A 72,089-nucleotide genomic window follows, 5' to 3' on the forward strand; every position below is an offset into this window, starting at 1 on the left:
CCTCCTGAGGTCCCTTCCAACCCTGAGATTCTATGATTCTATTACATTGGCCTCATTACCACTACAAAAGTGATTTTTCCTCCCTTGGTATTCTACTGTTGAGAATAGCTCACTTCCACCTTAATTGAATTGTCTCATTAGCACTGACCCCCCACTTGGTAAGGCAACTCCCATCTTTTCATGTACCGTGTATATATACCTGCCTACTGTATTTTCCACAGAATGCATCTGATTAAGTGGGTTTTAGCCCACAAAAGTTTATGCTCAAATAAATTTGTTAGTCTCTAAGGTGCCACAAATACTCCTCGTTGTTTTTGCTGAAAGGAAACTATCTCCTCCCTACCCTATGGCTTTGACTCAGACACTGACTCCACATGTCCCTATTCCCTCCTAATCTGACCTCTCTTTTGCCTTGCATCATGCTCTCCCTTCCTACTCAGTCACTCCCTCTCATCTGGCTTCTTTCCCTCTGCCCCCAAGCATTATTATGATCGTTTATATCGCACCATAAATGTGTGAGGCAATTTGGAGAAATTAGAGAAGAAGCCTGTTCAAAAAGCTTAAAATCTAAATTAGAAAAACAGAGAAAATTAAGGTAACTTGTAATGGCAAGGGGAGTTGACAGATCAAACTAATAATATCAGAAGGCAAATGAATTCTGATCAGAAGAGCAAACAAATGACACCGTTAAACTGAATTACTATAATCTATAAATAAATGTTAGACTTTTTAAATTACTCTGTCTAAAAATGGCATGTTTTCATCATTCACACTGAACTTTTTATCTAAGCAAGTCCCCCCCCACCCCGAAAGGTACCCATTAGAAAATCCCTATTAGCACTAGTAGCTACTTCCCCAACTGAATGTGAGCGCTGATGTCAATCAGACAAATCACAGCACACACGTCTGCTGCATGTAAGCATTAAAATAACAGCTCTCAAACCAAAACTCAATGAATGTACTTCTGCTTCTAGCAAGAGAGAAAAAAGCCTAATGGCATCATGTAGTAAAATCTCATTCTGTAGAAAGGTAGTGACAGAAATGTAAGTGGGGGTAATATTCGATTCATAAAAATCTACAGAATCATGTCATTGGTGTCACACTCTGTGATGTGGCAGGGTGAACTCAGTGCCCCCCTGGCTCCCAGCTTCAAGTCCTCCAGCTGATGGAAATCTTGATAATACAATGTCATCAGAAATGGGTCGAGTTGGGTATCATTCAAAAGCCCTTCCCCTAGGAACACAATGGTAACAAACATGACAAAACTAGGACCATTATGTAGACATATATTCAAGAAAATATTTAAAAATCAACTTTTACTTTAACACAGGGATGTCAAACATGCAGCCTTCATAAAGTTAAATTGTAGTCCTCGACTGGCAGTAATGTCAGACTAACATAAGTTAATGCTCAGAACATGATACCTGATTATTTTTTTCAGTGTTGCAGATTACTATAAATGGAAGGAGGCTTCAAGTTTATTTGCCATCATCGGGAAAAAGGAACGGTTAAATGGCATTGATTACCAGCTTTGTTTATTATGCCAAAAGAGTTGTTATGAGGCACTGGCTAAGAGGTCAGCATCCAGCCAGAAAATACTGGAATCCATCTACAAATTGTATGCAGATCTGGGGGATTTTGTACAGACACATTCTTGCAAGGAAAAAGTTGCGACATGCAATAGGAGCACACACCTGAATACTTGTTGCCCTTCAAAAATGCTTCCTACATGTCTTCTCTGAAAAGCACACAGATGTGTTTGAAGTCATTTTCAAAAGATACATGACTTGCAAGACCAATTCCACACATCAGCGTACATGCCACTCTCAATGACCTATTGTGCATGGTGGTGAGCTGCAATATCACAGAATGGAACAAGTAATTCAATGAGGCTGAATCAGCAACAAAACAAACTTTTGGTGCAGCGATACATGAAGATGGTTGAGTCTTTGCTGCTCGTTATTTTCCATGGGCCCACAATCAGTGTTATTGACAGAACAATGTATATGTGTCAGCTGAAAAGCAAACCAATGTGCATCTTGCATGGTCTTCCTAAACAGCATGACAATGTAACCAGTACCTTATGCCAGAAGAAGCCTTTCAGCATAGCAGTCATAGATGGTATGGTTGAGGTACAAGCTCACAACAAACCAGAAACCATTAACGCCTGTCAAGGTTTGGCTGAACACTTCATAATGAGGCTACAGAGAAAATACTACAACAAAGTCCACCTCATGTTTGACACATATGCAAAGAAATCAATTAAAAATATTACCAGAAAGAAAAGACTCCATGGTGTTGCACATTTAGTACAAAATTATTGACTCCACAAACATCTCCAAAAAGTCACAATCAAGAAGCTACTGTCCCATACTCTCATGCTGGATGAGTTAACTGCATATCTTGCATGAAAAATGCTCCAGTATGCAAAGAATTGCTCAAAGAATTTTGTTGCCGCATAGCATAATGAAGCTGCTGTCTTGCACTGTTCAGTGGAGTTTCTTCGTAGTTCCCATGAGGAATCTGACTCTAAAATTATCTTGCATGGCATGAATTCCATAGAAAGAGGTACTAGTATACTCTGGATTTTCACACAAGACACAGCCGTTCTAGTGCTCTCTGTGAGATGCTACCCAAGACTTCCTCAAGATTCTGTTTTTGGGCTTGCTGCTGGGGAAACATAATCCCTGTATGTCCCTCACAGACACATTCCTATCTCTTGGACCATTAAAAGCCACCACATTGCCAGGTTTCCATGCTCTTCCAAAAGTGTCACATCCTTGAAAAGCTTGCTGGAAAGACCAAGTTATCTTACTGGAAGGCATTTGATTTAGCCTCCAAAACCTCTCTCCTCACGCTGAAGGTGCTCAGAGCGGTGGTCAGAATGACTGAGACTGTCACTGACGAGGTCATAAATGTACTGAAGACATTCATATGCTGAGTTTACCATTTGAAAACCAACATTACGATACTTGCAGAGCTAAGTTGGTGGATGTTTTTCAAGAGGCAGACAAATGGAGAAAAATTGCTACCGACAAGGGGTGCATTTATTCCTGCTATCAAGAGGGCAAGTTATCAAGTAATGGAATGGCTCTGGGATAGAATCATAGGACTGGAAGGGACCTCAAGAGGTCATCTACTCCAGTCCCCTGCACTCAGGGCAGGATTAAGTATTATCTAGACCATTCCTGACAGGTATTTGTCTAACCTGCTCTTAAAAATCTCCAATGATCTCCAACCTCCCTAGGCAATTTATTCCAGTGCTTCACCACCCTGACAGGAAGGTTTTCCTAATGTCCAACCTAAACCTCCCTTGCTGCAATTTAAGTCCATTGCTTCTTGTCCTATCCTGAGAGTTTAAGAAAAATAATTCTTCTCTCTCCTCCTTGTAACAACCTTTTACATACTTGAAAACTGTTATCATGTCCCCTCTCAGTCTTCTCTTTTCTAGACTAAATAAACCCGTTTTTTTTCAATCTTCCCTCATCAGTCATGTTCTCTAGACCTTTAATCATTTTTGTTGCTCTTCTCAACATTTTCTCCAATTTGTCCATATCGTTCCTGAAATGTGGCGCCCAAAGTGGACACAATACTCCAGTTGAAGCCTAATCAGCATGTAGCAGAGTGGAAGAATTACGTCTTGGTGACAACACTCCTGCTAATACATTCCAGAATGATGTTCACTTTTTTTGCAACTGTGTTACACTGTTGACTCATATGTAGCTTGTGGTCCACTATGACACCCAGATCCCTTTCCGCAGTACTCCTTTCTAGGCAGTCATTTCCCATTTTGTATGTGTGCAACTGATTTCCTTCCTAAATGGAGTACTTTGCATTTGTCCTTATTGCATTTCATCCTATTTACTTCAGCCCATTTCTCCAGTTTGTCCAGATCATTTTGAATTTTAATCCTATCCTCAAAGTACTTGCAACCCCTCCCAGCTTGGTATCATCTGCAAACTTTATAAGTGTACTCTCTATGCCATTATCTAAATAGTTGATGAAAATATTGAATAAAACCAGATCCAGAACAGATCCCCGCAGGACCCCACTTGTTACGTCCTTCCAGCATGATTTTGAGCCACTGATTACTCTCTGGCAATGGTTTGCTAACCAGTTTTGCACTCACATTATAGTACTCCATCTAGGTTGCATTTCCCTAGTTTGCTTATGAGAAGGTCATGCGAGACAGTATCAAAAGCATTACTAAAGTCAAGATATACCACATCTACCACTTCCTCTCTATCCACAAGGCTTGTTACCCTGTCAAAGAAAGCTATCAGGCTGGTTTGACATGATTTGTTCTTGACAAATCCATAATATCTGTTACTTATCACTTCTAGCAGGGCCAGATTAACTTTTTGTGGGCCCGGCGCCAAACATATTTGTGAGGCCCCCTGGGGAATGAAGAGGCCAGGGGCAAGAGCACAGTGAGCAGGGTGGATTTGATTTAAATCATTATTTAAATCACTAGTTAGGAAGACTTGATTTAATCCTGGGTTTCTACATAAAAGTCCATTCTTGTTGGTTGTTATAACCTTAAAACATATTCTTCACAACTCAGAGATAGATTTAGGTTTCATTTTTAGAAGGTACACACTATACATTTTTAAACCATGATTTATTTTGAAAACGTTTGAGATGAGTTTTACAGCTGTATCAGAAAATGAATGATTGTTTGGTTATTTCATTTACCAAAAATAAATTAAGCCATTGGGAGGTGAACTATCTTCAGTTCAAGAGGTTAATCATTAATATTTGGAGAATTTTCTTGCCAGGCCATATTAGGAGGAGAACATCACTAGACAGACATTTAAATTGTTTTATTTAACTAAAATGTGAAGTATACTGGATTTTTTTTTTCAACAGCAAACTTAATATTTTAACCAAAAAAAAAAAATGTCCCTCACTTCTCACATTTCTCTCCAGACTTCTCCTTGTCCAGATCTATTCTGCCCCCAACAATCTTCTATTAATTGAACTTTTTGAAACTTTTCACTTTTAAAGAGAGAGGTAAGGGGTTGACCCTGTGTACACAAATTTGCAGAGGGACAATAGAGTCGAGGTCTGTTATTTCTCACCTCTATACATTATTTATTTATTTAAAACATTTTTGCTGTTAACAAGTATGTTATCTCTGGAGATACAAATCTACACTGAGCACTGAGTCCCATTGGGTAGATAGAAAAATTAACCTAAATAATCTATACAGAGGTCTGTGGAATCCCATAAGATTGGGTCCCTAAGCCTGTAGAACTGATGAATGAAATTGTTTTTAAAAATTCACTTTATTAATGTAACTTCATAAGTAAAGTTTTATGAATGAAACAACATTCATTCAGAAAACCAGTGACCCCAGTAGCTGACTAATTGACAATTAAGATGCTTGTTAAGAGCCATAGCTGTTCCGCCAGTTGCCCTTATAAGTTTCACTGTCAATCCAATTCCTGCTTAAATCACTGAGACTTGCACTGTTTCAGTATTGTAACTCCTGTTCATTGTTTGCCATTCATTACACTTGCCTACATTGTAACTTCTGTTCACTGTTTGCCATTCATTACACTTGTCTACTTCTGTTCACTGTTTGCCATATTGTAATTCAAACTCCATTTTACAACATTTGCTCCATTTTATAAAAAACTTGTTGCAACCTTCATTTTTGCAAAACCCGGCTGTAATCTTATTAGTTTAGTTTAGATGTGTGAATGAGGTATGTATGGATGATGGAATCAACCTCGAGCACCAGCCTGTCCTGATGAAACAGAGTTCAAATACCAACGGCTGAAGATGCAGACAACAGCCCTAACAAAGTAAGAAGAGTCCACCCTAAAAAGAAAAGAACAAAGCTACAATAGAAGGAAGATCAAAGCCCGGTCTGAGGCTGAAAGTCACGTCTGCAATTGATGGGTGATCAGTCACACCGAACCCAGAGGCAGCGTGACACAGCAAGATCTATAGACTCTGGATTTCAACTGAAGCCTACAAAAAGGATGGGTGAGATGGAATACTTGGAAGGGTACCGTTCTGCTGCCAGCATGGGAGGGTAGACCCAGCCCTTCCTTGTGCCTGGCTCTCCTGGCCAGTTAGCCAGCACGAGCTACAAACCCAAGCTGTGAAATCGAGCCACGGACTCAAGCTATGTCCAGGACTGGTAACTATACAGTAGCTGCAGAACGGGGTGTGTGTGTGTGTGTGTGTGTGTGTGTGTGTGTGTGTGTGTGTGTGTGTGTGTGTGTGTGTGTGTGTGTGTGTGTGTGTGTGCGTGCGTGCGTGTGTGTGTATATTAGGGAATTAGCTAGTGGTTATCATAATAAATGTGGCATCTTTGTCTTGCCCCCTGAAATATTGGAACTCATTTACAAAATGTTTCTTAAACATTACATGAATATATTGTCTCATAATATAGAATAAGAATTTATAATTCCTATTCCATGATATAATGTATCTTAATTAAAACTATCTTTAGATCAGATTTTTGAGGGGAAAAAACTATTTAAATTTAAAAAATCTGATTTTTTTTTAAAGTCATTGATTTTTATCCACCCTGACAGCTGGGCATGGTGTGTTGGGGGGGGGGGAAGGATTGGTCCCCAGCTGGAGTGAGGGAGGGGCCAGGGGCAAGATGAGCACAGTGGGGCATGGTGGGAGGATTAGTTCCTGCTGACTGGAGCAAGGCAGGGGCTGGGGGCAAAAACACAGTGGGGCGGGAGCTAGGGTTGGTCGTTAGAGCAAGGGAGGGACCGGGAGTAACTGCCAGCACAGCAGGGCTGGGGAGGGGGTAAACAGGATCCCCCCCTCACCGCTGCTCACATAGAGCAGGTACCTCCTTCTCCCTGGTTCTAGCCCATTTTCTTTGCCTCTCTCTGCACCAAGCTGAGGGTGGGGTGCAGGGTCCGGTAGGGAGTTAGGGTGCAGGAGCAGGCTGGGGGTTGGGGTGCAGGTTTTGGCCAGGAGCTAGAATGAGGGAGTGGGTTCAGGGTTGGGGCAGGAGGTTGGGGTGTAGAGCGCTTACCAGGGGCAGCTCCCATTTGGTGTGAGGGGTGCAGGTGGGAATGTTGGGGAGCTCCCATTTGGTGCTCAGGGCGGGGGTGGGGATGTGGCGGGGTGCAGGAGTCAGGGCATGAGGTGTGGGGGGGCTTGGCATGTGGGGGGGGTGCAGGAGTGAGGACATGGGGTGTTGGGGGCTGGGTATGTGTGGAGGTGCAGGAGTCAGGGCTGGGATCATGGGGGGTGCAGGAGTCAGGGCAGGGAGCTGGGAGTTTGTGAGGGGGGTGCAGGGGTCAGGGCTGGGGAGGTGGGCTGGGGTTGTGGGGATGCTCCCAGCCCCCTGCCCTGAGCGGTTCACAGCAGAGTGCTGGAGGGGATATGCCCCGAGTCGACCCCCTTTCCTAAGGCCCTGCCTCCACCTCTTCTCCACTTCCTCCTCTCTCTCTCTCCTGAAAGTTATTAAATGTTCAATGCCAAGGAACAGATCAGGGAGAGGATTGAATTTTCCACGGCCTCCCTCACAAAATATATCACCACTTTGTCGTTAATAATTATCCTTTTGAGGGGAAAACCGGGCACTTCTCTCTTTTTGCAAAGTCCTGTGACCTCTTTCAGCTAAAGAAAACTTGTGAGTGCTGGTGATGCAATAGCTCTTTACTGCTCCCCCCGTCATAGTGGTGGGGGATAAGTAAAGGTGGGGGTGCAATGTTAAGGCCCCCGACCCCCAATTCCTGCACACTTGACGGGACAGCAGCTGCTGTTGGAAGGGGCATTTCCCTCACTAGTGTTAAGCCGCCAGAAGCTCCCAGGACTTGGAGGGACAGCGTGGCTGCTACTCTAGCCCAGGCTGGAGCTGGGAGGAAGGACACGGGTGCTGCTGTGCAAGGTCCCCCGCCCCCATTAGGAGTTGGAGCAAGGACGGGGCAGCAGGGGCAAGGAGTGGGGAAGTGGAAGGGGGGAGCTGAGGGGAAGAGGGGGCCCTGGGCCGGGCAGGGGGCACAGCGGGAGGAGGACAGGGAGGAAGATCTGGGAAAAGGGGGCAGCCTGTAAAAAAATCATTTACTTCCAGAGAAGCAGCTGAGGTGGGGACTCACCCTGCCCAGGATCCAGATGGTGGCGGCTGCTGCTCGCCCTCTCCTCCCCCCTGCAAACAGCTGATCGGGAGCAGAGAGAGAGTGAGAGGAGGAGGGGCGAGTATGCAACACGCTGGGGGAAGAGGCAGGGGAGGGGGAGCTTTGCTGCCGGCTGCCATGCAACAGCAGGACAGAGCCCCGGGCACAGCAGCACCAAGCTTCGCGGAGAAGAGAGGCTGTGCTGGGGCCCCTTTGGAGTGTGGGCCTGGCGCTATGGCACCATGGTAAATCCGGTATTGCCTTCTAGATGTTTGCAAATTGATTGCTTAATTATTTGCTCCATTATCTTTCAGGGTACAGAATTAAGCTGACTGGTCTCTAATTCCCCGGGTTGTACTTGTTTCCCTTTTTATAGACGGGCACTATATTTGCCCCTTTTCAGTCTTCTGGAATCTCTCCCATCTTCCATGGCTTTTCAGAGATAATTGCTAATGGCTCAGATATCTCCTCAGTCAGCTCCTTGAGTATTCTAGGATGCATTTCATCAGGCCCTGGTGACTTAAAGACATCTAATTTGTCTAAGACATTTTTAATTTGTTCTTTTTCTATTTTAGCCTCTGATCCTACCTCATTTTTACTGGCATTCACTATGTTAGACATCCAATCCCTACCAACCTCCTTGGTGAAAACTGAAACAAAGAAGTCATTAAGCACCTCTGCCAGTTCCACATTTCCTGTTATTATTCTTTCCCCCCCCCCGCCATTGAGTAACTGTCCTACCCTTGGTCTACCTCTTGCTTCTAAAGTATTTCTAGAATGTTTTCTTGTTACCCTTTATTTCTCTAGCTAATTTGATCTCGTTTTGTGCCTTGGCCTTTCTAATTTTGTCCCTAGATACTTGTGTCATTTGTTTATATTCATCCTTTGTACTTTGACCTTGCTTCCACTTTTTGTAGGACTCTTTTTTTATTTTTAGATCATTGAAGATCTCCTGGTTAAGCCAGGATGGTCTCTTGCCATACTTCCTATCTTAACCATGCAGTGGGATAGTTTGCTCTTGTGCCCTTAATAATGTCTCTTTGAAAAATTGCCAACTGTCTTCAGTTGTTTTCCCCCTTGCTTCCCATGGGATCTTACCTACCAACTCCTACTGACTTTGCTAAAGTCTGCCGCCTTGAAATCCATTGTCTTTATTTTGCTGTTCTCCCTCCTCCCATTTGTTAGAATCATGAACTCTATCATTTCATGATCACTTTCACTCAAGCTGCCTTCCACTTTCAAATTCTCAGCCAGTTCCTCCCTCTCCTGTAGTAGCTTTCTCCACTTTCTGAAATAAAAAATTGTCTCCAATACATTCCAAGAACTTTTTAGATAATCTGTGCCCTGCTGTGTTTTTTTCCTAACACGTGTCTGAGTATATATCACCACCAAGTCATATGCTTTGGATGATTTTGTTAGTTGTTTAAAAAAAAGCCTCATCCACCTCTTCTTCCTGGTTAGATGGTCTGTAATAGACTCCTACTGTGACATCACCCTTGTTTTTTACCCCTTTGATCCTTACCCAGAGACTTTCAACAAGTCTGTCTCCTATTTCCATCTCAACCTCAGTCCAAGTGTACACATTTTTAATATATAAGGCAACATCTCTCCTCCCTGAGCAAGCTGTACCCTTCTATACCAATATTATGGTCATGCATATTATCCCACCACTGTGATGCCAACTATGTCATAGTTGTGTTTATTTACTAGCATTCTGAGCTCTTCCTGCTTATTTCCCATACTTCTCACATTAGTATACAGATATCTAAGATATTGATTTGATTTCCACCCCCAGGTCTGTTTTGCTTCTCCTTTATCCCTGCTATAACAGCCCATGCTCTCCCCAAATTTTGACCCTTCTCCCAGGTCTCCATGTTTTGGGCTTACCTGTGGGCTTTGGTCACCTCATAGGTTATCAGAGTTGGAAGGGGCCTTGGGAGATCATCTAGTCCAACCCCCTCCTCAAAGCAGGACCAATCCCCAGACAGATTTTTGCCCCAGATCCCTAAATGGCCCCCTCACAGATTGAACTCACAACCCTGAGTTTAGCAGGCCAATGCTCAAACCACTGAGCTATCCGTCCCCACTTCAAATCTAGTTTAAAGCCCTCCTCACTAGGTTAGCCAGTCTAAATCTAAATATTCTCTTCCCTTTCCTCGATAGGTAGACCCCCATCTCTGTTTAGCAGTCCTTCTTCATGGAACAGCATCCCATCATGAAGGAAGCTGAAGCCCTCTAGTGACACCATCTTCGCAGCCAATCATTCACCTCCAGCATGCATCTGTCTCTGCCTGGGCTCTGACCCTTGACCAGAAGGATCAAAGAGAACACCACCTGCACTCCCAACTCCCTCACCCTTACACCCAGAGCCCGGTAGTCACTTCTGATCTGCTAAGGGCCATCCAAAACTATCCTCCCCCTATTGGGCATGGGTGAGTCTTGGAGGATGGTCACACCAGTCATATGTGAAATACCATGCGCTCCCGAATCAATCCTTCAGCTAACTGAATGCTCATATGCAAAGACCAGATGTTCACCACCGTGCAAATGTTTGGCCAGCAGCCTGCCTGGCACAGAGATAAGTGTGGTGTGTACAAGGATCAGTGTGACAACATGCCTAGTCATGGTGTCCTAGAAGAAGATAACACTGATGATGCCTTTGATAAATAAATGTTTTCAGTCATACATGTCCAGGCTAACTTGCCCCCCACAGCTTCCCCGCCTAGGAGCCACTGCCAGAGGGGTGTGCAGGTTGCTTTTGGGAGTCGTCTGAGGTAAGTGCTGCACCCCTCACCCTCTCCTGCACCCCAACCCCCTGCCCCAGCCCAGAGCCCACACCCAAACTCCCTACCAGTGCCTGATCCCTCACCCCTCCCACACCCAAACTCCCTCCCAGAGCCCACACCCCCTTCTGCACTTCAACCCCCTGCCCCAGCCCAGAGCCCACACTCAGCACCCAAACTTCGTCCCAGAGCCTGCACCCCTCCCGCACCCAAGCTCCCTCCCAGAGCCGTAGGCAGGTGTGTGTGAGGGGGGGGGACTTGGACCCGTGCTGGGCACCACCAAAAATTATACAAACCTGTCACTCCTGGGTGTCTCCTCAGTGACTGCATGAGCTCAAAGCATTTCCCTTTCCCTACCAGCATCATTGACTTCTGACTTCTCTGGACTGTTCTTCAGACAGCTGGATTTTGTCCAGGAATTCATTGCCTGCAGGCAGGCTCCTCTGGATGTCATTGATAATGATGGCTGAAAAGGAAAGTGCAGACAAGGGTGTACAGCAGGCTGGAGGCTAGCAGGTCTGTCCTTTAAAGCCCCTTTCACTAGAACCAAAATGGCAACTCTGATTTCTCTACAAGACATTTTCATCGTTAAAGAAACAGTGATTGCCATTCATTGACACTAGACTGAATTCACATAATAGTACATTATTCATGTGAAACAAGAAGCCATGTCTTTTAAATACCAAAGTTCACATTTATTGATCCTTTTATCTGAAAAATTAGTCTATTGTTGCCAAGAAAATCCTATACAATGGCTGGGAAGAGGATAAAGTGACCCAAGATGTTGCTTTCTTTTTTATTGTAATGATTTTAAAATGTGTCTTAGGCCTAGTCTACACTAGAAAATTAGCTCAGTTTAACTACGTTGGGCAGGAGTGTGAAAAATCCACTCCGATGACCGACGCCATTAAGTCAACCTTAGTCCCTGTGTAGACAGTGCCAGGTCAATGGAAGAATACTCTTGTGGAGGTGGATTACCAATGCTGACAGGACTACCCCTCCCATCGGCGTAGATAGTGTCTACACTGAAATACTGCAGCAGCACAGCTGTGCCGCTGTAGCATTTTAAGCATAGACATACCCTTAGGTTACAAGTGGAATACATTTAATTAGCTCAAGCTAATACTGGACACAGGTATGTAATTTCTGCTAAATGTGAAAATACTTTAAAAACAGAAAACAAATATGGTTCATTGTTTGCACTCTGGTTTTAATTTCCCTCCTTTTTAAGGCCAAGCTATAATGGAGAAAGATCATTATTTCTGAACTATTCAGCACCCACTGAAGGATTTCATCACTAAGTACTACCATATCCTCCCAGTTATCCAGTTTATTACCCCAAATCAAGCCCTCTTGGTTCCATCCTCCCTTCCTCTCAGCCAGCCACATTCTACCAATATTCCCCAGATCCCGCTTCTCCTTGCTATAGACACACAACCCAATCTGATCAACTCCTCACTGTCTGCATGATTCCTTCACAGGCTTCTTGTATCCTATGGTTCAACTTCCCTCCCCACAATGCTCCAGTAGTAACTACTATGTCCCTCCTTTCTGCCATATTACTCTTCAGGATCCCACAACCTCCACTGAGCCAGTAGCACCTTGTAATTCCCTCTCCTTCTTTACTCCCAAAAAACATTTGATCTGTTTTTTGAGTCAATCAGTGCTACTATGTCTTCATCCATGGGAAACCAGAAGCCTCTTGCTGGTGCGTAGTAGTCATTAATACCAGAATGCTCTTTCCTCCTTTGCTCCCACATCTACTGAAAATCTTGTTTGGAAGTAGTGGGCAAGGATTCTTGGTGTCACTTCTGACCACACCCTTTTTAGGGAAGCTATATTATACACCGCAGGCTTTAATTCTTTCTTAGAGTTCTTCCCTGAAATACACAATGTCCTCCCGTTACTGGATCCCAATATGCCACAACCCGCACTCTTCTCCTCTCAACACCCAACTCCACACATAAGGTTACTGTGGTTTTTTGGTGAACGTGGTCCTATATGTGCATTACATCATTAAGACCTGACTCTGATGAGAGACGAGATTTCAACAAAAAAAGAAGAAACTCTCACAAACTTTAGTGCCCCCTTTATGAGAAATGCTAACACGGAGGACTGAAACTAGTTTTTATTCTCAGTGCAACAATAGTGCATTTTCTGTGGCCTCTTTTAACTAAAGTTATTTGCTTCTGTTAAATTACTAAAGACATAATTACAATGGATTAATACAGATGAGTGTGTTTCATATATGATAAGAAGAATATATCAGGAATATGCCCAAGCTCTAAAATGCAGAACTGGATCTGTTTGACCAAATTTGGGTGTGTTTGGAATCAGTGTTTTGCTCTAGCCTGTTAGAAAGATCAGAGACTCCTGCAACATTTGATTCTAGGCTTAGATTTTGAATAGTCCCAAAGCATTAGAGCTCAGCTTGAGAAATGACCTTACTTTTCACACTTGTGTGATCACCTTGACCTTTAAATCCAAATCAGCGTAGCTGCAGGTGCAAAAGACTCAGGGACAGCCCCCATAAAGTAGGGCTCACCTCGTATTCCCACCTGATTCCGCCCTTTACCTATCAAGAAATCAGGGGGTCAGAAAACCCAACACAAATTGTTAATAATCTTTTCATAAATAAAGTTTGAAAATAAATATTTATAGCATTACACAGAAGGTAATTTTCCTGCATTCTTTCCCCAGTCTTAAACACAACCAAAATGGAAATTCCCAAATAGGGCAATGCAAAGCAAGAACATTAACATAGAAAGTGCAGTGACTTACAGCTCATTTTCAGAGTCCAAAAGGAAAAAAAAACATTTCCAGAGGAAACATGAGAAGATCAGTATAAATTTGTGGTTTTCTGGTCTGCGGACCCCTGCGGGGTCTGCAGACTATGTCTAAAGGGTTCATGAAAGGTTGTTGTTATCCTAAAATAGTGGTTTTCAACCTGTGGTTTGTGGACCCCCAGGGGCCCACAGAATATGGCTACAATTTCCAAAAGGGTCCACACACCTCCATTCAAATGTTTTTAGGGGTCTGCAAATGAAAAAAGGTTGATATAAATAAATTTTGACCCTGTTGGGCTCCTGCCCTGACACCAGAATCCTTCAAGTCTAGCCTCCTCCTGTAAGAAGAGAAAAGGAAATTGGAAATTTAAGTTGCACAAACAGAAGAAAAGCTTTAATTATATTTGCTGATGGAAGGCAACCATAATTCTGGCATTTCTTAACTTTTCAGTGCTTGACTTTGCAACTTTAACATTCTTTTATCGTAGGTTTCTGGATGTAATGTCCTATATATATAAATATATTGAAAGACTTAAAAATAGAAGAAACAAAAATTTCATCACGTGGAACCATACTTACCCCTCATATGCATCATCTGTATGGATCTTTAGATCCAAAGCACACTTCTCTGCTACTTGAGCGAATGCAGTAACTGGCCACAGTTCCAGACTGTTCTCTTCTGTGTGGATCTGCCGCTAAAGGGGGATGGAGACACACACTTTACCATTTTGTCTAGCTATTCGCTAGACCAAAAAGGGCTGCTGAGACTCATGGATAACAGGTTCCATTCCAGGTTCTGCAGGACAGAGCTCTCTATAGACCCTTCTGCCCCATTCTTCCCAGCCTGTCCCTGCCCCCTTCTGCTCCTATGCCCCTTCTCAGCTCCTACCTGTCCCCTCCTCTCCTGCAATCCTCCCAACCCTGCCCATCCTCCACCACCACTTAACTCCTGCCCCATCCCTTCCCCCGTATCGTCCTCCCAGCTCCTGTCCTTGCCCCTGCCCCATCCCTCTCCTGCTCCTGCTCGGTCTCCCCCTTCTGCTCCTGCCCATGTTCCTCCTCCTTTCTGCTTCTATCGCCCCCCTCTACAAACCCTGCCCTTACCTGCCTCCCACTCCTGTTCTGCCCCCATCACCAGTTTTTGTCCTTCTCCCTCACTTTTGTTCCTATCCCCACCCACTCTTTTTGCCCCATCCCACACTCCCAACTACTGCTCCTAAGCCCCCTCCCCCAGGTTCCTACTCTCTCTCTCCCACAAGCCCCTGTCTCTGTCCCCACACCTTTGCATCTCTTCCCTTCCCCCCAGCATTTCTTTCCCCTCTGCATTTGAGTCAGGTTGCTTCCTCTTTCTCCTCCATGCTGCCTGGGGCAAACAAGGGTGGGGTGGGGCAGGAGGGGTGGTCACTGAGAGCACAGGAGATGTAGTCTCTCTGCTCTCCATTCTAGTGCCCAGCACCACTGAGACCCCTGGCACCCAGGAGGAGCAATTACAGGTAAATTCTTGTCCAGCCCCAGGATTGAGCATTCTCTCTTCTTTTGTAGTGATGCCACAAACGCAGTCCAGTTGACACACAGAAGTGGTGAAGGATCACTACAGCATGTTCAGCTCAGATGGAATCTTCAGGGAATTTAGCTGCCAACCTCTAACACATCTCTACTGAGCATGTATGAACTGAGATTTTTCATCTTATAATTTAGCCACATTTGTGCAAATTTCTATGGGGACAACAAAAGGCATCTCCCTGACACCAGGGACACCTGACACCTCTGCCAAATTTCAAGTCCCTGCTCCAAATCATGCAGGTGCTAGAGTTCTTCACAGAAACAGTTAGAATTTTTTATCATGGGGAAAACAACTGATTTTTTCCTAACCTTATTCTTGGAAGTGCTGAACTGTTTTAGCTGAAACTTTCAAAAAAAAAGTCAGCTTGAGGTAGACACCCAGCATGGAAAATTTCAGTGCAAACGGTTGAAGTTTTGCAAAGTTATAAGCAACTGAAAACAGGGTCTTTTAATGGAGAATGTTGGGCAACCTTAATTATAGACAAAGCAGGAGGAACCGCTGACAAGTTATATAGCCCACTTTATGCTGAGCAAAGGAGATACTTTAGCCATGAATTTGCTGATGTCCCTCTCTTCTGAGATTCTGAGTGCACTACTCTTTCCTTGACACTCCAGGAGAGAGAGGGCAGACTATCTGAACTGGTATCATTTGGAAAGGATTTCGCTACTGAAATAAACATATTGATGACATCATTACAAAGAATCCTGCTGAGCCCCTTCTGACATTTGAGAAGCTCAATAATAGACAAGAAACATTTGTTCCACTGGTTTCATGTTTATAATACGGGAAATGCATGGAAAATAAAACACAAGTTCTAACCTGCAGAACCACTGGCCCCAAGCACATTCCAAATTCTTATCGGAGACCATAGACTTAATGCCAAGATAAAAAACACAAAATCCCCACTGTACGGTGTACATTTAATCTCTTTCTTTTTTCCCAGCACTTTCCAAATTATTGCCAATTATTTCCAAGCATAACAGATTCATCCAATGTTACTTTGAATGTTGGAAGGGGGCCAAGCTGGGCAATTCCAGTTTACAAACACTGTCATTTGAAATAATTAAACAAAATAACAATGAGTGATATGAGAAGAGCAAATCCTCAACTCTTACTCTGATAATCCTTCCTCTGAACTCAGTGAGTGACTTGCCTGAGAGCTTCAGGAGATAGCCCAGTTTTAGTACCTATAAATTCAGTTTTATATTTCTACCAATAAGTGCCCTACTAGGCCTCTAGCCATACAAACAAGAGCTGGGAGGCTAGTGTGTGGCATGATCCCTTTAATAGGGATGTTGCATTTAATTATATCATGGTATCTGTAAGATATGGATCAACTGCAGTTACTTCTTCAACCAGCACTTCTTTTTAGAGCTCGATCCTGCAAATGCTTATGCATATGAATAGCTTTACTCATCTTAGTAGCTGCTTTGACTTCTCAGGTATGTAGCACCATTGAATTCAAAGGAACTACTCAGATAAGTGCAGGGCTGGATTAACTTTTTGTGGGCCCACCGCCAAACATATTTATGGGCCCCCCTGGGGAACGAAGAGGACGAGGCAAAAGCACACTGGGCGGGGTGGATTTGATTTAAATCATGATTTAAATCACTAGTTAGGAAGACTCAATTTAATCCTGGGTTTCTACATAAAAGTCCATTCTTGTTGGTTGTTATAACCTTAATACATATTCTTCACAACTCAGAGCTAGATGTAGGTTTCATTTTTAGGAGGTACACACTATACATTTTTAAACTGTGATTTATTTTGAAAACTTTTCAGATGAGTTTTACAGCTGTATCAGAAAATGAATGATTGTTTGGTTATTTCATTTACCAAAGAGAACTGAAACTGATATTTATGAAGTCATTGGGAGGTGAAGTATCTCCAATTCAAGAGATTAATCATTATTATTTGGAGGATTTTCTTGCCAGGCCATATTAGGAGGAGAACATCACCAGATAGACATTTCAATTGTTTTATTTAACTAAAATGTTAAGTATTCTGGATTTTTTCTTCAACAGCAAACATAATATTTTAACAAAAAAAAAAACAAAAAAACATGTGTCCCTCACTTCTCACATTTATCTCCAGACTTCTCCTTGTCCAGATCTAGTCTGCGCCCCCAACAATCTTCTATTAATTGAACTTTTTGAAACTTTTCACTTTTAAAGAGAGGTAAGGGGTTGACCCTGTGTACACAAATTTGCAGAGAGACCAGGGCCGGCTCTAGGTTTTTTGCTGTCCCAAGCAAAAAAAAATTTTGGACTGCCCCCCATCCCAGCCCTGGGCTCTCCCCCACCCCCACACTCCCCTGCCACCTCAGCGCTGGGCTTCCCCTCTTCCACCCCACCAGTGCCCTCTCCCCACCCACCTGCCGCCCCAGCCCTGGGCTTTCCCCCCAACCTGCACCCTCCTGCTGTCCCAGCCCTGGGTCACTGGTAACTTGCTCCCAGGGTGGGTCATTCAGCAGGAATTTTGGATACGCACAGAACATAGACAGGATTGGTTCCCTTTTGGCTACAGCATTGCACTGGGAGTTCATCTACAGCTGATTATCCACCACAACCCCAAAATCTTTTTCACAGTCACTGCTTCCCAGGATAGCACCTTTTATCTTGTAAGAATGGCCTATATTCCTTGTTCCTAGATGTATATATTTACACTTAGCCATATTAAAATGCATGTTGTTTGCTTGAATCCAGCTTACCAGTCAATCCATATCACTCTCTATCAGTGACCTATTCTCTTCATCATTTGCTACACTCCCAGTCTTGGTGTTGTCTGCAAACTTTATCGGTGATGATTTTATGTTCTCTTCCTGGTCATAATTAAAAATGTGTAACCCCCCAAGGAGATTACCTAGATTCCTGGGGCTCTGTCTGCTGGCAGCTCAGGGAGAGGCACACTGTCCCTGGTAGGGAAGAGGAGCAGAGTCTGCCCAGCAACCAATAGGGAGTGAAATGCCCTTCCCAGGGAGCTCAGGAGAGGGGAGAAGCCATTTTTTTGGTGACAGTCTGGAGCCAGCCAGGGCAAGGGCAGGACTGGCTGTGTGGGGAGCTGGTGAGTCCCAGGCCTGCATGCAGGGTTCCCCCTGAGAACTGGCCTCTAGGGACCTGAAAGCAAGATCCCTCAGCTGGGCTTTTCCTTCTGCACTGATGACTCCCAGCTTATAGAGTTTTGCTGGGAAACTTCCCCAGCCAGGCTGAGTTGGCCCTCCAGCTCTCTAGGTGACACCAGTCACCACATGGTCAGCTCTGCTCTGGCTGCTAGTTCAGGGCTGCTGCCTTCTGTGAGTGTGTCTGGACGCTGGGGTAGGAGACTATCTAGCAAGTAAGTGGTGGTTACCCTGTGGTTATAATTTTCCTCCCAGGCTGCCCTGGTGACCTGCTAGGAAGAAGTGAGGGGGGTGGAGGCATCACCAAATAAATTCATAGGGAAAAATAAAGAAGATACACCCTGCTGAGTGGGTGGCGGGATCCAGAAGAACCCAGACCTGTCCACCAAAACCTGTAAGCAGATTGGCATTAAAGAAGGTAACTGGGTGGAGAGGGAGCGCTACAAATGTTAAGTAACAAAGGCCAAAGACTGATCCTTGTGGAACACCATTAGAAACACATCTGCTCGATGATGATTGCCCATTTACAATTAGCTTTTGAGAACTTAGCCAGTTTTTAATACATTTTATGTGTGCCTTGTTAATTTTGTATCATTTGCATATTTCTGGTCTTTGATCTGAAACTGTACACTGGATGCTTTTCAGTTTCAAAGTCCCAAATCACTATCCAGAGTGACAACCCTATAAAGTTATTATAATTTGGAGGTTTCTCTGGATAGGTTAAAATACATCCTATTCTGAATTAGTTACAAGATTATTTTTAAGTATCAGAGGGGTAGCCGTGTTAGTCTGGTTCTGTTGAAGCAGCAAAGAATCCTGTGGCACCTTATAGACTAACAGACGTTTTGCAGCATGAGCTTTCGTGGGTGAATACCCACTTCTTCGGATGCAAGTAGTGGAAATTTCCAGGGGCAGGTATATATAAGCAAGCAAGAAGCAAGCTAGAGATAACGAGGTTAGATCAATCAGGGAGGATGAGGCCCTGTTCTAGCAGTTGAGGTGTGAAAACCAAGGGAGGAGAAACTGGTTCTGTAATTGGCAAGACATTCACAGTCTTTGTTTAAACCTGAATTGATGGTGTCAAATTTGCAGATGAACTGGAGCTCAGCAGTTTCTCTTTGAAGTCTGGTCCTAAAGTTTTTTTGCTGCAGGATGGCCACCTTAAGATCTGCTATTGTGTGGCCAGGGAGGTTGAAGTGTTCTCCTACAGGCTTTTGTATATTGCCATTCCTAATGTCTGATTTGTGTCCATTTATCCTTTTCCTTAGAGACTGTCCAGTTTGGCCAATGTACATAGCAGAGGGGCATTGCTGACATATGATGGCATATATTACATTGGTGGACGTGCAGGTGAATGAACCGGTGATGGTGTGGCTGATCTGGTTAGGTCCTGTGATGGTGTTGCTGGTGTAGATATGTGGGCAGAGTTGGCATCGAGGTTTGTTGCATGGATTGGTTCCTGAGCTAGAGTTACTATGGTGCGGTGTGCAGTTGCTGGTGAGAATATGCTTCAGGTTGGCAGGTTGTCTGTGGGCGAGGACTGGTAAAAAAAAGTCCTTATTTTTACCCACTGCTGTAAATCACCACAGAGCACACCTTTTTCTCTACCTATTTCTGATATCACCAGATTCCACTTACTTTAAAAAGTGTGCATGGAACTTTTAAATTATTGCAACATCTCAGTCTACCTCTTGATAAATTGCAATATCCATTTAAGTTTCATTTTTTAGGTCTTCTGAAAGCCACCACTTGTAATCAAAAGACAAGAGAAGAAGAGGGCAGTTGTGATTTTCCTTTTAAAAAAAAATTTTTTATCCAGACTCATATTATTTAGTTATTCTATTCTAAATCAGTCTTTCTTCATAATAATCTGAACCCCATTGCCATCAGAACCACCCTACCCAGATTTGATTCTGCCATGTCCATTCCACATAAGGGAGTTTTATAATAACTAAGCTATTAAAATATTAAATAAAAAGAATTACATGAGAAACTTATTCTTAAATATTCTCAAAGTAGTTAACGTATTTAATGTGCATGATTAAAAATTACCATTTACATTGTCCATCATTTCTCATCAATTCTGCACAATCTTCCATCTATCATGAGTTAGAGTAACATGCCATACAAAATGTTAACTCACTCATTCAGAAGGGAAAAACCCCATGCATTTTCAGCATGCTTGAAATCCTTTTGACTATCAGCCTGAGGCCTTCAACAAGCTAAGGATTTGACTCCCACAAATCCTGATAGCTGAAACATAGAGATGAAAGGCATTGATTAGTGCACTGTCTCCAGTTTGCTGATAATGCATGACAAAATTATATTTTTGCTGTTACTTTTAATTTGTGATGCTCTTTGAATATTTTTCCTAACAGAAGGACAATAATTTAACTGAATAAGAGCTTAAAAGATGGTGGTGGTAACGCTAGAATTGCAGAATGGGAAATGTAGAGCTAGTGAAGAGAGGCAAAAGGCAAGATGGATGGAAAGATAAAGGAGATGCAAGTCAGAATTCCTAGGACTAGAAAGGGCTGCAAGAACGTGAATGTTTCAAACATAGCACTTCTATTTCCCAAAATCTTAAATAATGTTTAAGGTCCATAAAAAGAAACGTGTGAGAGGAAGATAGCACAAACCCTGGTTAAAAATGTTTGTGCCTATCAATTTAGACAGATTCAGCATCTCTCAGGGTCCAATCTAATACTGTGTAAGTAGGTGGAATTTCCTTCACCACAAGAAAAATCCCAACTTCTCCATCCCACTAGTCTGGCATTCCCCTTATTGCTTTTCTGTAAGGTTGCAAAAGCACCTTCTTTTTTTTCTTCCAAATTTCATTGCCTCAGAGAGCAGCAATTAGGGAGCATTGCTAAATTCTTCATCAGCACTTCCTCCTTTGGGATTGATTTAAATTAATGATACTGATCTTGCCATGTTAAAACTCCTTTTCCTGGGAGTGTTCATTAATACCTACTCAGTTTTCCTTCATTAAGGCACCTATCCCGTACGCAGGCAAAGAAAAGCTGTGCAGCTTCCATGCCCTCAGTTGTGAGTGCCAAATACGCATTTCCTGGCAAGGAGGGCTGCATTCTGGATGTTGACAAGCCAAAACAAGGGTAATAAATTTATATAATTCTGAAAAAAGGAAGTGGTGCTAGACAAAGTAACAATACATTCTAACTAGCAGTTGTTTGCTAAGGCTGGCACTAAAGTCTTATACGTAAAGGAACTCAGTCAGAAAAGCTTCATTGCTTACTTAATCATAGGTACTTTAAGGAAACTAGAGGGATTTTAAAGAAAAATGGATTTTTCTTGCTTTGCCACAAGAGGAATGTTGGTTGAAGCAAATTACTGGTGGAAGCAGGAAATTAGCATGTTTGATAATAAAGAAAAGGCCCATATTATACAGACCAAACTAGTTCAACTATAATACCATAGCTATGGACAATGACACCCCAGTTAATCCTGCACAATGACACCCCAGTTAATCCTGCACAATAAGGACAAGTAGGATAAATTAAAGCTACATGGTGGCTGCCTGACCTTACAGACCCAATTTTAAAGAGGTCTCTTACAGTTTTAAAGAGGACAATGCATGCAATTGGCAGGGAAAATTATTTCCAGTGATCTGACTTTCATTTCAAGTATGCTATGTTCAGAGTACCCCGGGCTAAACTGATGTCATAATAGACTACTTCATTTGATGGCAAAAGTCTCTGCTACAGTGTTTAATTCTGACTGCATCATTAACATCTGGCCATGCATCCTAAAATAATCTAAAGTGAGTTACTGTATAAAACAAACAAATACGGTTATTGGATTGTCAAGAAATTGAACCCAATGACTTTTAATCATTTAAGAAAATGGGCAGTGATGATCAAAAACAGAAGGAAGATTTAAATTTCAGTGTAAGTAAAATGGCTGATTTTCTCTCTCTCACAAAATGTTGCCAAACTGCAGACAAAGTGCACTGGTACATTCTCTGTTAAGGAGTCCTTCCTGCCATTGGTGTCAAGGTTCTTTGGATCAAGACCTTAGAGTACAAAACAATCTGTGAAGGTAGAAGCTGCCTGCTGCCGATCGCCAATAGGACAAATAGGTTGCAACAATGATAGGGTTTTCAGTAATAACTATTACTGTCCCTCACAGCTAGGCGATGAACAAAGGCTCCGTTTGAGCTCCCTACAGTAAAGGTTACATTTCGTTCCATTTTTACATGTTTGTTGCACTTGACTTTGACTGACAGTGGAAAATTATTATTCCAGTATTCATTTCTATTCACCTTCTCCCATGAGCTTCTTCCCAAGACAGCATATTGTACATTAGCTTTGGAAATAAACAAATGTCAGAGTTACCATAGGCCAACATCAGCTGCATAAATTCACTAAAGAGCTTGAGCACTATCAATTTATTACATATTTTGGACCTTGTTATCAAAGTGATCTAATGATCAATCACATAATAAAAACAAAAGCACACAGGGATCCACCCTAACAACACTTGAACTTTGGATAGCTAGACAGACTACTTATTAATTAATAGTAGTACTAGTAGTATTACCATAATATTACCATAGTATCCATGAGCCCAGTCATGGATTAGGACCCACTGTGGTAGGTGCTGTACAAACACAGAACAAAAAGATGGACCCTGTCTCAGGGAGCTTCCATTCTAAGTGTAAGACAAGAAACAACAGACAGACAGACAGATAGATAGGGGAGCGCAAGGAAAACAATGAGACAATACTGGTCAGCAGTGGTCTCAGCATACCTACAGCCTAACCATTGTCAAGTTTTTTGGAGGTGTCATGGCAAAAGAGAGTTTTGGGATAGGATCTGAGAGCTTGAACAAGAGTTTTAACTGTGTGAATATATAAGAAAGGCTGTTCCTAATATGTTGTAGCGAAGGCTGTAGTTAAGAAGGATCCTGCTCTAAAAGACTTCAGTAAACTTTCAGACTTTTGTGTCAAAAAGACTTCAGTAAACAAGTATGTGGGTATCTGAATAAGCACACAGTGGCTGTCATTAAAAAAAAAAGACTTTAAAAAAAAAAATTACCATCCCACTGAAATATGAGCACCTTAAATATCACACAGCAATAACTAATGGTAAATATTGACAGTGTAAAAAACTACCTGTTCATGGAGCTCCAATGCTGGACTATTGTCTAAAAACTGTTGTGTACCTGCATTTTATGCACCTTCCATCATGAACTCACCTACCTCTGTGATGAAAATGTGACTGTTTTCTGAAAGGCACAGATCTGGGGAGCTGGATGGAACACTGCTTTAGTAAACTATCTTTCACCTTTTGTGGGCCACGTTCAAATCCTACTTTTGTTCATTTGCCACAGTTAAGAATTTCTACACAAATGGGCAGGGCCGTTAACTACGAGCCATGTAAAAGTTGTGTTACTATAACCCTCTGGGGAACCTTGCACAAAGTTACAGCATGCCTACGTTCCTGTGTGCTGTGCAGCAAGTCCTAAATTCCATGGCAAGACCTGCTAGTCTTTGAGGGTTTGTCTACACTGCAATCAGAGTTGTGACTGCAGCATGGATACACATACTGGAGCTAGCTTGGATCTAGCTAATTCCAACAGCAGCAGCGGTGAAACCTTGGTGGCATGGGCTGCAGCATGAGCTAGTTCCACCTGCCCAGGACCCTGGGGATGTTCTCAAGCAGCTAGTTTGTGCTATCATGGCTTCACTGCTACTGTTATTTGAGCTAGTTCAATGGAAGTTTGCTTACACATGCTATAGTGACACCTCCAATTGCAGCGTAGATATACCCTGAGAGACTCTGCTGTGGAAGATGGCAAAATAACGGTAGCAGCTTCAGGTAAATAAATAATGGTGGTTTTTATTGAAGTAAGTGTGAAAATGAATAATACCAAACCGTGCACTGTGTGTGTTATTTTGATACTAAATTACATTTATTTTCTGCTACCCTTACATTACTGTGACACTTTCTTGGGGTGCCAGAGCTGGAGGTCACTGTGTTACCCCCCTGCCTCAGCAAGACAGAGACTTGCTGGTGCTAATGTTCTGTGTCTGCTTTCTCTCTCTCTCTAATTGGGCCAGCTCTAACTTCATGTGTGATTCACTGCGGCCTGCCCCAGCCTGGTTTTCTGGCTTTTTATTTATCTTGCTCATCTTTATACTTGCCCTGTAACCTTTTCTTGGAATCCACCCCCCTCACTTGTGAATCTCTCCAAATCTAGTTTATGAGTGCTTGACGTATGAGCCTCAGCCAGCCAGCAAACTGTGTGTAAATCCTGCCTGACTTCCCAACTGAGACACTTTCTCAGGGCACTCAGGATTGAGAGTCACTTTGTTTCTTCATCCACCCACCCCCGCCCCGTCTCAGCTGAACCAAACAGGCTGATGTATAAAATGTCTCTGGAGATAGCGAACTTGTTAATTCTGTGCATGTCCAGTGACAGTGACTGCATGCTACAGAGGAACACTCTTCAAGGGGGCACAGGGAGTGGGGTGCACCTACAGTTAACCTGCAGGGCAAAGTAAAGGCTGGCAGAACTTCTAAGGAGATTGTTTGGGCGGCTAACAAACTGGAGTGACAGGGAGATGACACCCAGTTTAGCACAAGAAGCTCTCTCTTACTGAGGCATGTGAGTAACAGGTAACTCACAATCCTGTGAGGAAGCTTCACAACTACACTGCAGATTTCTGTACATACACAGTTCATAACTCCATTGTAGGAACTGTCAGGGAGGCAGGAGGGATTTGAACATGTGGGCAGTTGGATAAGGGACATTTGGACACCAGGAAAGGCATTGGCAACTGTTTTGGAGTCAGGTGCAAGCCCATTAGTGAACATTTATCTTACAAAGATTAGCAGTGAAATAGTGAATGTTGACATTTAAATTGCCCTCATTACATTTCTGAGTTAACAGCCCATTGATATTATAAGAGGAGTTCTCCTATTTCTTACAGCTGTAGTTTTAGGCTCTCTGCAGACTCAGGAAAAAACTGCAATGGTTTACACTTGGCTTGTATTTTGAAGGATTTTGTTTGTTTTGTGATTTGTATCTATAAGAGCTAGAAACATATTGTGTTTTAAATTAATCCTTAGATACAGGACTCAGTTATACAGAAAAATATAGAGTCCACTGCTATGGAATACATGGGGTCCTTATGACACCTAACTAAAGGCAGAACTATTACCTCTTTGGGGCAAGGACTATCTTTGTACAGCACCTAACACAATGGCGTCCTGGTCCATGACTGGAACTCCTGGGCAATACATTAATATAATTAATAATATTGGTACCTTACCTTCATTAGCACTAATTACTGTGTCCACAATTATTAGTTTAACCACCATCTATTAATTACAATGTGTGGCCTGCTTTTATTAAGAGATACTTAGGATTATTTTCTGAAAGCGCTGCATTCCATTTTATTCCATCACATTTCAGAATTATGTTATTTTTCTGTAAACTTTCTGAAGGAATACAACTAAATTTAGTTATTTAAGAATTCACCTCTTCACATTCTGCACATTCTAGTCTTGCCATTACCTGTTGATTTGCTCAGTAAGGATTATTTTTGGACATGATCCTGATACTGATTTAGGAGCACAAGAAAGTATCCATTAATATAACCCCAAAAGTCTTTAAAACTAACATGTTTAGAAACACACCAGTGTCTGTTGCTCAATATGCGGAGAAATAAAATGGGAAGTACAGGTTAAATTTAGACTGGGTTTTACGTGCTCTGCTCTTTTAGTTATGAATAAATAGTTACTGAATAAATGCCTGCATAAACTGTTAAAGACAAGTCTGCTTTTTGTACCAAGAGTGGGATGATTATGAAATACCCGTTAGTGAAAGGAGGGGAAGATTTCCTCTATGACAAGACAATGAAGTCTGAGTCATAGGGGAAAGTCAAATGAGTGGGTACAGGAAACAGAAATTCAGATGAAGTTCCATTAAACGAAAGAGATGCATGCAGAATATTAGCTTTATTGCAGAACTCAAGAAAAAGAAAACAAAACAAGAAACAGAATGGGAATAGGTGAATGTAGTTGCTGACTTTAGATCACTGCCAGCATGTGGTAAGATAATTATTTTGGTTAGAAAGCTAACGTGTTACATAATATTAAACCTCAAGAGAAAATAGAGCCAGTACGTCAGAAACAAAAAAATTCCATCCCGGAAACCACAAGAAGGACAAAAGAGTCTGGTGAAAACAGAACAAGTTACATTGATGCTACTCCTGTCCAGGAAGATGAAATACTTTGGGTCTGCTCCTGCAGTTACTGAAATCAATAGCAACTAGCTATTAACAAGTGTACCTGCTTGTTTGAAGCTTATAGTATAGTCTGTTTAGGGGGGCTGTGCACTAAGCTAGGTAGGGTTGGCAACTTTCTATTTGCAGAAAACTGAACACCCCTGTCCTGTCCCCTTCCCCCGTCTCCAAAGCCATCCCCCGCCCCTGCTCACTCCATTCCTCCTTCCTTCCATCGCTGGCTCTCCCCGACCCTCACTCACTCACTCATTTTCACTGGGTTGGGGCAGGGTGCGAGAGGGGGTGAGGGCTCTGGCTGCATGCTCTGGGGTGGGGCCAGGGATGAGGAGTTTGGGGTGTAGGAGAAGGTTCCAGGATGGGGATGGAGGTTGGGGTTGAGGTGTGGGAGGGAGTGAGGGCTCTGGCTGGGGATGTGGGCTCTGGGGTGGGGCCAGAAATGAGGGGTTCAGGGTGTGGAAGAGGGATCCAGGCTGGAGCAGGGGGAGGTGAGAGCTCTGGCTGTGGGCTCTAGAGTGGGTCAGGGGTTTGGGGTGCAGGAGGGGGGTCACGGGTGGGGAAGGTTATTTGGGCGTGGGAGGGGGTGAGGGGTGCAGACTCCAGGCGGTGCTTACTTCAGGTGGCTCCCGGGAAGCAGTGACATCTCTCTCCAGCTCCTAAGCAGAGGTGCAACCATGTGGCTCTGCACGCTGCCTGCACCTGCAGGCACCACCCCCTCAGCTCCCATTGGCTGCATTCCTGGCCAATGGGAGCTGCTGAGCTGGTGCTAGGGGTGGGAGCAGTGCACAGAGCCCTCATAGTCGTCCCTCCACCCAGGAGCCAGAGGGAGATGCTGGCAGCTTCCCAGGAGTCTCGCAGAACTGGGTAGGGAGCTTGCCTGTGCCGCAAACTGGACTTTTAACAGGTCCCTTTTTGACCAAGCATTCCAGTCAAAAACTGGACACCTGGCAACCCTACTGCTCGGGAAAGCTGAGAGCTTCCTAATGAGGCTCTAGCCTGCTCCCCTTTGAGCCCTATCCTTAGAATCCCTTAACAAGAAGGCAGGGCTACTCAGGAAGAACAGGGGGTTAAAAAGCCAGCCACTAAGCAACCAGAGCAGCTAGTGAACAGGAGCAGAAAACAGGGAGTTTCGAGAAGAAGCATGAGAGTCAGCTACACCTAACATTCTCTAAAGTTAGGTCAATAAACTCCATCCTTTCTCCACCCCCACCTCAGCAAGAATAAAAACAATGCAGGCAGCCAACCCTAATATTCTATGATTCTAAGTCCAAGAGAAGAGTGGAGGCTATCCACTTTATTGCACTGACTGCAGCATGTTTGATTACATGCCTTGTAGGCAGGTGGCATGTGTGCACATTCAGTGCAAGCAGCTTATGGCCCTCAGAGTCCAAGTTCAGGTTCTTGAAACTAGAGGGGCTGAACTGGAGGAGCTAATGGAGGCAGAGAAGTACAGAGAGAACACTTTGTGGGACACAGTAGAATGGTCCCAACCCCAGTCTGACGGCCTCTGTGATGCTGAGGAGGATGAGTCTTGGGGAAGGAGAACATCTCAAACTGGAGCAGAGAGAAATAATCCCATAGCTGGGACCCACCTTCCAGATGATGTCATGGTATCCTCTTGCACTGAGGATACCCCTTCAGGGGAGGGGACCCCAGGTATTAAGAAGAGATCGGCAATAGTACTGGGGGATTTGGTTATTAGAAATACAGACAGTTGTGTTTGTTAAGATCCCAAGAACTGCATAGTGAATTGCCTGCTGAGTGCGAAGATTGCAGATCTCCTAAGACATTTATACAGACTTATGTGCAGTTCTGGGGAGGAGCTGGTGGTCATGGTATGTGTAGGAACTTTGACAAAGTAACCCCTGACAACTATAAGAGAGTGGAGGAAGGTGAGTATATCAGCCCTAGAATGGTAAAGGCCCTTTTCCCCCTGAGATGAACTAGAGATATCTGAGTCCAATTAAGGACCTTTAAAAACCCCTTTTCTGGTGAGAGAGGGAGAAGGGATGAGAGACAAGCTGAAGCAAGCTAGTGGCAGTGGGGAGAAAAGACACCTCCTGAGTGGAAAGCTGCTCTCCTCCCTATAGAAATCCTCTGTCACAGGCAACTACACCTGTATTTCCCCTCCAGGGTCCACAAAGGGCACCTAATTTAGGCTTCCAGCTCTCACCTCTCTTGGGTGGAGACGCATGTCTCACTCCCTCCAGACCAGGAATTTTAAGGATACACAGTTCCTTGCCTTACATTGTGATATGCCCTGCAAGCCAGACTGCCTAACAAGGCCAGCACCTGTGCTTTGCGTCCTCTCTGAGAGCTATGGCTAGTGTATTGCCCATAGTTATAAGTTACCTCACAGCTCTTTCTAAGCAAGTACATTTATTCTTAAGGTAAAAGCATTACAGAGACAACATATTAAAATCAATAAACATTCCTTTGCATATAGGTCTGATCCTGCTCTCATGAAGTCAACAGCAACTTAATATTAACAGGGGTTAATACACTAAGGTCTCCCAAGTAGTATATTAATTCTTCTAGGCTGCAGAATGCAACCACAGCAAACATCATTTCAGACATCAGAGAGTAATTATCCTACTGCTCAAATATAAACTGCAGAAGTTGGCAAACTCGTTCTTTGAGTTACAGCCAATTTTCTTTAGAGGAAGTTTTCAACAACAGCTGAAGGGTTTATTTAGGCTCAAAGAAACAAGAGTGTGCTGTGGGAGAGAAGGGAGGAGAGCTGGACAATATTTGTTACATCAATAAGTTCAATTGAACAGTCTACCACAGAGCTTGCAAACTTTCTCAATTTCACAAATGGAGTGTGAGATGGTCAAAATAAAAACACAGCCCCTTAGTGAGCTGGAAAGACCTTTATTAACTACCGTGGGCCTTGGATCAGGCCCTACATTGGTTGGTTAACCTTCACAAGGAAAGTTTGGCTGTTTGCTCCTGGAACTTCCCTAGCAGCATTACTTTCTTGGGAAGAGTTGGTTTACCTGTGTCAAGAGCATAAGCGCCAACTCTGTGGGTGCTCCGGGGCTGGAGCACCCACAGAAAAAAAATTGGTGGGTGCTCAGCATCCACCGGCAGCTCCCTGCCCCCCCCCACTCCAGCTTACTCACCTCCTCCACGAGTGTGCTGTTGTGTCCTACTTCTTCCCCCTCCCTCCCAGAGCTTGCGCCACAAAACAGCTGATTCGCAGGGCAAGGAGGGAGGCGGGAGGAGGGGGAACATGGCGCACTGGGGGAAGAGGCAGGGCTGGGGTGGGGGATTTGGGGAAGGGATCCAATAGGGACAGGGAGGGGGCAGAGTTAGGGCAGGGTCTTTCCAGGTGGGGTTGGAATGGGGGCGGGCCCAGGGGTGGGGGAAGGGGGGGCATGGGCACCCACTAGTGCCGGAGAAAGTTGGCGCCTATGGTCAAGATCCTGGGTGAAAGTAGGCAGGACTAGTGGCAGCAGCTTGGCATCTGAGCCAGTGGTCAGAGCCAGTATCAGTGTCAAGAGTCGAGTTGAGGGTTAAGCCACAGTCAGGAGTGAAGCAGAGGGACAAAGCCAGAGATAAAGTCAGGAATCAGCCGAGGGTCAATACCAGGTATCAAGGCCCGTGCAGGTGTTGCAGAGGTCAATTGGGAGTCAGAATCCAAGTCAGAGCCTAGGTCAGTACCAGGAGTTCAGAAGTAGGGCAGTCATGACAGCTAACTAGGGATCCATATTGTTTCCTAGACACTTCCTACTATGCCCCATGGGCTTATTTAAGATCAAGGAGCCAATCAGGGATTGCTAAAACTATTGTCAGTCAGATCACTCAAGGCAAACTTCCTGTGGTGTAAAACCTTTGTGGATTGCAGGGAGTAGTCAGGTTACAGCTGCAGACAGGTGGCACAGGGGGGATCATTGCCTTGTATTTCTGCAGGCCCAGGTTCAAATCCTTAAAATCTGCAACATTCATATTAGCTATGAATTTCTATTCATGAATTGATTCATTTTTCTATCCAGATATTTGGTTTGATTCTTCTCTATAAAACTATAGTTCACAAAATCCACATGATATTCATAACAGCTGTGACATAGCTAAATCTAAGGAGTTTTTCATAAAGTAAATTAAAAGATTTGACCTTATGAACTGCTTTTACACAGAACCTCCATCACAGGAATCTTAGGCTCTGCCACTCCAAGTTTAAAGTCCATGAGAACATATGTAATCAATTTCAGAAATGTTAAAACCTTTATATGATGTTTTAATACCAGTTCTTGACCCTATGCCAAAAGTGTTGCTCATCTAGCAAGCATCGGGTAACAGCAGCCTCTTTGTTATAGCTGGGAGTATTTGCAAAGCTTTAGTACTTAATTACTGACTATCATACTGCACAGACTCCAAAATTGTTAAAGATTTGGGGTAACATTTTTCAAAAGCATTTAAGTGACTTAGGATCCTGTCTCATTGAAAGTCAGTGGAATTTAGGCCCTTAAGGGTATGTTTATGCTTCAATTAAAAACTCGCAGCTGGCCCGAGGTTGTGGGGCTGAGGATAAGAGGCTGTTTAATTGCGTGTAGATATTTGGGGTCAGACTGGAGCCTCGGCTATAGGGCCCTGTGAGATGAGAGGGTCCCAGAGCTCGGGCTGCAACACAAACCCGAATATCTACACCACAATTAAATAGCCTCTTAGCCTGAGCCCAAAGTCAGCTGGCACAGACCAGCCTTGGGTGTATAACTGCAGTTTAGACATCCCTTAGTGACTAAGTCAGTTTTGAAAATGGGATTTAGGCTCCTAAGTTTCTAAGGCACTTTTTAAATTAGAACTTAGGCACATTTGAAAATGTTAACTTTTGTCCATATCTGATTTTCTATCATAGCTTTATAAAAATTTCAAAATAATAATTAAAATAATAAATAATAATAATCCTCCCAAGAAATAGAAACAAAACCCCTCAAGTGTAAAACCTTCAAAAAAAAGATGGCTTTGAAATGTCAGTTATAAATTTGAATGGGTATATTTGTACATGCATTTTTTGCAGTGTTAAGAATTTTCATATGCAAAAACTCAGTTGTGAATGTAAATCAGTAACATAGCTATCTGCCTAGCTGCTCTGTAGGAGCAAACAGTGTGCATACACAAGTGAGATTCAGAGGCTAAGTTGAGGCCCTCTCCCTTTGAGAAATTTACCAACAGGATTTAAACTAGTGTCTAATCACTAGTGGTGGAATCAGACTCCAATTTTAAAGTGTTGTTATTTCTATGTTGCATTTACTATTCTGATAGTAGATTTGCAGAGATGGGCCTAAGCAGCAAATTTCAGTTTTTGAACTCCCAAAGTGCAGATGTGTTCAGATCAAGCCTTTGGCCCAGTATAGAGGTGGAATCAAGTCATTACATTTGGTACTGAATTGAGGTTAACACTGTTATGAAGACATGGAAATTGACCATATCCTAAATAACAAATGTTTGGGCTTAATAGGACACAAATATGCTTCAGACTGGCTATAAAAATATTAAGAGACTCTGCTGGCCTTCTATGCCATAAAGTAACAGGTGGATAACTACAGTACATATAGTTATATCTCCGTAGTATATCTATACCGGCAATAAAACCTCTGTTAACACTATCTGACAGTATAATTCAATCCACTCTGCTATACAAGAGTGAGGTCTAGGTCCAAACTCCAACAACGACCACCACCAACATTAGGATTACCATATCTGAACATTCAAAAAAGAGGACACTCCACAGGGGGTGTCAGCCCCACCCATAGTCCACCCCTGCTCCTCTCCCACTCTGCCCCAGGTCCCGCCCCCTCCTCACTCGGCCGCACCACCGCACCCCTCCTCACCCCCGGCCCGCCACTGGCTTGCTGCGTCCCTCCTCAGTCCCCAACCCACCACTCGCCTCCTCCCATCTGTCACTCACCTCCTCACTCCCCTGTCAGAAACCCCCATGCCCGCCCCGAGAACCCCCACCTGCTGCTGGCTAACCACTTCTTGTCTCCTCACCCCTGCCCGCCCTGCCGCTGGCTCCCTCGCCTCTTCAACTCCCGCTGCTGGCTTTCACCCACCGCCCATCCCCCGCTCACCTACTCAATCGCTGCTGCTCACTGCTCGCCTCTTCACCCCGCCCTGCTGGCCTACTCACCCCTCCTGCCGCAGGTCACTCTGGCTCCTAGGAGTGGGGCAGCTGAGGGGTCTCTATGTGCTGCGCCCGCCAAAAAACACAAGCTCCGTGGCTCCCATTGGCTGGAAAAAAGTGCCAATGAGAGCTGCTGGAGTCACGGAGCGAGGCTTGCCGGCGCTGGCAGCGCGCAGAGAGCCCTCCACCCACCCAACCCAACCTGACCCCAAGAGCCAGAGGGACCTGCCGGGGGTCGAGATTGGGAGTCCTGGCGGTGCTTACCTGGGGCAGCTCCTGGAAAGCATTCGGCAGGTCCCTCTGGCTCCCAGGGTCAGGTCAGGTCGGGGGCAGAAGGCTCTCTGCCCGCTGCTGGCATCTGCAAGCCCCGCTCCGGCAGCTCTGATTGGGCAGGAGGGAGCTGGTGCAGCACACGGAGACCCCCCTCCACCTCTGTGCCTAGGGGCCACCCACACTGCAGGGTCCTGCCAGCAGGCAGGCACTGGGAGCTGCCCCAGGAAGCGCTGCCAGCCCTGGGACTTTGGACTTAGGGTTACCATACATCTGTATTTTCTCGGATGTTTTTAGTTATTTAAAATTCCTCCTGGATGGCGATTTAAGAACTAAAAAGCCAGACATGTCCGGGAAAATACGGACGTATGGTAACCGTAACCAACATACCCCAGAGAAACCCTAGAGTGCTGCAGCCAAATATCACAGGAACTCTAGCAACAATGCTTACAGTGCAGAATGGGGTCAATTCCCCCTCCTAAGAAAGAACAAGAAATTTTTGCTCCTATCTCAACAATAGCATCAAATACTCCCTTTACCAGAAAATCAGAGGATTAAAAAGTAAATGCTAACAAAATCATGATCCACTCCTGTAGATCACCACTTCCAGACCTCAACGATAATGTAACTCCCAATTAGCCCCTCCCAAAGCTGGAAAACAGTCAGAATACTTAACTATTGTTTGTGTATTATTTGTGTTGCAGTAGAACCACAAGGGACTTCAGACAGGAGGGATGTACCTCTTCTAGTAGGCTCTGTACAGACAAAAAACACAAAGAGTCCCTCCAATCTAACATTTAGGGCTTGTCTACACTGGTGTGTTACAGCGCTGCAGCTTTCTCACTCGGCAGTGTGAAAAAACACCCTCCCCCCCCCCCAAGCGCTGCAACATGCCAGTATAGACAGTACACCAGTGACGGGAGCTACGCCCCTTGTGGAGGTGGGTTTTTTAAAGCTCTCCAGCACTGTGCCGTGACTACAAAAGCCACGGTAACATTGCCAGTGAAGACGTGCCCTTAGACAATATACAACAGTAAAGCAGGTTGAAAAATGCAGAAACATTTTTTGTAAAAATGTTCATTTTTGAAAAACATTGGCCACTCTAAAGACAGCAAAAATGGTGTTTGTGTGTGTGGGGGGGGCATCTGTGTTAGAGAAAGAGGGAAAATGAGTGTTAGAGTGGACTCGCCACTCTCTCCTTTTCTACTTTTACTTTTACGTTGAGGGGGGCAAAGGAACAAAAAATGAAATGTTGTCAGCTTTGGAAAAATTAAATGAAAATGTCAGTTTGAAATTAAACACATTCATTTCAATTCTTTCATCAAAAATGGACGTTTCTAAAAAAATGAAAGTAAAAATGGAACTGTGTTTGCAAAGTATTTGTATTTTGATGAAACTTTATTTTAAAAAAATTGATCAGCTTTACATTTTCCCACCTCAATGACTAACAGAAGGACCTTGAAAATCCAAATCCAGTTACTGCAACATGATTTCACATGTACAGAAACTCTGTAACTGGCTAAGTTTTGTTTACTGCTCCTTGATCCGGAACTTCTGCCCAAACTTGAGATGTTTCCTGAGGTCCTTATATGGAATGTGAGACTTGAAGAAAAAAAATGCATAGACCAGAATGTGTGTATATACTGTACACTTAGAAGAATTCTCAGCATGTGACAGAAAGGTCTTTTTTGGGAAGTCTTCGGAGACAGAGGCAGTGAAATACGTTTATGGAAACTGGATTTCCTGCATACATAGCTAGCTGTACAAGTCTGAAGCTTGGCACACATCTAAATTTTGGCTTAGTAAAATGAATACTTCCTCCGCTTTTTTTATTATAATTGTAGGGATGGTGACTCACACAGATGACATAAGCAGGCATTAAGGGGACAATGTACATGCCATCGGTTGAGCAGGATTCTCACAAATTCTCTTCAGGATTCTCTTCAGTCAGAATTCTGACTGAAACCCAGTTTAGGAGCCTTAAAAAGCAAAGGCAGCAAAACGAGTGGACATTTTGTACGTACATTGTGGTCTTAGATACTGCATAATATGTCAGCATTTTTATTCAACTTCCACATTCCATGTAAGGATCTCAGGAAACATCTCAAATTTGGGGAGAAGTTCCGGATCAAGGAAGTAGTGACTGATGCTGAAAATACAGTACGTGTTGTATTGAACAAAAATTACCTAGGTGCAGAGTTTCTGTACATGTGAAATCATGTTGCATTAATTGGATTTGTATTTTGTAAGTGAAAATAAACAGCTTCTTCCATTAGTCAGAGGTGGGAAAATGTAGACCTGAGCAAATTTTCTTTAAATAAAAATGCAGGTTTCATCCAAATCAAAATATTCTGTAAACAATTCCATTTAGAAGCTTCCACTTTGATTAAAAAATTCAAATGAAAATACGTGCTTAATTTCAAATTGACATTTCATTTCAGTTTTCAAAAGCTGACCACATTTAATATTTTATTTTTTGTTCTTTTTCCCACGTCTCCCTCCCCCGCTACTTTTTTTCCCTTTGTAAAATAGAAGAGTCCAGCTCCATTCTTGCTGTTCTGTAATTTGCTTCTGTTTGACTTGATGTGATCCTTAGATTCAATGTTCCTGCGGCTCGCTCTCTTTTAAGCAAGTTTCTCTACAAGCAGAGTTAAGAACATAAGAGTTGCCATACTGGGTCAGACCAATGGCTCATCTAGCCCAGTAACCCATCTTCTGACGGTGGCCAATGTCAGGTGCTTCAGAGGGAATGAACAGAGAACAGGCAATCATCAAGTGATCCATCGCCAGTCATCCACTCCCAGCTTCTAGCAAACAGAGGCTAACACTACTCAGAGCATAGTGTTGCATACCTGCCCATCCTAATAGCCATTGATGGACCAGGAACTTATCTAGTCTTTTTTTGAACCCTGTTATAGTTTTGGCCTTCACAACATCCTCTGGCAAAGAGTTCCACAAGTTGACTGTGCATTTGTGAAGAAGTACTGCCTTTTGTTTGTTTTAAACCTACTGCCTATTAATTTAATTGGGTGACCCCTAGTTGTCGTGTCTTTTTAATCTCTCCTCATATGGAAGCTGTTCCATACCCCTAATTATTTTTGTTGCCCCTCTCTGTACCTTTTCCAATTCCAATATAGCATTTTGAAATGGGGTGACCAGATCTGAACACAAATTGTGGGCATACCTTGGATTTATAAAGAGGCATAATTATATTTTCTGTCTTATTATCTATTCCTTTCCTAATGGTTACTAACATTCTGTTAATTTCTTCGCCTTGTAATCCCCACCTGGCCATTAGGCACTTTAGAACTGTATTGCGTCAACAGATGTTCACAGTCATTTTCTCTGTTCATTTACTGTAGGTTGTTGGCAGTTGGACTTTTCATTTACTGTTTTCAGGAACTATTTTAATCTAACACAGCTTTTCAATCAATTCCCTTTTTCATCAATTATATGTCTTTTCAGTTGTTTTTCTCCTTGATATTCTATCTCAGTACATCAATAGATTTTATTTCCCTCTACTACTTCCCGTCTACAATAGTGTCTGCTCACATGCCTGGTTCTATTTTTTTACTGCTTCTTCTTTCCTCCTTCTCACTTCCCAGCCCCCTCCTCTTATTCTCTTCTTCCTCTTTCATTTTTCACCTCAGCTTTTACCTCAGCTCTGGTTCATCCACTAGCTCAGCATTTAAGTCCTTCTTCTCTCACAGCTTCTTCCAACTGCTTCTCCTCTGCTGACATCTTCAGAGACTCTCCCTTTTACTTTATACTTTTACTGAAGGTATATTACATCTCTGAAATAAGTTGCATGAACTGAACTTTGAAAAGACTAAACCAGCAGACAAAGGGGGTGGCATCATACTTCTCAACCATGATGCCTATGTTAATGAGGCCAACCAACAACTTTCCAACACCTCCTATTATAAAGAACTCAAAGAAGACCCCACATGCCAGTTCATCCAAGAATTTAAGGATATCATCAAATCGTTCCTCAAACAACTCCAAGAAAAACTCTACAACCTCATCCCTCACAAGCCCACTCCAGAGACCTTCTACATGCTTCCCAAGATACACAAACAAGGAAACTCAGGCAGACCCATCATATTTGGCCATGGCATTCTTACTGAAGGAACAGCAGGACTCACAGAAGCCATCCTCAAACCACTCACCACACAAAGGGCCAGCTTTCTCCAGGACACAACCAACTTTCTCCAGAAACTCCTCAACATTAATAAGCTCCCTATATATCAGCATCCCTCAGAATGACTGCATTGCTCTCTGCCTCAAATAGCTACAAGACAATTGACAGCACTCAGATATCCACTCCAAACACATCACCAAAATCATCCATTTCATCCTCACCCATACAAAAATTTTACATTCAGCAACAAATACTTTGTACAAATTATGGGAACAGCCAGGGATACTAGGATGGCTCCCCAGTATGTCAACCTCTTCATGTGCCATCTTGAAGAAGAATTTCTGGACAAAAGCACCATAAAACCAATGATAAACCTGAGAAACATCAATGATATATTCATCCTCTAGACAGACAACCCAAACTCCTCAGATTTCCACCACAAACTTCAACAACCAGCACTCATCCATCAAACTCTCTTTAGAACACTGTCACACCAGCATCAACTTCCTGGATCAGTGTTAGCAATGGTACCCTACAGACAATTATATAGAAGAAACGCACAAATCACCACCCTTACCTTCACAAATCTGAACACACTAAGAAATCTGTTATCTACAGCCAGTCACTCAGACACCATAAAATATGTTCAGAGGAAAAAGTCTGGGATATACACCTTAACACACTTAGCCCTGGTCTACACTAAGCTCGGGGGTCAAACTAGGGTACGCGAATTCAGCTACGTGAATAACGTAGCTGAATTCGAACTACCCTAGTTCGACTTACTTACCGTCCAGACGCCGCGGAAGCGAACTCCGCGGCTCCAGGGTCGACTCCGGCAACTCCTCCTGCCGCGGTGGAGTACCGGAGTTCGAACTAGCGCTTCCGGGGTTCGAACTATCGCGTCTAGATCAGACGCGATAGTTCGAACTCCGAGCAGTCGAACTCGCCGCGTCGACCGTCCCGGTAAGTGTAAACGTACCCTTAAAACCACTTTCACCAAACAAGAACACTCCACCAGAGAAGTAGATTGTATCATGGAATTGGCCACCCAAATACCCCAAGAGAACATGCTTCAATACAGAAAAAAAAGCCCACCAACCACACACCCTTAGCTGATACTTACCACCTCACACAGGAACCCATACAAGGTTTCATTAAACAACTACAACCCATACCTGATGGGGACCACATCCTGAAAGAACTTTCCTGAAGCCCTTGTTTTGATGTTCAAACACCCACACCTTGCCAAGCTCATCATCAGAAGGAAGGTCCCCACAGACCAGACCCTACCAACTCAAAGTGGCACCAGACCCTGCCATAACAGATGCAAAACATGCAGAAATATCTCCATTGCTACAATATTCAACCTTCGCCCCCTCACAACACACCTTTCAAGATTAGTGTGTCCTACATCACTTGTTGTGATAGTGCACTAGATGAGGTCCTCATGCCTAAGTGCCCCAATAACAACTGTGTGGGTGAAACCAAACAATCCCTATGTTCTTGAATAAACTCACATAGAAAAATGATTAAAAGGGTAAAACACAATATCACCTGTGGGTTAATATTTTTCACAAAACAATCACTCTATATTTGACCTCTCAGTCATCATTCTCAAAGGAAGTCTGCACAAAACCCTCAAAAGACGAGCCTAGGAGCTTAAATTCATAGCTTTGCTAGACACTAAAAATCATGGTTTTAATAAAGACACTGGGTTTATGGCTTATTACAACAACCTGTAACTCACTAACCCACCTTTTTTGTCCATGACTGCAAAGATGTTAACTGGGCATTTCACCTTGAATGGTCTCTTGCAATATGTGTTTATTTATGCTAAACAATTTGTTCCACCTTGTAGTTAATGGACACACTCTGAGTACTTTCCCCAGACCTGGAGATCTCAGTGTAGCTCAAAAACATGTCTTTCACCAATAGAAGTAGGGCCAATAAAATATATTACTTCTCCCACATTGTCTTTCTAATATGTATGCATCTATTTTTAGCAAAGGTCTAGTTTTTACCCTGTTTATTCAGTGTCTTCATTTTTGTAAGTGTCCTGTGTTGGGACAGAGGAAGCATGCACAGATGTCTCCCATGTTGTTATAGGATTCAGAGTTCTAGGTTCTGACACTAAGTGTTTATGGTCATTGTAGACTGGTATATCAGCTAATAGATGCCTTAGCATGGCTTTAGGCAAAGGAAGGTTGAATCCAAACTGCTATTTCTGCCCATGCTTTATCTGGTTTTATTAATATAATAACAGGCGCATACGAAACCAAAATGTAACCAGTCCTTGTGTCAAGGAAAACCCAGTGGAGATAAAAAGTAAACATGCAACCAAATGCATTCTTTTTTTCTCCATGTATACATTCAGTGAATTAGTGAATGATTCTTCTCAATTTCCATCTTTTACATTTTGGGTCTATGCAACTGGGGTCAGGTTGTCCCACCTACCATTTATGTAGCAACTGAAATCTGCTGTACTCAAAGACCCACACCTGAAAAGGTGGCTATTTTCTAAAGGTAAGAGTTCCTTTCATATAAATTGTGTGCGTAATATATACTTACTTAAAGACATGTTGGCCAGAATAGGTGTACCTCAGGGGACTAGATTGGGACTGAGAACCTAGCCCCATTGAAGTCAGTTGGAGTTTTGCCATTGACCAGCAAGCCAGGACTTCACCTGGGAATTCTGGAGACCTGAGTTATATTTTTATCAATATCACCAATATCCACTGTGACCTTGGGCAAATACTTTCATTTCTCCCCATCTCTAAAGAAGATGATGATACTTATGCACCCTGGTATAGGTTTTGAAATCTATTTAATAAAAGCAATAATGAATATTTGTTACAACTAAACTGAATTCCATGAGCCCACTCTGTGCATGTGTTCTGTGTTGCCCGTGCAGCTTCTTAATAATTAATATATTTCTTTCCCTTCCCATTTAATGAGTAACAATTTTCTCCACACTTCTGTCTATAATTTACTGTGTTCTTTTGCAGTTAAAGTGAGTTTCCTGTAGGAAATCTACTCCCTTGTTGTTATATAAAACTTCTTTGTCAGCATTTATTCTGGCTATTAATACTGAACCCTTGAATATTTCAAGACCACTTTAAAAATGTCTCTGACTATCCTTATCTACCATTATTGGGTAATAGAGTTTTCCTCTCAAACCAGGTGAAGCTGATGCATCTATCTCAGCATACATCATTTTGGACTGCTCCAATACAGTGGACTTAGGGAATCAGGATCTCACTAGTCAGGGCTGCAAGGTCTTCTCTCTTTCTTGCCTTGCACAAGTAGTTTTTTTTTTTTTTAGAAGGATAGGTCTTGAAGGCATTCATCTTGCCCAACCAGGCAAGAAGAGCAGGCAATAGGACCTATCCACCGCTACTGTCTTTAATACCCCAGAGAGAAGTAGGAATACAGCTCTGGATGGGGGCTCTGACTATATTTTTATTTATTGTAGTAAAAGGACACCTACCCAGATGGAATCTAGTCTTTGTTGCTGCCATTGGCACTTGGCAGAGGGGTTACTTAAGGAAAAGGAAAGCAGGCAAAAGCATTAACTTCTAGAAATGCAAGGTACTGCTTTTTAATTTGACACTGCAGGAATCTGTATTTCACGTGGGGCAAAAATACAACTTTAGTTTGTATTCTTACCCAATCTCAGAGACTGGGACTGGGCTTGATTAGTGGATGTAAGGCCTCCAAGAAATTCGAAGAGCTGCTAAGGAAGTGGTGTTGACTATTCAGGATGTGGCACTTTTCCCTCTCAGGGGATGTCTGCAATGCAATCAAGGATTGCTGTTTCTTAGGCACACTGAAGACAGCTTTAATCTAGCCAGAGCAAAGCTAGCTTGACTAACTGCAGTATAGTTGCAACAGCAGGACAGCAGCATGGGCTAACCTTCCAAGTACGTACCCTGGGCAGGATTGTACTTGGGAGGTTAGTGGGTGACGTTGCCCCTGCTGCCGGTACCAGGGCTAGTGCTCTCTTCGCGGTGCCTAAGGAGCAGCAATCCTTGATTTCATTGTAGATGTACCCTGAGAGGGAAGAGTATAATGTCCTCAATGGTCAGCACGTGCTGCAATCACACCTCTTGACTAGACATACCTTGAGTCTGTGACAATACCTTGGAGTTGCCTTCCGCATTATACCAACAGCACAGTGCCCTCTTTTGGGAGAGAGGGCTATTTAAAAGCCTGACAGCTGTAGCTATTAAATATTCCATGGCACATTTTCCCAGTGTTAGGAGGGTTAGTCCCATGGTCCTGGACAAATTTCACACTTGGCTTACATGAGATTCCTCCTGTAATTCCAATTGTTTGTGTATTCTTCACTGCCTAGGCTGCACTGCTGTGTAATGCTGCCACTAGCTGCTTGGTTCTGGGATGGAGAGAGTGATTCCTGTTTGATTGCTTAATTGAGCTGTGAATGGGACCACAGGCCCTTTGTGGTTTAAGGGGCAAGTCATCTGAGATCAAATCACTTCTCCCTGATGTTCATGTGAGGAAAAAACATTGACCCTGTAAAAACAATGAGGTGACCGGTGGCACCTTAAAGGCTAACAGATTTATTTGGGCATAAGCTTTCATGAGTAAAAAACACCCACTTCTTCAGCTGCATGGAGGGAAAATTACAGATACAGGCATAAATATATATTGGCACATGAAGAGAAGGGAGTTACCTTACAAATGGAGAACCAATGTTGAAGGCCAATTTAGTCAGGGTGGATGTAGTCCACTCTCAATAATTGATAAGAAGGTGTCAATACCAAGAGAGGGGAAATTGCTTTTGTAGTGAGCCAGCCACTCCCAGTCCCTATTCAAGCCCAAATTGATGGTGTTAAGTTTGCAAATGATTTGTAGCTCTGCAGTGTCTCTTTGTAGTCTGTTTTTGAGTTTTTTTATTATTATTGACGAATGGCTACTTTTAAATCTGTTGTTGAGTGTCCAGGGAAACTGAAATGTTCTCCTACTGGCTTTTGTATGTTATCATTCCTGATGTCTGATTTGTATCCATTTATCCTTTTACATAGAGACTGTCTGGTTTGGCCAATGTACATGGCAGAGGGGCATTGCTGGCACATGATGGCATATATCACATTAGTAGATGTGCGGATGAATGAGCCTCTGATGGTGCAGCTGGATCCTATGATGGTGTCACTAGAGTAGATACAAGGACAGAGAGAGCAATGGGGTTTGTTACAGGGATTGGTTCCTGGGTTAGCGTTTCTGTGGTTGTATTGTATTTGCTGGTGAGTATTTGCTTCTGGTTGGGAAGCCATCTGTTAGCAAGGATTAGCCTGCCCCCCCAAGGCTTGTGAGAGTGGGGGATCATTTTCCAGGATAGGCTGTAGATCATTGATGCGCTGGAGAAGTTTTAGCTGGGGGTTGTATGTGATGGCCAGTGATGTTCTATTATTTTCCTTGTTGGGCTGTCATGCAGTAGATGATTTCTAGGTACCTGTCTCGCTCTGTCAATCTGTTTCTTCACTTCCCCAGGAGGCTGCTGTAGTTTTAAGAACGTGGTGGCCAGGATGGTGTTTTCAGGAAGATCACCAATCCATTGTAGTTTCCTCAGGAAGTAAGTGGTGTCTCAAAGATGCTAGGAGTTATTTCAGAAACCATTTCAGATTTGGGGACAACCTATACCTTCAAGTCAGCGGTACTACTATGGATACCTGCGTGGCCTTACAGTATGCCAACATTTTTATGGCCAACTTAGACCAATGCTTCTTCAGCTCTCATCCTCTAGTGCCTCTCTGTTTTTATAGTTGGTGGGGAAATTCTGTCTCCAAGAGTCCTTCCCATTTCTGGGCCTGCTGCCCAAATAAATCTGTTAGTCTTTAAGGTGCCACTGGAATCCTTGTTGTTTTTGTGGATACAGACTAACATGCTACCCCTCTGGTACTATTGACCCTGTAAACACTGAAAGGATGTACAGTAACTCCTCACTTAATGTTGTAGTTATGTTCCTGAAAAATGCAACTTTACATAAAACGATGTTAAGCCAGTCCAATTTCCCCATAAGAATTAATGTAAATGAGGGGGTTAGGTTCAAGGGAACTTTTTTCCACCAGACAAAAGACACACCCACACACACATATATATATATATATATATATATACACACACACACACACACACACACACACACACGGACTCACTCCTGGGAATTAGTTTTTTCCAGCTCTGGAGCACCCTCTGCAGGCTGGTGATCCGCCTGTCCTCTGGCCCCCCATGTCCCTCCCTGGATGCGGTGCCCTTTTACCTGGGGTGCTGCCCCCTGGTAGTAACCCCTGTCTTAGGGTCTCCCCTCCCCAGGGAACCCCCACCCACTATTCCCACCTCACCTCAGTATCAGGCTACTACCAGTCATTGTCTAACCCCCACATCCTGGGGCAGACTACTCATCACTAGCAAGGAGGGTTTGAACCTGCTGCCTTAGCCTACCCCTGGGCTGCCCTCTGCAACCCCCAGTACCTGTTGGCCTTGTGCTAGGCTGCAGCCTGGGGCTTTCCAGGCTGGAGCACCCCAGCTCCTCTGCCTTTCCCCAGCCCTGCGCCACTCAGGTAGACCTGCAGAGAGACTTATCTACCCCCACTTCTCTGCCTTTATAGGGCCAGCTGAGTCTGTTTGGGGCATGGCCCCAGCTGCAGCCACTTCCCCCAATCAGCCCAGCCCCAGCCCTGTGCAGGGCTTTTCTAACCCCTTCCAGGCTGGAGCAGGTGGTCACCCCACTACAACATAGTATAAGTTTTAAACAAACAATTTAATACTGGTACACAGATAATGATTGTGCAGCTTGGTTGAGGTGGAGGAGTCAGAAGGAGGGATATTTCCCAGGGAAAGCCTTCCTGGTAAATAAGGAACTAGCAATTGGCTGAGCCCTCAAGGGTTAACTCTCACACTCTACAAGGCAGCAGAAATGGAGGGAGGGGAGGCAGCATCACAGACAGAGACACACACTGTGTGTGAGAGAGAGATGCACATTTCCCCCCTAAGTACACTGCCTTGTTAAGTAGATCAGCTTGCTGAGACCACAGCTGCTGCCAGCAAGCAACCTCTGTCCTGAGCCCTGTTGTATGTCCCCCCTGCTCTATGGAAGATGGGGTAAGAGGGGTGCAGGGGGAGGGGGACACCCTGACATTAGCCCCCCTCTTTCTCCCATCCCCCCTGCACAGAAAGCAGGAGTCTCAGGGAGCAGCTCCAAGGCAAAGGGCAGGATCAGCACATGGCAGTAGAGGGAGGGACAGCTGCAATTGCTAGCCTGATGGGCAGCTGCAGCACAGGGAACTTAGGGGAGCAGGGAGCTGATAGGGGGGCTGCCGGTCCACCCTGGTTCCAAGCCCCCACCAGCTAGCTGCAACGGGCTGCTCTTCCTGCAAGCAGTGGACAAAGCAGGCGGCTGCCAAATGACGTTAGAAGGGAACATTGCACAACACGTTCCCTAATTGATCAGCAATGTAACAACGAAACGTTAACTGGGATGACTTTACATGAGGAGTTACTGTACTGAGGCCAATGGTAGTTTTGACAGCAGAGGGGCCCTGGGTGAGACCAGTGAGAACGTTAAACTGATTGCTATACTCTGCCACAAGTTAGTCATGTACCTCAAGCCCCTTCAGGTCAAGAAGAGTGTTCTATGTGTCAGATCTTCAGTGAGGAACTCTCCCTTTTCCAGTAGTACAAAACTTCGAGCCTTGCAAGCTCATGCAATACCATGCCTTATCCTGCCTCATGTTCCAGACCTGATTGCCTAACACTGGCTTCACAACAGTGTAATTTTGGAGGCAGTTCCATAAATGAGTAAGGGAGGAAATATTTTTCCTGGAGGTTGGCTTTAAAAATAAAAGGTGGAAGCTATTTGAAGTTGCTCTGAGATTTGGAATAGTGGAGATGGCTTAATAGACAGAGGCCCAGTGGGGTGTGAGAAATAACTATCTCATGGCCATCCTCTCCTCTGGCGGTAGCAGAGAGGCTGAGTGAAACCAACTCACTTAGCATTTGCCTAGAATACTTGGCCTAACACTCCTCCTCTTGCAGCTCATTAACAGGATTGCTTTATAATCTCTGAAACCGAACCCCCTTGCCCCACCTGCCTTCCCCCTCCATTGCTCGCTTTCTGCCCCCATCCCCCAGGATTCACCTGCTGCCTGCAGAGCTGGGCTGGGAGGAGCTGATGCGGAGCCTGCCTGCCTGTCCGCCCAATTGGGGCACAGCAGGAGTCAGTCCCCAGAGCGAAGGGCTGGGGAAATCAGGGCACAGTGAGGTGGCGGGGGGTCCCTGGAGCGAGGGGCTGGGAAGGGGAAATCAGGGCACAGGAGGTGGCGGGGGGGTCCCTGGAGTGAGGGGTTGGGGTGGGGAAATCAAGGCACAGCAGGCCAGGGGGGCAGACAGGATTCCCCCCTTCTCCCCCTCCAGATGGCACCAGTACCTACTTTGGAGCCTGATCTGGGAGCCAGTCAGTTCTCTTCATCAGGCTCGGGGGCAGGAAGAGCAGCAGCTGTAAGCAGAGCCGCTCCTCCAGGCTCAAGCAGCAACTGCTGCTCTTCCTGCCCTCCCGGTAGCAGAGGCCAGTTACTGCAGGTAACCAGACCTTTAGCAGATGACCAGATGCTGCCAGGTTCCCTTTTTGACCAGACGTTCTGCTCAAAAACCAGACACCTGGCAACCCTAACCAAGTGGGCAGGTGCCCAAAACACAGCACCTCCACTAGCAGAGTCCTCACTGTACTTTAGCATTAACTCAGTATCACTTCATTCAAAGAAAGCACTTATTGGATTACCAGTCTCATTTCCAGTAGCATCTGTTCATAAGTTTTTGTTTTTATTTTTAAACAGAGATACTATCCAAGTATTGGCTTGGCTTAACCTTTGTTTAGCATGGAGATCTGACAAGATCACAACGTCACATGTCCAATATAATACCAAACTCCCATTGAAGACACTGAACATCATCACTAGATGTTAAGAATTTTGCCATCTGAAGTCAGTGGAAATTTTTCCTCAGTTTAAGAGTAGAGCTTTGAGCCTTGGGTTACTTCAAAGCTGATATATTGGTTAAAGAGAAGTCAGAGTTTGTAATTTGTCTCTCATTTGCCATAAAAGAGAACACTTCCTTTCCTTGCACGGCACTCCACAATATTTAAGATTATAATAATCAGGCATATTAGATGGGTCTTTATTTCTGCTTAGTCAGTGAACACATCAGCTGGTTATATTCTTTTAAAAAATCTAAGCTTATTTAGTCCCCTTTAAAATCAAAATGTGGTTTTAGGTAGTTAACATCTTTTCAGGGTAACAAAACTGTAATGTTTCATAGATTTTTTATATGGAGATATTTCATTAGCGAAACAATCACCCCAAACAGCTACTAAGAATGTCATATGGCTTTCCCCCAAGCCTTCTGCCACTCCTCCAAATATTTCTAAAAGTGTGCTGCCACCTTTACCATACAACCTGACAGTCTCAAACAGCAACAAAGGCCTTTATTCCAGGTTGATCAGCCTCTTAGGAGTCTGTGAAATTTTTCTGCTAAAGAAAATTAAATACAAGTGCATTTTGGGATGATGCAATATGCATACAGAATTGTCATCCTGCTCCATAAAACCATACCTTCACCTGCGTCTGTGTGGGGTTTACTAGAAATCCAATGGAGGAGCTTTTCAGGATTTGCAGTCGGAGGACAATGCTGTACTACTTCACTAATAGAACTCCCAGTGAAATCACTAGGGATTTTGCTGAGAGAGGAGCATGGGATCTGCCTCTAGACTTGTATGTTTACATTCTTCTATGAGCCTTTTATTTCTGGACTATCCTGACAATGTTATCAATAACTATGCTCTGTGACAGGGTCAGGCCAGACTGCTATAGGAGAGTGCCGGAAGGAAGGTATATTAGCCTCAGGATCAGCAGCTGTCCCTCTTCACCTGGTAACTGAGCAGGGGTTACTCCAGGTTAATTAGGACACCTGGAGCCAATTAAGAACCTGCCAGAACAGGTTAAAAGACTTCCCCAGGCAGGCAGAGGCATGATAGGTGTTGTGGGAGAGGAGGTGAGTTGTTGGAGAGCTAAGTGGTATGGTGCAGAAGCTGACAAGGACCAGGGAAGAACTCCACAGGTATAGAGATTGGAGAGAAACCCTACCCTAAACAGGAGCTAAGGACTGTTCCAGGTCCAAAGACCTGAAGAAAAGGACCCTTCTGGAGGGGAGAGACTGAGCCGTGTGTTTGCTGTGGTGCTGTCATGCCCAGAAGGGCTACCAGAGACTAGGGGTTCTCCCTCCCCTGCCAGGAGGGTTGGGAGGAATCCTGCCCAAGCAAAGTGGGGGCAATAAGCCAAGGGGAATGGGGAAGTAACCCAGGGAAGCTAGCAGCTTTTCCTGGGAACAGGCAGTGTGAGGCTGCTACTTGTAGGGTCCCTGGGCAAGGGCCCAGAGTAGAGGATGGGATTGGGCCCTCCTACCCCCTTTTCCTGGATGTCCACTAAGGCCAGAAGACCCAGTGAAGTAGTGAGGGCCTAAGAGGCCCAGAAACAGGAAGGCCACTTGGAGACAGAATTTCCCCACCAACTATAAACAGGTAGGAAATTCTGAGAGATGAGACTTGATCCTGACCCACCCCTAGAAGGAAGTGTGGGACCCTCTGAGGTGGAGAAAAAGCCCTGTTACAGATCTTACTAGCCTTAAAGCTGCTTGTTCTTCAACCAATGTCCTTCAAGATTCATGAAAATTAATGGAAAAATTCCTCAATTTTGTGGGCATTTGAGTCAGATTCCTAGCCAGGTTTTTGCAAGTCAATAGCATGTAATTTAGTTGGAGGACAGCTACAGGAATTTCAAATCAGACTCTTATGAAAGGACATTCTACTTTCACTTATACCATAATATAATGCACATTATTCAAAATCCACACCAAGATGAATGGAATTTGGCCCAGATTTTTAGACACAAAGCTAGGTAGAATTTGATCATCAAAAACTGAAAATTATTAAGTAAACCCTCTTGATTAATGTTTTATTTTGGGGGACCAGCACACTGTTCTATTCTGATATTCAGCATATGTATTTGTCTACACGAACCTAAATTTCTTAATAAGAAAACTCCTGCCTCTGAAATCGAAACAAACCCCAGACAGTGCAGACAGAATCAGAGAGACAAGGTGGGTGAGGTACTATCTTTTCCTGGACCAATTTTTGTTGGTGAGAGAGACAAGCTTTCAAACTCTTCAACAGGACAGTGTACCAATAGAAGATATTACTGCGGCCCTTCTTATCTCTCTAATATCGTCGGACCAACAACAACACTGCATATAGACAGAATCATACATTTTCTGAGGACCAAATATAAGGAAGCAAAACACAGCTTTAAACAAATATAAAGATTTTATTTCCCACTTAAAAAAATAGAGCATATATAGGGGTATGCAATATAAAGATCCAAATTCTTGCAAAGAAAAACAATCAGATTAGACATTTAATGCCATCCAGCAGCAACCTTTTTTAAATAAGATAGTTTCTTGGACATCTTAATGCACACTATGTGTGTTTTCTATTCATATCACAAGTCCTCCTAGAACAGCAAGAAAATATTTCTCTATGTCTAAAACACAGTAACACAATATGCTTTATAAAAGCTAGCATATTCAAAGGAAAGAAGGCAGCAAGTGTCTCTTATGCTTTCCTTATGTGACATTAATTCCAAACAAGTAGTAACAGACATTACATATGCAAATCCATAAATATATATACAGACATTAAATTAGATTTGTTATAAATGTTTTCACATTATACACCTCTACCTCAATATAACTCTGTCTTCGGGAGCCAAAAAAATCTTACCGTGTTATAGGTAAAACTGTGTTATAGCAAACTTGCTTTGATCCACCGGAGTGTGCAGCCACGCCCCCCCCCCGGAGCGCTGCTTTACCGTGTTATATCAGGTCACGTTACGGAATATATAAGTACACCTCTACCTCGATGTAACTATATATATATTTCTGTGGCTCTGAAAAAAATACTTTTAATTTATTAGCTGTATAAAATTAGCTAGGTAACAGACAAATTCCCTGTTATTGTTGTGAACGTGCCTGAGCAAGTGTTCCAAATAGTCTGTCCCAGTGAGTGAAGTAAGGAGCATAGTTACATTTGAACTTCAGGTGATGGAGATCGTGATGCGGAGCTCCTCCATACAAGCCAAATGGCATCAGTCTGTTTGTTGACCATGGAAGTTCATAGCCTGAATGATCCTCCACTGACAGCCAGATATTAACAAGGAAGAAAATCATTTCTGTCAAAGGATGGCAGTTCAGCAACACTGGATTTATGGCAGCAAAAAATCCCAGTGAAAGTAACTCCCAAACGCTTGAGTACTGTGTGGTAAGAGCAAAGGTAGACACATGCTTATGATGAACCTTGTGAAAAGTCTTGTAGAGCCAAGGCACCTTATGATGAAGCAAATGCCACAGAAAATACTGGAAGTCAAAGAGAAGCAGGCAAACAGTTACATCCAGCAGGACCCTCGGCAGCTCTGGAGCCATTACTGGTAAATCCACTGGTCTCCAGTACCAATGAGCAACTGTCACTGGGAAGATAAAGACAATGTGATGATAGACACATTGAATCATACAAGGTACCATCATTCCCAGAGTTGGATAACTCAGAGGCTGGATTTTGTATTTTCTCACGGCTGGTACTTTAGTGCTTAAGAAGTCCAGTGCAATGTAAGGAAGACAGAAAGTCATGTAAGCTGTAAAAGAAAACAGCACTGGAAAGTAAGGTGACTTCAGCAATTGCTCCTTTGCTTTGACAAAGTCCCAGAAGAGCTGCAGAGTGACTGGGTCTAGCCTCTTCTCCATTCCGTAACTGAGCAGCACTGTGTGGTGCATGCTGCAGTTCATGTTGATGCTGTCTGAGGCTGCTGTGATTGTGCTGCTTTTGTAAGGCTTTACCCCACCCAGTTAGTGACATCATACAAAACGTGGTCGCAAGCACTCCAGAAGGAAATCTCTCTCTCAATCCAAAAACAACAACAGTGCACTACAGTGTCAGAGCTGGTAGAGGTCTCATTAGCCCATCTATACTGGAGACTAATTTTGTAAATTGATGAATAGTTACAGGACAAGGCAATCATTAATATACCAAAACCCCCTCACTGATTATATGAATGGTAACTAGAAACAAACAAGTGTGCTATCCCTGAACACTAGAAACAGGAGAAAAGGTTGGAGTAAGATTGTTCTGTGCCACTTCACCCCAGACATTTTAAAGAGCTGTCATTGTACCATTTTGTAAATCAAAGCAGTGGCAGCTCTGCCTCAACACCCAGAGCTACACATTAATCAGGTCAAAATGTTGTATTTTTTTCTATAATTCAAACTAAAAGATTTACCCAATTTAAACCCCACATTTGACCCCCAAACGCTTGTGAGGTGAGAAGGGTAGAAATTGGAACCCAGGTCCACACGTATTTTGCAAACAGACGTTCTAGGGCAGGGTTCCTCACCCCGGATTCCTCTCTGTAAAAAGTCCTTACACACTCTCCTGCCAAGTACACCACCACGTGCTTTAGTTACCGTACGCTATACAAGTACTCGTCCCTATCAACATAAGGCTTTCATCTTCTGCCCAGACACAGGGCTTGGTTTCCCTGGCCTTTCCTTCCAGCCTTCCCTCCCCTACCCCCCTCCCCTCTTTTCACTGTCCTCTGCTGACAAGCTGAATCACTTTAACTGGTTCATCACCTGGTGCTCAGTCAATTCTCTTTTCAATTTGTCCCATGTGGGGATGTTTAAAAAGTGCACAAAGCAGTGAGTCTGGCTTAGGCTACTCGCTCCAAATCTCCATAATGGGCACAATCAACCCCCCAAATCAAGCTGTGGAGCTGAATTTGTGCCTTTGGCTCACATCTGTCTAGTTCACAGCATATATTCAGGTTGTGATCCTGCATCCACTAAAGGAAGTGACACTGACTTAAGCTGGGTGCAAAATTGGGCCCTTGGTTATTTTATTTTAATACATCATCTCACACCAAACTGAGGTGTTTTTGTCAGTCCACATTAAATAGTACATTAATGCACACTAGGGAACTTTTAGTACGCACCAGCAGGGTCCACACGGGCCAGTTAGCACACAACACATTAGTGCACACTAGAATTTACACCTCTCTGGTGCAGACTAATGCACAGGGGCAGCTCTAGTGATTTCGCCGCCCCAAGCACGGCGGCACGCTGCGGGGGGCGCTCTGGCGGTCGCCGGTCCCGCGGCTCCGGTGGACCTCCCGCAGGCATGCCTGCGGATGCTCCACCGGAGCCGCCGACCCTCCGCAGGCACGTCTGCAGGAGGTCCACCGGAGCTGCCTGCCGCCCTCCCAGCGACAGGCAGAGCGCCCCCCATGGCATGCCGCCCCAAGCACGCGCTTGGCGCGCTGGGGTCTGGAGCCGGCCCTGCTAATGCACCACATGGACAAGCCCCAAGGTTTCTGTGCCAGTGTAAAACAAACTGAAAAGCATTTCAGTTACTGAGCACACTATTGAAATAAGTACTTTCATAGCCTCTCTCTATTTAACTCGTCCTCATACACCTAGCTTTTTTCACTCAGTTCATGATGCTGCCAAAGTGTCCATATGCTACAGGATTGCAAATTGTTACCTCACAAAAATCAGAGGGTCTTGCTATAGAGATTAGGTTGAACAACTCATCTATTGGAATGAGGTCCTGCAGCTGAATACCCACAGAATGCATATGAGTGCATGACTCCAAAACTCCCTCCCAGTCCCAGCTGCCAGGGGTGAGGCTCACAATGTGGAGCTCCTCTGCACAAGCCTAACAGCTTGATGAGGGAAATTCAGACCCTGAAAGATCCACCATCAAGAACAAAATGTTAACAGTGAAGAAAATTCTGTATTTGTTTTCCCAGAATATTCTGATAGGGACCCAAGATCAGCACTCAGAACAGGGGGGGGGGGGGGTGTCAAATTCCATCCTACTGTCCACAGTTACGGGGATAGATCAGAGGGCAGGTCCCAATGCACATTAATCCCCTTACCAGAAAAGGGAGTTAGGGAGCAGGGTATGCAAGCTCTGTAGGACAACAGCTGGAGAAGAGTGTCATTCAAGCCTTGCCTAAGCTACAGATACTACAGCAAAGGAGGGTAAATGCTTCCCTGTTGCTATTTTAGAACATGCCACAAAGCGTGATACAAAAAGGGAAGATAACTTGGGTCCTTACATAAAGACTCACCTCCAAGAAGCTGTGTGAAACAAGTTGTATAATCCCTGTGGTTGAGGTCTATAAAAACAGCGTGTGCTAATAGCTAATGGGTTTGTTCTGAGGTTGTTCAGCAAGCCCCTTTGAAATAACAGGAACTAAATGCAGAGGATTATTTATGCGTGCATCTGCACCACCTTGTGGCCAAAACCAGATTTCAAATGGCTTTATCAATTAAGATTAAGGGTACGTCTACACTACGGGACTATTCCGAATTTGCATAAACCAGTTTTGTAAAACAGATTTTATAAAATCGAGTGCACGCGGCCACACTAAACACATTAAATCGGTGGTGTGCGTCCATGGTCCGAGGCTAGCGTCGATTTCTGGAGCGTTGCACTGTGGGTAGCTATCCCGTAGCTATCCCATAGTTCCCGCAGCCTCCCCCGCCCCTTGGCATTTCCGGGTTGAGATCCCAGTGCCTGATGGGGCAAAAATCATTGTCGCGGGTGGTTCTGGGTAAATGTCGTCAGTCACTCCTTCCTCTGGGAAAGCAACGGCAGACAAGCATTTCGCGCCTTTTTTCCCTGGATTGCCCTGGCAGATGCCATAGCATGGCAATCATGGAGCCTGTTTTGCCTTTTGTGCCTGTCACCGTATGTGTACTAGATGCCGCTGACAGAGGCGATTCAGCAGTGCTACACAGCAGCATGCTTTTGCTTTTGCATGACAGCAGAGATGGTTATCAGCCATACTGCACCATCTACCAATCCATAAATTGGTAATAAAATGATCATGGCTACCAGTCCTTTTGCACTGTTCCATTTGCTGCTGTCATAAGTGCCCCTGGCTGCTCTTAGCCAGGGGCGCAAAAGCCAAAATTGGGAATGACTCCCTGAGTCAATCCCTCCTTTTTGGTATCTAAAAATAGAATCAGTCCTGCCTAGAATATGGGCAAGTGTACTAGAGAACCACTGTATCAGAGAACCAGAGAGCACAGCTGCTCTGTGTCAGATCCTGCAGAAATTATGAGCTGTATGCTATTCACAGGGGGTGCTCCTGCAACAACCCCTCCTGTTCATTTCATTCTTCCCCCAGCCTTCATGGGCTACCGTAGCATTGTCCCCCCACCTGTGTGATGGAAGTAATAAAGAATGCAGGAATAAGACACAGTGACTTGTTAGTGAAGGCAGCCTCCAGCTGCTATGATAGTCCAGACAGGACAGTAAGGAGTGCATCCCTCTGCTAGTTCAGGGGCACTTGAATCTTTTCTTTACACATGAAGGGTGGGGGCTGATGGAGCTCAGCCCCCTGTTGCTATGACGATGATGGATATCAGCCATACTGCACCATCTACCAGGAAAAATTAGGACCAGGCACCCTTGATCGACCTGACAGATGCTAGTACGCATGGTTACCAGTCCTTTTGCACTGCCCCATGTGCCAATAGGCTGATGATGACGATGGGTATCAATCTTATTGTACCATCAGCCACCCATGGCGGGGGGAGCAAGGATGTTGGTGTTGAGTGCTGCACCATCCCGTCTATCTGCAGCATTCAGTGAAGATAGGGTGACATGTAAGAGTCAAGACAGGATTGTTTTCCCTTTCACTTCTGGGGGGGGGGGGCGTAAATTGCCTAGCTATGCCCTGACCCACCGTGGACACTGTTTTTGACCCTAGAAGCATTTGGCGCTCAGCCAAGAATGCAAATGCTTTTCAGAGACTGCAGGAACTGTGGGATAGCTTGAGTCCTCCAGTCCATGAGCGTCCATTTGATTCTTTGGCTTTCCGTTACGCTTGCCACGCAGCAGTGCGCTGAGTCCCTGCTATGGCGTCTGTCTGGAGATATTTAAAAAACGATTTTGAATTTCGTCTTCTGTAACGGAGCGCTGATAGAACAGATTTGCCTGCCCTTACAGCGATCACGTCCGCATCGTCCATGCTGGAGCTCTTTCTTTATTTTGATTTTTAACTGCATCACCACCCGTGCTGATCGGAGCTCCACGCTGGGCAAACAGGAAATATTCAAAAGTTCGCGGGGCTTTTCCTGTCTACCTGGCCACTGCATCCGAGTTCAGATTGCTGTCCAGAGCGGTCAGTGGTGCACTGTGGGATACCGCCCGGAGGCCAATACCGTCGATCAGCGGCCACACTAACCCTAATCCGATATGGTAATACCGATACTAGCGCTACTCCTCTCGTTAGGGAGGAGTACAGAAACCGGTTTAAAGAGCCATTAAAATCGATATAAGGTGCCTCCTAGTGTGGACGGTTGTGGCGTTAAATCGGTTTTACACTCCTAAAACCGGTTTAAACGCGTAGTGTAGACCAGGCTTAAGTGGTTTTAAGATAAAAGCTTGTATCAGAGAGACTTAGTTATAATGGCTATTTTGGAAGTAAAGATTTGCTTTATGCTTTTATCAGTGTATAATAAAACATTAAAAGCAGTTTCTAATTCAGATGAATTTTCATTAGCTGCTGGGACTCAGCTGCCATCAAAATAAATTGTGTCCTCAAAGTTTAACTTAGTCCCAATAAATAATTTAAAAACAAAAACAAACCCCCACACATTGATGTAACTTTGATCACAATCCAAGATTTACTTAGTCCTTCAATTCAGTAATGGCAAAATTGTTTGTGCTGTCTATGGCTAAACTAACATAGCTTTAATATCAGAAAAATATTTGTTTTGCAAGATGCTGAGTATAGGGCATACTTTTTTTTTTAATTTAAGTAAACTCCTACATGCCTTCAGAGGACCAGGAGGAGAAGATAAATCCAAATTCATCTTGCAGACAGCTTCATTGAAAGCTTTAGCCCACAATTCTAATAAAACTTTTTGGCCCAAATGTTTTAAAGTGTGTAGACAAAACACACATCCTTTTGTATACACAGAACACTTGATGTGTGCACACATTGGAGTCTGCAAATACTGGGCTTATGCATATGCTTCACATATTGCATGTCTATTTTTAAAAATGTAAGCCTGTGTGTCAATTGATTGATTGATTAACTGTGTCTCTAGTCTCTTGCTTTCTTGAGCCTAATTACCTCATTAGAGTATAAGCCTAACTCAGACCTAACTCTATACTTAAAAGTTTTACCAGTATGATGACTATTTCACTTGTGGGAGGGGGGAGGAGTTGACTTTTACTAAAATAGATACACTGATACAAGCCCTAATGTGGATGCACTTATACCAGTTGAGGTAATCTTCTGCACATACAGGAATCACCTTTATACAGATATTACTGCATCCACATTAGGAGGGGTTGAACCACTTCAACTATACTAGTATAGCTGAAATGGCACAACTTTCTACTGTCTTCAAGTCCTCAATAGAAGGAATACTGTGTTCCCTTTGTTCCCATACTGATGCATTTTTATGTAGTTCCAAGTTGTTTTATACCCCCAACCCTCAAGTGTCATAATATTATACAAGTAGTATATGAAAAAAAAACCTTCCATTTCTAGTGGAAAGTTTCTTGAAACATCAGAAATTCTGTGTCAAGAAAACTCACTTAAAGCATCAAACATGGTAAGATGACACTGATGGACATATCAGGACACTCTATAGATGCCATTAACACAACTTCTGCTGCAAGTGATAATGTGGACACTACCTGGAAAGTGAAAAGGAGGGCAACCCAGAGAAACATCATGCAGAACAACAGAGAAAAGTAAAATCCATCAACATGACACTCAGAAGCCTGAACATATCAGCACAGGGCAGAAATAAATGGTGGAAACTGGTGGATGCCCTATGCACCTCAGGGTGCAGGATGCTAAAGAAAGAAGTGTAATAAGCCAGCAGATGGCAGCTATGAGAATCAACAGTTGGGAGGAGCACCATCTTGGCAGCAATGTGTGCAGGGAGGCGGGGAGGCCTTAGTGGAAGGAGGAAGGATGGTGGTGTTCTGGCTGCGAGTGTGTGTGAACCCAAGGAACAGGACTGTGATGGACACTGCAAGACTGGGGCTGGCGGTGAACACCAGGCCCGCTGATGAGGGAGGGGGGACAAAGGGGGCAATTGCCCACGGCCAAGGGACCCCCAGCCACCAGCCTGCAGCGGCAGCAGCCAGGAGCCCCGGGCCCTTTTAAATCGTCTGGGCTGGCCACAGGGCTCCTAGGCGCACACGACTGCTCTAAACCCTGTGGGCTGGCGCAATCGGTCCCAGAAGTAACGGCATCCCAGAAGTGACAAATTGTCACTTCCATCCCAGGCCCTCCACCTCCCGGGACAGCCCTGGCCCTGGGGCCTGGAATTGCTATCCATGGGCCTGGTAAACACTCTGGACTTAGGCTTGCATGTGTCCTGAGGGAAGGTGAAGGCTGAGTAGTCGAGGAGCAACGTACCCCACCAGGCCTTTGGTCCAAACTAAGTAGCAACCGAACCATGCATCTCAAAAGGCTAGTGCAGCTCAGCTTTATGTGCACCACCGGTGGGATTAGAAGCATCAGGTGAAGGGTAAAGATTTTGACACCTCCAGAGGTGGAGAAAGGAATTGCGCCATTGGGATTTTTTTATTTTACTATTTCACTGTTGCTGTCGAATTCTCTTAAGACCCCCATACCCTTTCAGTCTGTTGCTCTGAACCCATTTCTGTGTCTAATAGTCTTATATAAATGGTTTTAGAACTCGTGTGTGTCCAATTAGGTTTTTGTGTTGTGGAGCTTCAGGCTCCATGTAAGCAAAGGGGGTCTCTGCACAACCAAAAGAGAAATAGGTGCAGGCACGTGCTACCTTAGGACAGGAGTTCCCAAATATTTGCTTTATCTAAAGGGGCAATAGTGATCCGCTGTAGAGGAATTGCTAGGGTGTTACCAGGGGGCTTGTCTCCGATCTGAAGAGGGCTCCCCAGAGCAAGCTAACCCTTGGAAGGACACTGTCACAACCCAATGGCCCCCTCCCTCAGGTCCCCTGGGAAGGCAGATCAGCACTACATGTTGCTAACGTGGTTGCAAGCATCGCAAGGCATTTCAGTGGAGGGTCAAAAGGTGTGAATGTGGAGTGGAGGATTCCTTTGCAGGTTGCGAGAGGCCAAAATGGGGAGGAAGGAAGAGATCAGAGAACGGATTAACTCGACACTTTAGCTAGCTCAATCCGAAGATAAGACGCTGACTCCCGCCAGCTCAAGGCCGCAGCACACCTCTGACTCTTGGATGCCTGCCAAGAAAGACGGGGGCCTGGATTCCACGCCGACCAGCTGCGAGAAAGGAGCATTCAGGTGAACAGACTTGTAGTATGCATGACCTTTGCACTCATGTAATAGAGACTATTACAATATTACAGATTTAATTAAATCATTTACTAACACTAACATCCTGTGAGTGGTGATCAGCCAGTCATGCGGGAAGGGTGGCATGGATCTCACTCAGACACAGGCATCCAGCTTTAATGACAGGCATGCCCAATCATTCCTTTTTATTAGAGAGAAAAAAAAATCACACTTCTACTTTTCATAAAGCTCTCTGATACCCTCTATAAAGGTCCTTCTGCTCTGTCACAAAAGGAAGGAGATACTGACAGGTTGCTGTTGGGGCTGCAGTGACGGGCTGGAACTATTACGGCCATCCTCCTGAGGTGGTCTCAGAAGCCTTGGTTTCTGCTGCCTTAGAGACTTCCACAGCTACTGTGTTCTAAAGCTGCTGCCCTCTAGAAGAGTCTCCTGCTGCTGCTTCTGCAGGTAGCTGCTTTCTGAGATCTTCTTAGGATGCTGTTGCAGTTGTCTCAGCTGCTGTTCTTGATGCTTCTTTGGGGCTTCTGATCTTCACAAACCCCCAAAACCCCTGACTAAGCCTGCTGACTGTCAGCCTTATATACTGGTTGCGCTCTCAAGGGCTGCTCATTAACATAATATATTAGCCTGGCTCAGCCAATCAGCTTTCTGTAATTAGCATATTTCTAGATCCTTCCTATTACATCATACCTACTTTTAGATAGCTAAGCCCTTCCCTTTGATGTCATCTTGGGTAGAGCTCCTCCCTCTGATCTATTTTTAGATAGCAAAGCTCTTCTCTATGAATTGCTGGAACTTTCCATACCCTAACCCTGTGTCTTTCATAGAGGATTATTGCGTCTGCCATTTTGGATTTTTAACTTTAAACTATCACTAATTACTATGTATCTAAAGCCTTAATCTTAAAACTAACTGCTGTTTTATGCAACTCAAAGTGTCCTGATACTGATACTTAATTGTATCAATAGGGAGAGGTGAAATTTCTACAATATTTAAACACCTTTTTTTCAGTTTCTTTCTGCTGGTCTCTATCAAGGTGCTGCAAGGTTTTTCAAAACAGCTAAAAGCAAAATCTCATTACAAGACCAGACTAGAAGGAGTGTCAAAAATTACACAGAAAATGTAATGATGCCTTTTCAGCCATCAGGAAACTGCCTAAGGTGCTATTTGAGCCATGTCCAGAGCTGGATGAACAATCTTTTGTGGTATACTACAACTGGCTGAAGCCCTCTGTTAATTCCCGGTGCCTGGACACTGATCCTACACTGGAACCCAATCTCAGCTGAGATACTCACAGGGGTCCTTTATTATAGTCTCCCCCTGTTCAAACACACAACCCCTAAATCATGTTCCTTGGTCAGAAAGCCCAGCATGACCCTGGCCCAACAAAGATGGGGATAGTGAGCATGAGTAAATGCTTGATGTGGCATCAGGGAGGGCTCAGCAGGAGAGCATTCCCGTGACTCACACCTGGCTTCAGTCTCAACCCTAAGGGCAGATCACAGCAGGTGCAGAGTGAACTGATGGCTTAAAGACTATTTGAAAAAGCTGCAGAAGGATGCAGGGATGCATCCTTTTAAGGGGGTGAGGGGATGGAATAATGTAAACCAGCAGATAGCACCTAAAGGCATTCAGCCAAGTCCTGGAGGAACAACAGCCTAGAGGGGCAAGAAGCTGGAGGATTTCAGGACAGTTGAGAGCAGCTGGGGGTGTACCATGTTAGCCATAGGCTTCCTGAGGGAAGGTGAAGGTTGAGTAACTGAGCAGCGCACCCCACTAGGCCACTGGTCCAAACTGAGGAGCCACCTCACCAGGCTAGCATATCTCAATTCTCTGTGCACCACTGGTGGGATTAGAGGTCTCAGGCGGGGAGGTTTTGGGCACCTCTGGAGATGGGTGAAGGGACTGTGCTATTATTTCACTATTGCTGTTAAAGGAATTTAAGTCCCCCATCCCCTTTTGGCCCATTGATCTGTACCCATTCCCTTGCCTAGTATTCTTTTTGTCTCAGAACTCCTGTATGAGCTATTGGGTTTTTGTGTCAGGGGCTGCCAGCAGATGTGCCTCCACAGGACAGAGGCAGCTGTGGAGTTTATAATCCCTATCCCAGTCCCTGCAAAGAACAGAAACTTTGCAGAGGCTCCTGTGGAACATGGGATGATGCTTTTGTGCTGCCTCCACTCATGCTGGGACTCCCCCAGGGCAGCAGCCTGGGAAAAGTTGAGTTTGTGGACCCAGCTACGCAAATGCACATCCTCTACTGTACTGGAAATCACAACATGAATTTACTAAATTTAAAGATAAACATGTTCCAAAGGGGGAAACACTAATGTACAAATGAAATTTACAGCTCGTGTTCAGTGTATGGAGACAGTAAATGAAGTTCATGTTCTTCATCACAGAGAGAGTCTTGAGATTAGATCCCTGCATAGCAACGGTGTTATTCACTGTATATCAGATTAACAGACAAATACTGGGTAATGGGATTGTGTACGAGACTAGGAGTGTGAAGCAGGAAGCTTCTTCCAAGGTCACTGGTGTGAGGAGAAGTCATAACCCACTGTATGAAGGCTTATAAGCAATGTGTTGGGTCCTACATCCAATTCCTGTGAACACATTATCGAAATTGGCACCCTTCTTGAAAGTCTCACAAGAGAAGCTAGAGACTAAATGAATGATCTACTAGCTCTAGAGAATGACCCTTTCAGGACTGGGGTGAAGTGTGCCCTGGGCATTTAGTCTGCAACCTTATCCCTACGTTGTATCTGTCCTGGACACCTATGTCAATGAAGTATCTTTGACAAACATTATATACGCATATGTAAAACTACATACAACATAACAGAACATGCCACCATTCCAAGCTATGACAGATCATCCTGATTTATTGAAAAATATTGAAAGCATTAATGACCATCATGCACTGTGACTACGGCTGTCCAAACCACTTCACACACTTTGAGACTTCATTTTTAAAGAAATTTAAAGCAAATGCCAATACCAGGAGTATAGAGCATAGAGCTCTGTTAGGAGCCACAACTAGAATATTAATCAAAAGCCATTTTAAAAAAAAAATAAAAGTACCAGAACTTATAAATGCAAGGGACTCCCTGAGTCTCAATAAGGAGTAAAAAACTCCCAAAACATGGCTTTTTTCTAGTTTATTTACTCCACCAAGAGTTTAACATCTAATACTATCTATGTCAAATAGAGGAGGAAACCAAAGGAGAAAGGATGGCTTTGTGGTTAGGATTACAAAATGGGACTCTGGAGACCTTGGGTTTAATTCCTGATCTGCCACAGATATCCTGTGATCTCCAAGCTCTTCAATGAAGCGGCTGATTATGGACAGAGTTCTGGTGAAAGTGTAGGCACAGTATACTTGAATTACAGAATTGTTACCTCTGGCCCCTCCTCTGCCAGTACTACGTATTTTAGCCTTGTTTTCCAGTGGTTATCAGAGCAAAAATTAATTACATACATCTTCCACCTTTTTCACTGCAATTCATAACAAGTAACAGTTACAGAACATATTGTTTTCTTTTAACCTGTTTGCTTCTCCCAGCAATTTGCAAGTAATAATTCTCATCAGTACTTTGTATTTTAGACATAAAGGGCCTTAGTGTAATTTTACATCAGTGGAATTGCACTGAAGTCCAGAATAATGCAACAGTGAATCAGACCCAGAATGTGAGACTCCAATTGGCGCTGAAAGCATGCAGTGTCAGCAGGATTCTTCTTGGAGTAACATTAGGAAGAAAGTAAACTGGGCATTTAGTTCTTAAAAATATGGCTAACTTATGATTAAATCACAAGAGAAAATAGCTAGGTATCTTTGGTTCCTGTGCTGCCAGTTTTAAACTGTCACTGTATTAGCAAGAGCACCACTAACACGTTTGGAAAGATCTACAGTAGAACCTAAGAGTTATGAACAGACCAGTCAACCACACCCCTCATTTGGAACTGGAAGTACACAATCAGGGAGCAGCAGAAACCAAAAAAAAAAAAATAAAGCAAATACAGTACAGTACTGTGTTAAACTACTAAAAACAATAAAGGGAAAGAAGCATTTTTCATCTGCATAGTAAAGTTTCAAAGCTGTATTAAGTCAATGTTCAGTTATAAACTTTTGAAAGAACCACCATAATGTTTTGTTAAGAGTTATGAACATTTCAAAGTTACGAACAACCTCCAATCCCAAGTATTCGTAACTCTGAGGTTCAACTGTATTTGATTTTCAAATCAATGTTAATATTTTATTCAGGGGCAAATGCTTATCTTTTGAACTTTCAGGCTCCTGACATGCAAAGTGGGTTAATTTGTCTTTTAAACATATCAATAAATCTACAGTATCAGAGGGGTAGCCGTGTTAGTCTGGATCTGTAAAAGCAACAAAGAATCCTGTGGCACCTTATAGACTAACAGACATTTTGCAGCATGAGCTTTTGTGGGTGAATACCCACTTCTTCGGATGCAAGTCTGCATCCGAAGAAGTGGGTATTCACCCACGAAAGCTCATGCTGCAAAACGTCTGTTAGTCTATAAGGTGCCACAGGATTCTTTGTTGCTTTTAATAAATCTACATGGATTTAAAAAATATTTCCTCTAGGCAAAGGCACATTACTGTTTTCTGACAGTATTACCACATTGCATGAAGCCAGCAGGATAGCAAAGGGAATGTAAGGGTGAAAGAAATAACACTGTTTACATCAAAAATAGACATTAATCCAAACCAGTAGCCATTATTGGCATTTTTAAAAGGCATTATAAATAAAGATGTGGTGCTATTTCCAAGACAACTCCACACATTCCAAGAGAGGCATTTAGCAAGATTTTAACCCCACACTGCCCAGGCAGCTTTACAGATATGTGCTCATCTCTTTAATGATGTCTTTATACATGCGATGAGGTGCGTCGAGACCCCAGATGAAATCCAGATGTTCCCATTCAGGAATGTGTTTGTGGTAAACCAGATTAGTGACTTGAGTGAGCAACATGCCAATATCCTTCCAGTCTGCAAGCCAGTCATGTCCACCAGTCCACACTGCAGTTGGCACGGTCATATCTTTTACTTTGTAGAATGGAGGGGTAGACTATGGGGGGAGGGGGGAGAGAAAGATTGCAATCTTTTAAAAATGAAAGCATATATATAGATAGATAGATATAAAAAGACAACCCTGGCTTTAGAAAGAGCCAATCTGCTAAGGGGTTTGTCTAGCACTACTGCAATGTACTCGCAAATGCAAGAGGATAGTTCCCTTTCTTTGCTCTAGAGTGGCAGTCGCTGGGGAGCAGCAGTCAGTTCAAGAGAAGCCCTGACTAACTCCATGTTAAAGTAGGAAGAATGAGGTTTTTGGACGTTGCAAGGTAATGGTGGATGGGTTGTGTGTGCAAAGAGTCTACCATGTAAAATTTAAATCCCAAACCTGCTTTTACAGGTCACTATTACACTGAAAGTAAAACTACACCTACCAATAAGCATGCATGTTCCTAGCCTGTATTGCACTGCTCAGACTAGGATTACTACAAGAGATTACAGTCACAGTAAAGCAAAAGAAGGGTAAACTGTTAACCTTATGCACAGAGATCTAGAGAAGAATTTGGTATCCAAATGAAGCTGCAGGTGGGGTTTTAAGTAGGCTGAAGTTTGGCCAGGGCAGCATAATTAACCCTATGCAACTTTAATGATCTCACAGCTCTTCTCACTAATGATCTAAAGCTGAGCAAATACGTGATTTTTCAACTGAAGAGCCACACCAAAAAATCTGGGAGGAAAATTGGTTTATTTCTAACTAAAGATTTTTTTTCCCCCACGTTTTTGCTAAAGACTTTTAAAAACAAAATTGTTTCAGACTAAAACACAGCCTAAAACTAAAACACTAAAATGAATTTTTTGTATTTGTTTTTGTTTCGTCCTATTTTTTTAAATATGTAGATATATTTCAAAACCAAAAAAGTCAAAACAAACATTTCAGAATGGTCAAAATGAACAGCTTTGACATTTTCAAAATAAATTCTCTCCTTTTGCCTGAAAATATTTCCAAGTTTGTGAATACTTTCAGTGCCCCTTACATGCATTTGGGGGGTGGGGGGTGTGAATTTACTATTCACTGAAAAACCTGCACCCAACTCAGGTCTTAACTAAGGTCTTGACTGATTTACTGCACCTCTTGCAACAAAGTATCGCCCCATGTCATATCAGAAGCATTGACTCTGTACTGACTCAGAGACAACAGTGCCACCTTATGTCTAATCCAGGAGTCGGCAACCTTTCAGAAGTGGTGTGCCAAGTCTTCATTTATTCACTCTAATTTAAGGTTTCGTGTGCCAGTAATACATTTTAATCTTTTTAGAATGTCTCTTTCTAGAAGTCTATAATATATAACTAAACTATTGTTGTATGTAAAGTAAATAAGTTTTCAAAATGTTAGAAGTTTCATTTAAAATTAAATTAAAATGCAGACCCCCCCCCCCCCGACCGGTGGCCAGGACCCGGGCAGTGAGAGTGCCACTGAAAATCAGCTCGCGTGCCACCTTCGGCACACGTGCCATAGGTTGCCTACCCCTGGTCTAATAATTTCTGAGCGCCTATATGTTTGCATCCTGGCTGCAGGTCCCTGCTTAATTTGCAAGGCCTGACTAGATCACAGCCTGACATGGTCTCCTGGCAGTTTTTGAAGTTTTCTTTTTTGTTTCTCAAGGATTGTAAGGATTTCCATTAAAAGTTCTTTACCTGGTTATAGTGAACCAAATTTTCAGCCTTGCTTCCCCAGTCATAAGCTTTGAGTTCCCCAGATTTAACAGCCTAAAACAAATATTCACACACAACAACATGAAGGTCAGTGTCTGCACTCAGGAATTGTAAAGTAAGAACGAATATGAAGGTTAGGATTAAGGCACTTCTCCAGCTATGTGATTAAATTCAAAAACAAAGAACACACCCCAGGGAGAGGAGGTAATGTTTTACCTAGGTAATGAGACAAAGATAATTGTAGCAAAGGAAAGCCAAACTGATTATAACCTTTGTTCTTCTAAAATATTCATGCTACCAGTCCCACACCCACTTCTTCTCCACAGGGTGTCTTAGATCTCATATTTTCACATACAGATTATGGCCAGAAGCAGGAGCAGACACCATGTACTAAAATGGAATAATACACAGTTGGCCAGATTTTTAAATGGTAAATATCCAAGTATGCTGGATTTAATCCAAATTGGGAGTTGCACATACACATTGGATTGTATATTTCTGAAAATCTGGCTCAGTGCCTGCAGGTCACTATTTAAGCAGTAAAGATTTATTCCTCCAAAGCTGCTGTTTTGGTACATTTGCATTGCAGCAAAGCAACAATTAATTTATGTCTCACAAAGCCATCTTAGCCATTTGGGAACAAGCATGGATCATAGCAAAAAGAAAAAAAAAAATCATCCAGGCCAACCACTCACATTTTTTGCCTAATATTACACAGAAACACCTGTGAAGTCTGGCAAGGTAACCCCATGCAACTAGCCATGAGAGTTACAAAAGCAATGCTGGTGATGCAAGACACCCTTAGATATTAATACATTCTGTTGCTTTGGCCTAAGGCTCCCACCTCAATTTAATTCCCTTGAAATTATCTCAATTGTATATATTACCATCTTAAGAGCTCAATTCTGCCACACTTGCTCAGATTCAATAGTACCTTACTGCAACTCAACCTAACCCGTGGAAGCTCAAATTACACTTCCCAGACCAACACACACTTTGTGTAGAAAACCAGGTTGACTCTAAGGCCTGGTCTACACTTGGGGGCCGGGGGGGATTCGATCTAAGTTACGCAACTTCGGCTACATGAATAATGTAGCCGAAGTCGACATACTAAGACCTACGCACTGCGGTGAGTTGACTGCTGCCGCTCCCCCATCGACTCTGCCTGCACCTCTCGTGACAGTGGAGTACAGGAGTCAATGGGAGAGCGCTCAGGGGTCAATCGCTGCCTGCCGATCCAGCGGGTAGTGTAAACATACACTAAGATTGTATCTCACTTTTAGGCACCTATGCAGGGACCAGCAGCTGCTGATTCCACAAGAAATTTCTTCCTGCAGCATAGGGGTACTGCACCTGCTTTACACCACTGAGATACAGCCACTTAAATTAACTGCTCCCATAGAATCATTTTGACGTTTTTATCCCTATTTCACTGGCAGCAGTATTTTATAAACAAGTTAGGTTAACAGGCACTTCAGATTTCAGAAGCTCTACCTGGCTCCAGTGGATCATGTTTTGTACAGATGTCCCAGCAGGGCAATGTGATGAATACACGTCGACTCGGCTCTGCAACAGCAACATAGTTAATCACAATTTTCATCTATTAATGTGCATCAGTTCCATCTTTTATTGCTTTTTGCACAACTGAATAGAGTAAGTTTAAAAGAAATAAGTTCTGATCAGAAAGTTAAGAGTAGGCTAGTATACACAAACTGGATAGGATGCTTAAGTCTTACCATTAATTGAATAACACTGTCAATTTAGTTTAAACTAAATTTGATCTAAAGCTGATGTTTTATTTTATTGTAAAATTACACTTAAAAACAAAACAAACAAGAAACTGAATCTGACCAGGAATGTTTCAATGTTTTAGTCTGAGTTTTTTTCCAAAAAACAACCTTCCCCCTCCCGCCCCCCCCAAAAGTATGGTTGTGAAGGAGAGATACAAGCCTTCTCCGAACACATTGAGAAAAACAAAGAACATTATTGCTCGAGTTAATAAAAGTTACTAGATGCAAAAGTGAAACTAACCAATCTAGCTTTGTTTCCCAGCTGAATGAAATGCAAACTAAGTTTAGAAAAACCACTTCAGTTTCAATATTCTATGGTGTCCTTAATACAAGGATTTTGTCATAAATATTGACTTTAAACTTAACAGTAATGTGCAAGAATAATTTTTATATCAATTTACAAGTTTAAAAATGTTAATGTTAGCAAAAGTGTTCAAAGTTCTTCTAAATTTTAAATGCCTCCCTACACTATACTATTTTTGACCAACTATTTAGCCTACCTATACTAACATAGGCTGTTGCTCCAAATAAGCTTCATTTATGTTCAGTTTAAAAATACTGTCTTCTGAAAGCTGAATCCTCAGGCAGAGTAAAGTATTATCCATATTTAGGACTATACAAAATTGTGTGGGGAGAATGGGGAATTCTGCACACAAAAATTAGCATTTTTCCTATTTCATATAAATTATGCCAAATTCACATTTTCAATCAAAATTCTGATTTTTTAAAATTGAGGGTGAAATCCTGGCCCTATTGAAGTTAATGACAAGACATCAATTGGGCCAAGTTTCAAGTTGTGATTTTGCCCAAATAGTGGTTTTGGGTTTTTTTGACAAAAGAAATAATTTTGCAGATTTTCCCACAATATTTTAGCATAGCTGCTTGGAAAAGTAAAAACTTAAAGTTTTGTTGGGAATATTTTGCACAATCTTCCCCATATCAGAGTGTCCTCATTTCATTGCTCCTTCAGGTGGCTTGATCCCACTGGAATCCCAGTCAGATTCACGCTCTCTCTCTCCATGTGCTGACCAAACTCAAATTTCCTTATGTCTATTAGAACATAAAAGCAGCCATACCAGGTCAGCCTAAAGGTCCATCTAGCCCAGTATCCTGTCTTCCAACAGCGGCCAATGCCAGGTGCCCCTGAGGGAATGAACTGAACAGGTAATCAACAAGTGATCCATCCCTGTCACCCATTCCCAGCTTCTGGCAAACAGAGGCTAAGGACACCATCCCTGCCCATTGTATTCTTACTATTGTGTCCCGACCACTGCCCCCAGCTTACAGTACTACTCCACAAACTGATTCTAAAAAGTGGCACTGTGGGATTCCATGTTTATTGTCTGTCACAGACGTCCAGAGCAACGTAGAAAGATGTTCCGCTATTTGGTATTTGTTTGTTTGTTTAAACAAAAACCGAACTCTGGAAACTCAACTTTGAGCCTGGACATTTCAAGCTGGATTCTTTCCTTCTGAAGTTTTATCACCAGCAACAAAAGGTTCTGCAGGCCAAATTATGCCCTCATCAAAACATATATCCCTTCAGTCTTTAAACCTCATCTTCAGCGACACCTCTGCAACATTTCCTCCAATGTATTTGCACAGGTATAACCAATTATGACTTGGTAGATGATTTTTTACATAAATCGCTTTTCAGACTAGAAATGCACTTAACCAATTTGTCCACAACACACCTGCACTGTCTCTTGTGCTTCCATCTTCATTTGGAACACAGAACAGCTCCTAGAAAAGCGATTGCATATGTCCACTATGAGATCTGGAAATCTCAGCAGCTCTCGCACACGGATGCATCCCAAGCAGTGAAGTCTAATTTTTACTTCTCCCTTCTCTCCATGTTCTATACCATTAATTCTCTTCTCCATCTATCCATCTTGCCCGTGTTTTTCCCACAGAGTACAAAAAAATTGTTTCATCCTTTCAATCCATTTTTAAATTTAGTTCTATGTATTTTATCAACTAGACTGTGCAGCTGAACTCCTGTCTATAGCAAGAAAAGATACTCATTCAAACTCTCAAGAACTAGAAGGTATTAAACTTTTTTTAAGTTACATATGGAATATAAACACTCTTAGATCATAGTCTATACTCTTAAAAGTCACAAGGAGATAATTGCTAGGTGTATACAGAACATACCATGTTTAAGTTTTTCTCATCAAAGCCACATATAAGAAAGAAGAAATTGCCACAAAGGTCATCAAGTAATCGGTGGGTACAAACATGAGTGGCAAGCCACTTCAGCAATGAATTCTGGGGAAGGAATTGCTTCTTTCCAAACATATCCTGAAAAATAAGCACACACACATAATAGAAGGCTATTTGCTTTTATTCATACTATAGGTTTCTTGGGAAAACTACTTCAATTCATGAAAGAAAGATTGTTTCGTATTACGCTTTCTCACCATGTGAGCCTAGATCATTTAATTTGAAGTGAAATATATAATCAGTACCTTTGCTATCAAGTTAAGAACAGAATAAATTATTCATGGTTACCCAAAGAAAATCCATGAAAATTCAAACTTTTAAAAAAGTTCTTATCAGTTTTGTATTCATTATGTCAGAGAGGGCATGTCAGATTTCTGCTAAAGGTTAAATATTTTAAGCTACATCTGCTTAAGTTGGTATGTTTGATATTTGAAGCTTCCTCAATTCAAACCATGTGAATAAAACCAAGCTTGCATTGTGGTGGCAGTTTCCTCTTGCAAGATGATATTTTTAAAAAGTCCAAGGGTTTGAACATGATCTACAGAGTGCTTTTTACTCACACTGACACAGCACAAAGTCTATGACCCATCCACTGGTTTGTGGTTAACTGGGTGGTTCCACAATAGCTCACTGTTAAAGTCACCGTGACTGGGTCAAGTTTCACAGGACCATGTGAACAGGTGCATTTTTTCTATAAAATAAAAGCCTCTTAACTGGAGACCCTGATCAGCCTATTATTCTAACTAAGCAGCCATCTTCACTATGAGAAGAGGGACAGAGGGAGCTGGCAGGTGTTATTTGGCCTCATTTCTATCTGCCTGAGAGGAGAAGGGGAGCCAGTGGCAGTTACAATACACAAAAATATCTATTCAAGATATGTCCTGTGGTTAGAAAAGGTACATTACGCCTAACAGAGATAGAGTGACACTTCCAATATCTAAAACCTCATCTGCCATAACTGACATGGCTCCCCCTCCTTCTCCCACCAAAGGATAGCTGTGAATAAAGGTGGGCAGTCCAGCCCCTGTACACAGCACACAACAGCTAGTGAACATCTTCACTGAATCCTCCTTTTCCTCTCACTCTTTGTTTGGCAACTTGTGTGAAAAATTTAGAATTTCAAGTCTGAAAAAGCACCATAGTATTTTTCACCAGCCCAACTCTCCTTAATGGGAGCAGCGTTTATGCTAATACTCTCCTGCCCAAGAAGCAGGCGCTAGATTAAACTGGGTCTCTAGGAGACATTCCAATTTAGTGGAGTAGAACATGTGAGTGTATCAATGGAAAAAATCTATAAAAAGACTGAAGTACACAGAGGTGATTGCTAAATAAATCTACAGAAACCGATGACAAATGAAAAATACTCTATATAAAGGAAGAAAAGGATATCACATGACTTTACTAAAATTGACCAATGTATATATTAATCATGGCTTTTTGGCAACACAAGTCCTAGAACCATGTGCAAATGAGTAAATATAATACTGATTCTTTCAGGTCAAGCCATATTTATAAGATAGAGTTTAAGTTTTAACTTTCCCCAAGCTTCTCCTGTCATGTATTTAAATTTCTCAGCCTGATAGTTCTATTTTCCCATTTTGACGGCTCTCAACATCCTTGTGTATAGTACATCAAAGATAAATATTAAGCGTTTTCAGATAGTATGTGATCCACCAACATCAAAACAAATGTTTCCTTTTACATTATTATTCACTTTTTAAAAAAAAATGCAGAGCAGTGGGCAACATCAAATGCATTTTGTGGTCACTGGGCCAAATTCTACTCTCAATTACACAGTTATCAACACGGAAAACCATCAGAGAGCAACTCTGGACATATATTGATATACGGTCAAAATTTGGCTTAGAATACATGTCATGCATGTTAATCTCCTGTACATGTGTGTACAGAGCAAGAGAGGCACATTCATATGCATTAACTCTACACATAGAGGTGTATAAATAAAACTATCCCGATATAACGCGGTCCTCAGGAGCCAAAAAATCTCACCGCCTTACAGGTGAAAACAGGTTATATCGGATTCAGTCCAATATGGCATACCGGCAAGAGCCAGTATGCCGTGCTGGACTGGACCGGCTTCCTCGGCAGTGATTTAAAGGGCCCAGTGCTCCAGCCGCTGCTGGGAGCCCCGGACCCTTTAAATCACCGCCGGAGCTCCAGCAGCGTGGCTCAGGCAGGGATTTAAAGGGCCCAGGGCTCCCCGCTGCTTTACCACGTTATATCCGAATTCGTGTTATATCAGGTCACGTTCTATTGGGGTAGAGGTGTATTCTCTACTAAAACCATTTTAAATGGAAAATAAATATTCTCACTTAGTTTTAAAACAAATATCTTGACTGAAATACACACCTTGAGCAGCAGCTCTGGAAGCACTCCAAGTTTTGTCAGAGGGCTAGTGGAGAACTTGACTGTGGCTACAGGTGCCAATGCAAAAAACATTTTTATTTTCTTAGCTAGCTCTGGCATAGTTGAAAATGCGATGAAAGCTGTTGAGAAGAAAAAAAAAAGACTTCTTAAGACAATATTTGACAGAAATTAAATCAGAATTTTAGGTAGGCATATTTTCATTACAGAGTATAGTATGTTTTAAGTTCTGAATTTGGAAATTGTGTATGTGTTTAAAGAAGAATTTGAATTAGCATCAGTAAATACTGGTTTGGTTAATTGAAGGTTGACCTGAGCATCAGTTTAAATTTTAGTTGGAGTGATGAATCTACGATTTTCCATGTACATTTTCACAACTCTTTAGAATATTTGTTTTTATAGAAATTGGATGAATAACGTAGTCTATTAGCATAATTTACTGTTTTACAAGTTTTCACTTCAAATAAATAGGTGAAAGTTAATTCTCTTGCCTTTTAGTTTTAATGAGGATACAAAATAAACTTTACTAGTAAATCTGTATTTTATCATAATTTAACCAAAAGTGTGCAAATCTCTCGCTTTTAAAACAATGTATTTAAATTAAATCTCTTAACATACCTATAGTGGTACCCTGTGAATGGCCAATGTAATAGATTTTCTCCTGTCCAGTTTTATTCACAATAAAGTTTATAGCGGCAGGAAGGTCGTATTTAGCCATTTCATCAAAACTATAACATAAAAGACAAGAAGATGGCTATATAAATAAAGCTATAAAATTTCCATAGCAACATATGTAGAGAAGAATTACTGAATGGAAATTTAGTACACTGAAAATTAGTCCGCTAAGAATGAATAAAAACTTCCAAAGGTTGATTCCAAACAGCCAAACTCTGACCAAGATTCACTTAGGGCTTGATCCTGAACCACTCAAGTCAATGGGAATTTTCTCATTGATTTCAATGAAGGCAGGATCAGGCCATTATAGCAAATTTATAGTTTCCCTTACTGTTAACACATTAGCACATATATAACCAGGATAGACAATTGCAGTGGCACAATCTTGTTTAATCTGTTACTGAAGTAGGGTAGTAGATAGAGCATAAGAACACCCATACAGGTCCATTTAGCGCAGTATCCTGTCTTCGAACAATGGCCAACGCTGGGTGCCACAGAGGGAATGAACAGAACAGGTAATCATCAAGTGAGCCCCTGTCACCTGTTCCCAGCTTCTGGCAAACAGAGGCTAGGGACACCATCCCTGCCCATCCTGACAAACAGCCATTGATGGACCTATCCTTCATGAACTTTAGTTCTTTTTTGAATCC

At 43.2% G+C, this 72,089-nt stretch overlaps 2 protein-coding genes and 1 long non-coding RNA gene across 3 annotated transcripts in view; all 3 read right to left on the bottom strand.

The window, feature by feature from the left end:
- Positions 1-11,138: 11,138 nt before the first annotated feature.
- On the bottom strand, positions 11,139-52,452 carry LOC123374917. Its single transcript, XR_006581252.1, has 5 exons — positions 52,406-52,452; positions 20,494-20,603; positions 14,248-14,363; positions 13,331-14,006; positions 11,139-11,348 (listed from the first exon to the last, which is right to left on the bottom strand). It is a non-coding gene; the product is annotated as an uncharacterized LOC123374917 (long non-coding RNA).
- On the bottom strand, positions 49,076-50,086 carry CH25H (cholesterol 25-hydroxylase). The gene has a single exon (XM_045025303.1). The coding sequence runs from the start codon at positions 50,061-50,063 to the stop codon at positions 49,236-49,238; it is 828 nt and encodes a 275-aa protein (XP_044881238.1). The 5' UTR covers positions 50,064-50,086; the 3' UTR covers positions 49,076-49,235.
- Positions 52,453-62,194: 9,742 nt separating the features above from the next.
- The window catches only part of LIPA (lipase A, lysosomal acid type), a 20,517-nt gene continuing 10,622 nt past the window's right edge, over positions 62,195-72,089 (bottom strand). The window contains exons 5-10 of the mRNA XM_045025947.1: positions 71,383-71,492; positions 70,750-70,886; positions 68,311-68,457; positions 65,861-65,932; positions 64,349-64,420; positions 62,195-62,708 (exon numbers count right to left, since the gene is read on the bottom strand). Coding sequence (XP_044881882.1) covers positions 62,475-62,708; positions 64,349-64,420; positions 65,861-65,932; positions 68,311-68,457; positions 70,750-70,886; positions 71,383-71,492 — 772 coding nt within the window. The 3' untranslated portion in view covers positions 62,195-62,474. The remainder of the gene's footprint in view (positions 62,709-64,348; positions 64,421-65,860; positions 65,933-68,310; positions 68,458-70,749; positions 70,887-71,382; positions 71,493-72,089) is intronic.

Source organism: Mauremys mutica, chromosome 7, assembly GCF_020497125.1.
Source record: "Mauremys mutica isolate MM-2020 ecotype Southern chromosome 7, ASM2049712v1, whole genome shotgun sequence".
Taxonomy (NCBI): domain Eukaryota; kingdom Metazoa; phylum Chordata; order Testudines; family Geoemydidae; genus Mauremys; species Mauremys mutica.

Bases quoted from the DNA above. Each gene is read 5' to 3' on its own strand.
- CH25H (XM_045025303.1), bottom strand. From the start codon at position 50,063: ATGAACTGCAGCATGCACCACACAGTGCTGCTCAGTTACGGAATGGAG.